This window comes from Triticum urartu, chromosome 3A, assembly GCF_056163025.1.
Source record: "Triticum urartu cultivar PI428250 chromosome 3A, HENAU_Tu73, whole genome shotgun sequence".
NCBI lineage: Eukaryota > Viridiplantae > Streptophyta > Magnoliopsida > Poales > Poaceae > Triticum > Triticum urartu.
This window is the reverse complement of record NC_141875.1, coordinates 729000770-729072858: the sequence shown is the minus strand read 5'-3', so window position 1 is coordinate 729072858 and position 72089 is coordinate 729000770.

The window sequence follows — 72089 nt, the reverse complement described above, 5'->3', positions numbered from 1 at the left end:
GGAGAGCATCACTGATGAAGAAGAAGAAGGTTTAATAAAATTTTTGTGTGGGACAATGTGCAATGGAATAAAAATGACGCATTTCGTCTCCTATCCTCTCCTGGTACATGTAGGATCTTACCTATCGTCACATCTCCCTACTCATTGTCGCATGGCTTCCACTCCGCTCTGTGCCAACATCCACTAGGCCATGTCTCACAAGATCATATACTTTGCTAGACTCTTGTATGGGACGGGGACAGCCAACCACACTTACAACTATACAACACCAATGGGAAGCCATCACCATGATGCTACACTTCCAAAGGGTATTGCACCGCAACATCTACCTCCTCTATTGTCTCTAACACTAGCACACATGCGGCTCATAGAATCTGCGCCGCCCGAGTAGCATATCGAAATCTGCCGCACATAGGGCCAACATGCATATGTCGCACAATGTCCCGGAGCTAGAGCCGAAGAAGTCCACCTCTCATTCCTCCCATATCACCATCTATCTATTGGCCTTACGCCCTTACCTCCACACCATGTGAAGGGTTAGAGTAATTGCAACCTTTTAGCAATAACTAAAGGACGAGGAGAGGTTGGATTCAAATTGTGCTAACCAACATTTACGAAGAACAACCAATCTTTTGGCACAAAAGATCTAGTCAAAAGCAACTTCTCAAAAATCTAAATAACATATAACACAATTGTTTTTCATAGGGTTATTAGTGAGGCAAAATATATAAAGTTTTCTCCAAACAAGAGGGTGAAGAGATCAAGAGTAGCAATGACTTAATGAAGCATGTACTCATGTATAAGCAAATGTTCGGTGCTACACTTGACTTCAATGCAGACTCGAGGATGATGTTTTTGCTAGAGGATGAGAACTCAGGTGTAGAAAACTATTTGAGTGTTGGAAATATTCCCTAAAGGCAATAATATTATATTATTATATGTCCTTTATTCATAATTAAGAAGTTTATATTTCATGTTATAACTGCTATGATCCTGAAAAATGCGATTCAGTGAAAAACTCATATGCACGTGTGGAATGATAAACGGTAAACAATAGGTTCCCGGTCCCGTCTCTAAGACCGGCTCAAGTGTTGTTGGTGATCATGTTTTCTGGATCTTAGGATATCGTTAAGAGTAACGATAGTCCAAAAAAAACATTCAGGGTATGACGTTAGAAGAACGATCATATTGAATCGACCTGATACTTGTTTGTTATACTTTGTGATCATATCGTCTGAAATCATCTGTTATAACATGGAGTGTTAGCATGTGTCTTTGTTCCTAAGACCATGAGAGTGTCTCGGTTACTTCCTACCGGATGGTGGGCTTTGGGGTTGCTCAAACGTCATCTGTAACAAGGTGATCATAACGACAACCTTCAGGCACACCGGAAAGTTTGAGAAGTGACCGAACAACTCAAGAGTGGGATTTGATCCTCCGATGATGAAGAGATATTCTTAGGGCCCTCTCGGTGTGATGGCATCCATCATCGTCTGGCCAGACATAGGTGACTACGTCACGGGGATGCCGGAACACGTCAATGAGAAAGAAGAACAGAACCGGTAACGGGAGCAAGGTATAGTGAGCATGTTGACGACTCGGGTGTTGGGGAACGTTGCAGAAAACAAAAGTTTTCCTACGGTTTCACCAAGATCCATCTAGGAGTTCATCTAGCAACGAGTGATCGGATTGCATCTACATACCTTTGTAGATCACGCGCGGAAGCATTCAAAGAACGGGGATGAGGAAGGCGTACTCGACGTGATCCAAATCACCGGAGATCCTAGCGCCGAACGGACGGCACCTCCGTGTTCAACACATGTACGGTCAGCGTGACGTCTCCTCCTTCTTGATCCATCAAGGGGAAGGAGAGGTTGAGGAAGATGGCTCCAGCAGCAGCACGACGGCGTGGTGGTGGTGGAGCTGCAGTACTCCGTCAGGGCTTCGCCAAGCTCTATGGAGGAGGAGGAGGTGTTGGAGAGGGAGAGGGAGGCGCCAGGGCTTAGGTGCGGCTGCCCTCCCTCCCCCCCACTATATATAGGGCCAAGGGAGAGGGGGGGGGGCGCAGCCTTGGTCCTTCCTCCAAGGAAGGGTGCGGCCAGGGAGGAGTCCATCCTCCCCAAGGCACCTTGGAGGTGCCTTCCCCCTTTAGGACTCTTCCTTTCCCTTATCTCTTAGCGCATGGGCCTCTTGGGGCTGGTGCCCTTGGCCCATACAGACCAAGGCGCACACCCCTACAGCCCATGTGCCCCCCTGGGGCAGGTGGACCCCCGGACCCCTTTCGGCACTCCCGGTACAATACCGATAATGCGCGAAACCTTTCCGGCGACCAAAACAAGACTTCCCATATATAAATCTTTACCTCCGGACCATTCCGGAACTCCTCGTGACGTCCGGGATCTCATCCGGGACTCCGAACAACATTCGGGTTACTGCATATACATATCCCTACAACCCTAGCGTCACCGAACCTTAAGTGTGTAGACCCTACGGGTTCGGGAGACACGTAGACATGACCGAGACGACTCTCCGGCCAATAACCAACAGCGGGATCTGGATACCCATGTTGGCTCCCACATGCTCCTCGATGATCTCATCGGATGAACCACGATGTCGAGGATTCAATCAATCCCGCATACAATTCCCTTCGTCAATCGGTATGTTACTTGCCCGAGATTCGATCGTGGTATCCCAATACCTCGTTCAATCTCGTTACCGGCAAGTCACTTTACTCGTACCGTAATGCATGATCCCGTGACCAGACACTTGGTCACTTTGAGCTCATTATGATGATGCATTACCGAGTGGGCCCAGTGATACCTCTCCGTCATACGGAGTGACAAATCCCAGTCTTGATCCATGTCAACCCAACAGACACTTTCGGAGATACCCGTAGTATACCTTTATAGTCACCCAGTTACGTTGTGACGTTTGGTACACCCAAAGCACTCCTACGGTATCCGGGAGTTACACGATCTCATGGTCTAAGGAAAAGATACTTGACATTGGAAAAACTCTAGCAAACGAACTATACGATCTTATGCTATGTTTAGGATTGGGTCTTGTCCATCACATCATTCTCCTAATGATGTGATCTCGTTATCAATGACATCCAATGTCCATAGTCAGGAAACCATGACTATCTGTTGATCAACGAGCTAGTCAACTAGAGGCTTACTAGGGACATGTTGGTGTCTATCATTCACACATGTATTACGATTTCCGGATAACACAATTAAAGCATGAATAAAGACAATTATCATGAACAAGGAAATATAATAATAATGCTTTTATTATTGCCTCTAGGGCATATTTCCAACAGTCTCCCACTTGCACTAGAGTCAATAATCTAGTTACATTGTGATGAATCGAACACCCATGGAATTCTGGTGTTGATCATTTTTTGCTCTAGGGAGAGGTTTAGTCAACGGATCTGCTACATTCAGGTCCGTATGTACTTTACAAATATCTATGTCTCCATCTTGAACATTTTCACGAATGGAGTTGAAGTGACGCTTGATGTGCCTGGTCTTCTTGTGAAACCTGGGCTCCTTGGCAAGTGCAATAGCTCCAGTGTTGTCACAGAAGAGTTTGATTGGCCCCGACGCATTGGGTATGACTCCTAGGTCGGTGATGAACTCCTTCACCCAAATTGCTTCATGCGCTGCCTCCGAGGCTGCCATGTACTCCGCCTCACATGTAGATCCCGCCACGATGCTCTGCTTGCAACTGCACCAGCTTACTGCCCCACCATTCAAAATATACACGTATCCGGTTTGTGACTTGGAGTCATCCAGATCCGTGTCGAAGCTAGCGTCGACATAACCTTTTACGACGAGCTCTTCGTCACCTCCATAAACGAGAAACATTTCCTTAGTCCTTTTCAGGTACTTCAGGATATTCTTGACCGCTGTCCAGTGTTCCTTGCCGGGATTACTTTGGTACCTTCCTACCAAACTTACGGCAAGGTTTACATCAGGTCTGGTACACAGCATGGCATACATAATAGAACCTATGGCTGAGGCATAGGGGATGACACTCATCTCTTCTATATCTTCTGCCGTGGTCGGACATTGAGCTGAGCTCAATTTCACACCTTGTAACACAGGTAAGAACCCCTTCTTAGACTGATCCATATTGAACTTCTTCAATATCTTATCAAGGTATGTGCTTTGTGAAAGACCTATGAGGCGTCTCGATCTATCTCTATAGATCTTGATGCCTAATATATAAGCAGCTTCTCCAAGGTCCTTCATTGAAAAACTCTTATTCAAGTAGGCCTTAATGTTGTCCAAGAGTTCTATATCATTTCCCATCAGAAGTATGTCATCTACATATAATATGAGAAATGCTACAGAGCTCCCACTCACTTTCTTGTAAACGCAGACTTCTCCATAAGTCTGTGTAAACCCAAACGCTTTGATCATCTCATCAAAGCGAATGTTCCAACTCCGAGATGCTTGCACCAGCCCATAAATCGAGTGTTGGAGCTTGCACACCTTGTCAGCATTCTTAGGATCGACAAAACCTTCCGGCTGCATCATATACAATTCTTCCTTAAGGAAACCATTAAGGAATGCCGTTTTGACGTCCATTTGCCATATTTCATAATCATAGAATGCGGCAATCGCTAACATGATTCGGACGGACTTCAGCTTCGCTACCGGTGAGAAAGTCTCATCGTAGTCAACCCCTTGAACTTGTCAATAACCCTTAGCGACAAGCCGAGCTTTATAGATGGTCACATTACCATCCGCGTCTGTCTTCTTCTTAAAGATCCATTTATTTTCTATGGCTCGCCGCTCTACGGGCAAGTCAGTCAAAGTCCATACTTCATTTTCATACATGGATCCTATCTCGGATTTCATGGCTTCCAGCCATTTGTCGGAATCCGGGCCCGCCATCGCTTCTTCATAGTTCGAAGGTTCATCGTTGTCTAACAACATGATTTCCAACACAGGGTTGCCGTACCACTCTGGTGCGGAACGTGTCCTTGTGGACCTACGAATTTCAGTAGGAGCTTGATCAGAAGTATCTTGATCATCATTATTAACTTCCTCTCTAGTCGGTGCAGGCACCTCAGGAACATTTTCTTGAGTTGCGCCATTTTCCGGTTCAAGAGGTAATACTTCATCAAGTTCTACTTTCCTCCCACTTACTTCTTTCGAGAGAAACTCTTTCTCTAGAAAGGATCCATTCTTGGCAACAAAGATCTTGCCTTCGGATCTGAGGTAGAAGGTATACCCAATAGTTTCTTTAGGGTATCCTATGAAGACGCATTTTTCCGACTTGGGTTCGAGCTTTTTAGGTTGAAGTTTCTTGACATAAGCATCGCATCCCCAAACTTTTAGAAACGATAGCTTAGGTTTCTTCCCAAACCATAATTCATACGGTGTCGTCTCAACGGATTTCGACGGAGCCCTATTTAAAGTGAATGCGGCAGTCTCTAAAGCATAGCCCCAAAAAGATAGCGGTAAATCGATAAGAGACATCATAGATCGCACCATATCTAATAGAGTGCGATTACGACGTTCGGACACACCATTACGCTGAGGTGTTCCAGGCGGCGTGAGTTGTGAAACTATTCCACATTTTCTTAAGTGTGTGCCAAATTCGTGACTAAAGTATTCTCCTCCACGATCTGATCGCAGGAACTTGATTTTCCTGTCACGTTGATTCTCAACCTCACTCTGAATTTCCTTGAACTTTTCAAAGGTCTCAGACTTGTGTTTCATTAAGTAGACATACCCATATCTACTCAAGTCATCAGTGAGGGTGAGAACATAATGATAGCCACCGCGAGCCTCAACACTCATTGGACCGCACACATCAGTATGTATGATTTCCAATAAGTTGGTTGCTCGCTCCATTGTTCCTGAGAACGGAGTCTTGGTCATTTTACCCATGAGGCATGGTTCGCATGTGTCAAATGATTCGTAATCAAGAGACTCTAAAAGTCCATCAGCATGGAGCTTCTTCATGCGTTTGACACCTATGTGACCAAGGCGGCAGTGCCACAAGTATGTGGGACTATCATTATCAATCTTACATCTTTTGGTACTCACACTATGAACATGTGTAGCATTACGCTCGAGATTCATTAAGAATAAACCATTCACCATCGGAGCATGACCATAAAACATATCTCTCATATAAATAGAACAACCATTATTCTCGGATTTAAATGAGTAGCCATCTCGAATTAAACAAGATCCTGATACAATGTTCATGCTCAAAGCTGGCACTAAATAACAATTATTAAGGTTTAAAACTAATCCTGAAGGTAAATGTAGAGGTAGCGTGCCGACGGCAATCACATTGACCTTGGAACCATTCCCGACGCGCATCGTCACCTCGTCCTTCGCCAGTCTCCGCTTATTCCGCAGCTCCTGCTTTGAGTTACAAATGTGAGCAACTGCACCGGTATCAAATACCCAGGAGCTATTACGAGTACTGGTAAGGTACACATCAATTACATGTATATCACATATACCTTTCGTTTTGCCGGCCTTCTTGTCCACTAAGTATTTGGGGCAGTTCCGCTTCCAGTGACCACTTTCCTTGCAATAAAAGCACTCAGTCTCGGGCTTGGGTCCATTCTTTGGCTTCTTCCCGGCAGCTTGCTTGCCGGGCGAGGCAACTCCCTTGCCGTCCTTCTTGAAGGTTTTCTTACCCTTGCCTTTCTTGAACTTAGTGGTTTTATTCACCATCAACACTTGATGTTCCTTTTTGACTTCTACCTCTGCTGATTTCAGCATTGCAAATACTTCAGGAATGGTCTTTTCCATCCCCTGCATATTGAAGTTCATCACAAAGCTCTTGTAGCTCGGTGGAAGCGACTGAAAGATTCTGTCAATGACCGTGTCATCCGGGAGATTAACTCCCAGCTGAGTCAAGCGGTTATGCAACCCAGACATAGTGAGTATGTGCTCACTGACAGAACTATTTTCCTCCATCTTACAGCTGAAGAACTTGTCGGAGACTTGATATCTCTCGACCCGGGCATGAGCTTGGAAAACCATTTTCAGCTCTTCGAACATCTCATATGCTCCGTGTCTCTCAAAACGCTTTTGGAGCCCCGGCTCTAAGCTGTAAAGCATGCCGCACTGAACGAGGGAGTAGTCATCGGTACGTGCCTGCCAAGCTTTCATAACGTCTTGTTCTGCAGGGAGAACAGGTGCGTCACCTAGCGGTGCTTGTAGGACATAATCTTTCTTGGCAGCTATGAGGATGATCCTGAGGTTCCGGACCCAGTCCGTGTAGTTGCTACCATCGTCTTTCAGCTTGGTTTTCTCTAGGAACGCGTTGAAGTTGAGGACTACGTTGGCCATTTGATCTACAAGACATATTGTAAAAAATTTAGACTAAGTTCATGATAATTAAGTTCATCTAATCAAATTATTCAATGAACTCCCACTTAGATAGACATCCCTCCTGTAATCTAAGTATAACATGATCCGAGTTAACTAGGCCGTGTCCGATCATCACGTGAGACGATCTAGTCAACGTCGGTGAACATCTTCATGTTGATCGTATGTTTTATATGACTCATGCTCGACCTTTCGGTCTTCTGTGTTCCGAGGCCATGTCTGTACATGCTAGGCTCGTCAAGTCAACCTAAGTGTTTGCATGTGTAAATCTGTCTTACACCCGTTGTATGTGAACGTTGGAATCTATCACACCCGATCATCACGTGGTGCTTCGAAACAACGAACCGTCACAACGGTGCACAATTAGGGGGAACACTTTCTTGAAATTATTATGAGGGATCATCTTATTTACTACCGTCGTTCTAAGTAAACAAGATGCAGAAACATGATAAACATCACATGCAATCAACTAATAATAGTGACATGATATGGCCAATATCACATAGCTCCTTTGATCTCCATCTTGGGGCTCCATGATCATCTTGTCACCGGCATGACACCATGATCTCCATCATCATGATCTCCATCATCGTGTCTCCATGAAGTTGCTCGCCAACTATTACTTCTACTACTACGACTAACGCGTTTAGCAATAAAGTAAAGTAATTTACATGGCGTTTCTCAATGACACGCAGGTCATACAAAAAATAAAGACAACTCCTATGGCTCCTGCCGGTTGTCATACTCATCGACATGCAAGTCGTGATTCCTATTACAATAGCATGAACATCTCATACATCACATATATATCATTCATCATTCATCACAACTTTGGCCATATCATATCACAAAGCACTTGCTGCAAAAACAAGTTAGACGTCCTCTAATTGTTTGTTTGCAAGTTTTACGTGGCTGCAATAGGGTTCTAGCAAGAACGTTTTCTTACCTACGTGAAAGCCACAACGTGATTTGTAAACTTCTATTTACCCTTCATAAGGACCCTTTTCATCGAATCCGCTCCAACTAAAGTGGGAGAGACAGACACCCGCCAGCCACCTTATGCAACTTGTGCATGTTAGTCGGTGGAACCGGTCTCACGTAAGCGTACGTGTAAGGTTGGTCCGGGCCGCTTCATCCCACAATACCGTTGAAGCAAAATAAGACTAGTAGCGGCAAGAAAGTTGACAACATCTACGCCCACAACAAATTGTGTTCTACTCGTGCAAAAAGAACTACGCAAAGACCTAGCTCATGATGCCACTGTTGGGGAACGTTGCAGAAAACAAAAATTTTCCTACGGTTTCACCAAGATCCATCTAGGAGTTCATCTAGCAACGAGTGATCAGATTGCATCTACATACCTCTGTAGATCACGCGCGGAAGCGTTCAAAGAACGGGGATGAGGAAGGCGTACTCGATGTGATCCAAATCACCGGAGATCCTAGCGCCGAACGGACGGCACCTCCGTGTTCAACACACGCACGGTCAGCGTGACGTCTCCTCCTTCTTGATCCAGCAAGGGGAAGGAGAGGTTGAGGAAGATGGCTCCAGCAGCAGCACGACGGCGTGGTGGTGGTGGAGCTGTAGTACTCCGTCAGGGCTTCGCCAAGCTCTACGGAGGAGGAGGAGGTGTTGGAGAGGGAGAGGGAGGCGCCAGGGTTTAGGTGCGGCTGCCCTCCCCCCCACTATATATAGGGCCAAGGGAGAGGGGGGGGGCGCAGCCTTGGCCATTCCTCCAAGGAAGGGTGCCGCCAGGGAGGAGTCCATCCTCCCCAAGGCACCTCGGAGGTGCCTTCCCCCTTTAGGACTCTTCCTTTCCCTTATCTCTTGGCGCATGGGCCTCTTGGGGCTGGTGCCCTTGGCCCATACAGGCCAAGGCGCACACCCCTACAGCCCATGTGCCCCCCCGGGGCAGGTGGACCCCCTTGGTGGACCCCTGGACCCCTTTCGGCACTCCTGGTACAATACCGATAATGCGCGAAACCTTTCCGGCGACCAAAAAAAGACTTCCCATATATAAATCTTTACCTCCGGACCATTCCGGAACTCCTCGTGACGTCCGGGATCTCATCCGGGACTCCGAACAACATTCGGGTTACTGCATATACATATCCCTACAACCCTAGCGTCACCGAACCTTAAGTGTGTAGACCCTACGGGTTTGGGAGACACGTAGACATGACCGAGACGACTCTCCGGCCAATAACCAACAGCGGGATCTGGATACCCATGTTGGCTCCCACATGCTCCTCGATGATCTCATCGGATGAACCATGATGTCGAGGATTCAATCAATCCCGCATACAATTCCCTTCGTCAATCGGTATGTTACTTGCCCGAGATTCGATCGTGGTACCCCAATACCTCATTCAATCTTGTTACCGGCAAGTCACTTTACTCGTACCGTAATGCATGATCCCGTGACCAGACACTTGGTCACTTTGAGCTCATTATGATGATGCATTACCGAGTGGGCCCAGTGATACCTCTCCGTCATACGGAGTGACAAATCCCAGTCTTGATCCATGTCAACCCAACAGACACTTTCGGAGATACCCGTAGTATACCTTTATAGTCAACCAGTTACGTTGTGACGTTTGGTACACCCAAAGCACTCCTACGGTATCCGGGAGTTACACGATCTCATGGTCTAAGGAAAAGATACTTGACATTGGAAAAACTCTAGCAAATGAACTATACGATCTTATGCTATGTTTAGGATTGGGTCTTGTCCATCACATCATTCTCCTAATGATGTGATCTCGTTATCAATGACATCCAATGTCCATAGTCAGGAAACCATGACTATCTGTTGATCAACGAGCTAGTCAACTAGGGGCTTACTAGGGACATGTTTGTGTCTATCATTCACACATGTATTACGATTTCCGGATAACACAATTAAAGCATGAATAAAGACAATTATCATGAACAAGGAAATATAATAATAATGCTTTTATTATTGCCTCTAGGGCATATTTACAACATTGGGAGGATACCGATGCACACCAAGTTTTGTAAAGTATCATGAAGCAAAGGGAACATCACATGATAATTAAAGTTTCACTCGAATATCATCGTGTAATCATAGGGACTGATATGGATGTCCACAGTTTCGCTATCGATCATTGAACGAAGGAGTTTCGTTCATGTCTATGGTTTACGGAAACTACGGGGTCACAAGCTTAAGGTTATCACGATCTACTGAGTGTTAGTGAGACAGGATCGATGAGAATATATTGTTGGATTTTTTTCATTCAATCCAGAATAGTTTCGAGAGGTTCCGGAAGCGTTTCGGGGTCACCAGAAGGGTTTCGGTGAATATCGGGTAATACCGGGTATTACTGATTAATTATATATAGATGGAATATGTTGCCGGTGATGTTAAATTATATATAATGATCTTGAAGTGTTCAGAACATTTTATATTTAATTTAAATATCAACGGGCCTTAAAAGGCCAAGAGGTGGAAGGCAACTTAGGCGGCGTGCCCTTTCCTTGTGTGTGTGTGTGTGTGGGGCTAATTGGACTAGGAGAGGGAGTAGGACTCCTCACCTAGGCCGATGCATCAAGGGGGCACTTTCCGCCTTTAGTGGCTGCCCTCTCCCTCCCCTCTAACCTATATATACTAGAGGATTTCCACCCTATGACAATACAAGTTTTGGGGGCTGCTCTAGTTGATCTAGTTCTTGTTGGTCCTTGTTGACTAATTAGGGCTAGTCCTAGCCACCTCTAATCCTCAAAATTAGAAGTCCAATGTGGTTCTAATCTTCTCCCTCTAATTCTCCATTGACGATTAGCTCTGGACGGTGAAGCGCTGCCGGATCATGAAGACCATACGCTTGCAACCAAGTAGAGAGGTCGTGCTTTCGGTCTTATGTTCGAGGGATCGTTCGTGGATCGCCATCGACGCTCAAGGGACTCCAAGTACAATCTACACTAACTCGTCTACTTCCGTTGTAGTCCTGGAGTCGATAACGATCGTTGATCACAACCTGTTATGCATCTTCATATTATTCCTGGGTGATCGTAGGGCAATTTTTTTTTGTTTTCTACTACGTTTCCGAACATTGAGGGAGATCATTACTCACATACCAAAAGTTGGAAATGTTGGTGCTATACATAAATAAGAACATATTTACTTGCCTGTGTTGCTGAAAATTTTATATTACGCACTCTCGAAGCCTCTACCAAGATATTTTTTGGAATGCGATATTTATATAGTAATATTGACACGAAGACACACATATAATTCAACTAAGTAGCAGACATTAATAAAATAAGCAATCCTTTTGTTCTTTTCTATTTTTCTCTAATATAGAATGTGTGCTTTAACCATGGATTTTCAAGGTCAATCTCATAAAGGAAACAACTAACATCACTTCATCACAAAACATGGTTTAACCATCATGCTATTATATTTTTCCATGATAGATATAAGAAATGTGTAATGAAAGTATTGGAACTTTTGCAAATATTTAATTAAAAATGGCTTAAGATGTTTGTGAAGATGTGACTTATAAATAAGTGAAAAAGTTTAGTACAATTTTTAGTTTTATAAACATTGTAATTTCTAATAGAAAAAAGAAGAATTTCATCTTATGCACTGATTGGTGATGTATGTGCATGGCACCATTAAATAGCATATTGTGATTTATCTTTAATTTATTCCAATCTTTGGCAAACAACTTGTCTAAAAGTTATTATGTTATGTAAGAGATAAAACATTTATTTTGGTAAATCTTTTAAGTCACCATTAAGCGCCACAAATTCAGACAATATAATCTGTAGGGAAACCAGTGGAAAACATAACGTGGTTAACAACATATTTGCAAACAAATTTATTCAAACCAAAACTTGTAAGATTACTTTCAGTGAGCATCAATAAATTTCGCACAATTGATTGTGCACCACCTCGCTTCTAGTTATTCATACCTTATTTTAAGAAATCAACACTACAACAGCATGATTAACTGAGTTCTCTCTGCATGTTGAATTTCTAAATGATTTGTAAAAATCCTTATTTTTTTGGGTGTTGATTGCCTAAATGATGTAAAGGTGTTTATAAAAGTAGTGTATTAACATTGAATTGAAAGAGCTTTTAGAAAAATATCTCGGTGTTACAGTTTTGGTTGTCCGCTCCAAGGAAAGATGCTTCAAACATATTGGCTTAGGTCCAGGGCTGGAAAGGTCAAGATTGTTGAAAGGAGTGAAGTCTTTGTCAAATATGTTCTATAATCTACTCTAACCTAGTCTATGTGTTTCTACCAAAATTCCAAAGAAATTGTGCTGGAACCAGAGTTCTATCTCATCTAAATTTTGGTTGGGAGCAACAAAATGGAGAGCGCAAGGTCCACCAAATATCGTGGGACAAGATGTCCTTGTCGAATAGAGCGGGCGTATTAGGGCCAGGCGATTTTGAAGCCTTCAACCAGGAATTGCTGGCTAACCAAGTCTTGAGTATTGATACATCCATTTTGCATCATGCTTTTATATCGATATTTATTGCATTATGGGTTGTTATTACACATTATGTCACAATACTTATGCCTATTCTCTCTTATTTTACAAGGTTTACATGAAGAGGGAGAATGCCGGCAGCTGGAATTCTGGGCTGAAAAAGGAGAAAATATTAGAGACATACTCTGCACAACTCCAAAAGTCCTAAAACTCCATGGAAGTCAGTTTCAGAATATATAAAAAATATTGGGCGAAGAAAACACCAGAGGGGGGCCACCCACCATCCACGAGGGCGGGGGCGCGCCCTCCTGCCTCGTGGGCCTCCTAGCAGGCCTCCGGTGCCCATCTTCTGCTATATGAAGTCTTTCACCCTGGAAAAAATCAGAGGGGAGCTCTTGGGACGAAACACCGCCGCCACGAGGCGGAACCTTGGTGGAACCAATCTAGGGCTCCAACACAGCTGTTATGCCGGTGAAACATCCCTCCGGGAGGGGGAAATCATCACCATCGTCATTACCATCGATCCTCTCATCGGGAGGGGGTCAATCTCCATCAACATCTTCACCGGCACTGTCGGTGTCAAAACCGGCGGATATCGGGTAGGGGGTCCCGAACTGTGCGTCTAAGGCGGATGGTAACAGGAGGTGGGGGACACGATGTTTACCCAGGTTCGGGCCCTCTTGATGGAGGTAATACCATACGTCCTGCTTGATTGATCTTGATAATATGAGTATTACAAGAGTTAATCTACCACAAGATCATAGAGGCTAAACCCTAGAAGCTAGCCTATGGTATGATTGTTGTTGTCCTACAGACTAAACCCTCCGGTTTATATAGACACCAGTGGGGATAGGGTTACACAGAGTCGGTTACAAGGGAGGAGATCTACATATCCGTATTGCCAAGCTTGCCTTCCACACCAAGGACAGTCCTATCCGGACACGGGACGAAGTCTTCAATCTTGTATCTTCATAGTCCAACAGTCCGGCCAAAGGATATAGTCCGGCTGTCCGGAGACCCCCTAATCCAGGACTTCCTCAGTAGCCCCCGAACCGGGCTTCAATGACGATGAGTCCGGCGCGCAGATCTGTCTTCGGCATTGGAAGGCGGGTTCTTCTCCAAATTCTGAATATCTGCCGAGTAGTGTCCGGTTCCCCATAAATGTGCACTTCTTGGCTTGTGCGCCCAATAAGGGCTATCTTCCACGTGTCGAGCGAATGCGAGGAGCCAGGGCATTTTTACATTCGCCACCCTAGCCATGTAAGTAAACTATCTATTTAAAGAGACGGGGATTCTTAGATCCATACCACACCATCCTCCCATGGCGAGTATCCACCGGAGCGCGCTCGGAAAAATCCATTCCAAAATGGCTGGCCATCGCAACTCCTCCTCCCGCTCCCGCAGCCCTAAGCCCGGTGACTGGGAGAAGTGTTCCGTCCCACACGGCCAATTAGTAGAGTTACGGACCAAGGGATTTCTCCCTCCAGCGTATATGGTCCCCGTTCGAGCCGGGCTTGCCACCTATAATTGTGGGGAGCAAGCAGAGAGCTTCCCCAATCCCTCTAAGGGGGAGCGGGTATGCCTTGTCCCTTATTTACTAAGGGGACTTGGATTTCCAATCCATCCGTTCCTCCGCGGGCTCCTGGAGTTTTACGGCCTCCAGTTGCATAATTTCACCCCCGCTTCGATATTACACATCGCTGGTTATGTTGCCCTTTGTGAGCTGTTTTTGGGCTGCGAAGCTCATTTCGAGCTGTGGAAGAGGCTATTTTGGCTCGTGCCCCGTTCACAGAAGGGGTCCATATATCAAGTGGGCGGAGTCGAAATATGGCGCATCGCCGAGATCGGATACCTGTCCGGTACCCCGAAGAAGATGTCCGATGACTGGCCTTCGGAGTGGTTTTACATGGAGGACGTCCCCCTTCCTGATCCTATTCGAATGGGTCTTCCCGAGTTCAACAATGCCCCTTTTAAGAAACGCCGAAGCTGGCACCCACGGAGCCCTTGGGAGGAAGATGACGGAGAAGTCCTTTACCTGATGGGCCGGATAAAAGCGCTGGCTCAATCAGGACTGACAATAATCGAGGTTATGTCAGTATGTATAATGCGGGGGGTGCAGCCACTTCAATATCAAGGACACCCCCTGTGGCACTTTAACGGGGAAGATGATGCCACCCGACTCAGTTGCTGCTCTAGCAAAAATTATGCCTGACTTATTCAAGGGAGAGGAAGAGGAGTTCATCCGTATTAAGCCACGGGATGGATTCTCCATGTACAATGATGACCCACAAGTATAGGGGGTCTATCGTAGTCCTTTCGATAAGTAAGAGTGTCGAACCCAACGAGGAGTAGAAGGAAATGATAAGCGGTTTCCAGCAAGGCATTCTCTGCAAGTACTGAAATAAGTGGTAACAGATAGTTTTGTGATAAGATAATTTGTAACGAGCAACAAGTAACAAAAGTAAATAAGGTGCAGCAAGGTGGCTCAATCCTTTTTGTAGCAAAGGACAAGCCTGGACAAACTCTTATATGATGTAAAGCGCTCCCGAGGACACATGGGAATATCGTCAAGCTAGTTTTCATCACGTTCATATGATTCGCGTTCGGTACTTTGATAATTTGGTATGTGGGTGGACCGGTGCTTGGGTACTGCCCTTACTTGGACAAGAATTCCACTTATGGTTAACCTCTATTGCAAGCATCCGCAACTATAACAAAAGTATTAAGGTAAACCTAACCATAGCATGAAACATATGGATCCAAATCAGCCCCTTATGAAGCAACGCATAAACTAGGGTTTATGCTTCTGTCACTCTAGCAACCCATCATCTACTTATTACTTCCCAATGCCTTCCTCTAGGCCCAAATAATGGTGAAGTGTCAAGTAGTCGACGTTCACATAACACCACTAGATGAGAGACAACATACATCTCATCAAAATATAGAACGAATACCAAATTCACATGACTACTAATAGCAAGACTTCTCCCATGTCCTTAGGAACAAAAGTAACTACTCACAAAGCATAAACATGTTCATAATCAGAGGGGTATTAATATGCATATAGGATCTGAACATATGATCTTCCACCAATTGAACCAACTAGCATCAACTACAAGGAGTAATTAACACTGCTAGCAACCTACTAGCACCAATCCTAGACTTGGAGACAAGAATTGGATACAAGAGATGAACTAGGGTTTTGAGATGAGATGGTGTTGATGAAGATGTTGATGGAGATTGCCCTCTCCCAATGAGAGGAGCGTTGGTGATGACGATGGCGATGATTTCCCCCTCCGGGAGGGAAGTTTCCCCGGCAGAACAGCTCCGCTAGAGCCCTAGATTGGTTCCGCCAAGGTTCCACCTCGTGGCGGCGGAGTTTCGTCCGAGAAGATGGCTTATGATTTTTTCCCATCGAAAGAATCCATATAGCATAAGATGGTCACCGGAGGGCCACCAGGGGGGCCACGAGGTAGGGGGGCGCGCCCAGGGGGGTAGGGCGCGCCCCCCACCCTCATGGGCAGGGTGTGGCCCCCCTGGTGAAGTTCTTGCTCTCAGTATTTTTTTATATATTTAGAAAATGTCTTCCGTGGAGTTTCAGGACTTTTGGAGCTATGCAGAATAGGTCTCTAATATTTGCTCCTTTTCCAGCCCAGAATCCCAACTGCCGGCATTCTCCCTCTTTATGTAAACCTTGTAAAATAAGAGAGAATAGGCATAAGTATTATGACATAATGTGTAATAACAGCCCGTAATGCAATAAATATTGATATAAAAGCATGATGAAAAATGGACATATCAACTCCCCCAAGCTTAGACCTCGCTTGTCCTCAAGCGAAAAGCCGAAATCGAAAAATATGTCCACATGTTTAGAGATAGAGGTGTCGATAAAAATAAAATACGGACATGAGGGCATCGTGATCATTCTTATAACAACAGCTTATATAATTCTTGTCGTATAATCTCTAATGCTAGAGTAGTAATTCAATCACAATATCAATTATGAATCTTAAACTTCATTGAAAACTAACAAACTATAATCTCAGTCATTGAAGCAATTGCAATTTATCATAACATAGGAAAGAGTTAATGTATAAGAGCTTTTCAACAAGTCCACATACTCAAGTATCATATAATCTTTCACAATTGTTGACACTCACGCAATACTTATGGGTATGGAGTTTTAATCGGACACAGAGAAAGATAGGGGCTTATAGTTTTGCCTCCCAACGTTTTACCTCAAGGGTAATGTCAACAGTAATAGTTCATGAAAACTCACATCCAATTAGCCATATATACCAGGATCTTTCCAACATATTGTGCTTGCCAAAGGATAAAGTGTAAAAAGGAAGGGTGAAAATCACCATGACTCTTATGCAAGGTAGGGGATAAAAGTAAAAGATAGGCCCTTCGCAGAGGGAAGCAGAGGTTGTCATGCGCTTTTATGGTTGGATGCACAAAATCTTAATGCGAAAGAACGTCACTTTATATTGCCACTTGTGATATGGACCTTTATTATGCAGTCTGTCGCTTTTATTACTTCCATATCACACGATCGTATAAAGCTTATTTCCTCCACACCAATCAATCATACATATTTAGAGAGCAATTTCTATTGCTTGCACCGATGACAACTTACTTGATGGATCTTACTCAATCCATAGGTAGATATGGTGGACTCTTATGGCAAGACTGGTTTAAGGGTATTTGGAAGCACAAGTAGTATCTCTACTTGGTGCAATGAATTTGGCTAGCATGAGGGGGAAAGGCAAGCTCATCATGTTGGAAGATCCAAGACAATATAATTCATCTCATATGTAAGAAAACATAACCCATTACGTTGTCTTCCTTGTCCAATGTCAACTCTTTAGCATGTCATAATTTAATGAGTGCTCACAATCATAAAAGATTCCCAAGATAGTATATTTATATGTGAAGACCTCTCTTTCTTTATTACTTCCTATTAATTGCAACGATGACCAAAACTATGTTTGTCAACCCTCAACAACTTTTATTCATCATACTTTTCTATGTGAGCTCATTACTCTCCATAAGACTCACATGATCTCTTTGTTTCTTTTTATTTATTTCTCCTTTCTTTTATTCCCTTAGGATCATGGCAAAATAATCAAGCCCTTGAATCAACACTAATCTTTATTATATAGCTCACGGACTCGATTACATAGAAGGATAATAAAGCAAAACTCACAACTAGATCACACTAAGAACTTTTATTCTACTAGATCAAGATATTACCAAAAGGATCGAACTAAGAAAAACGGTAAAGATAAACGTGATGGTGATACGATACCGGGGCACTCCCCCAATCTTGGCAGTTGCCAAGTGGAGTGCCCATACCAGATACTCAATTCTTCTTTGTTGGTGGAGACGGTGGTGATTTTGTTGATGGCGTATGCTTCTTCCTTAATTTGCGTTTGAGGACAGAATTTTGGTCCCTTAGGTCCTCGATCTCCTTCTCCAAGCTTAGTATCTTTTTTGCATAGTTCTTGTTTGTTCTCCTGCAAGAGGCGAAAAGGCATAAACTTGATCTTAGGTTTCTTTACCCTATCCGGGAGGCTTGACTTTTTGAACTCCACATGCATGTCCCCAGGTTGAGGTAGTGGGACTTCATCTTCATCTGAGCTCGTCTCCTCCTTTCCCTTGGGTTCATAGTCCTCTTCTTCTTCCGTAGTCCAACCGCAATGCTCCACATCCCCATAAACCTTAGGATCTGCAAGGTAATCAGCCACGTAGCTTTCTCCTTCCGAATCCTGGGACGACATGTTGCTCTGTCTGCAGCAGGACAGCTCAAAACAAAGACAACATATATTTGCGTGATACGGGAGTCAAAACCCCCGGGAGATTATATAATGAATTTTTACCGACCAAAATACGTGTCGTGTACGAAAACGGAGTCCGGAGAGCACACGAGGTACCCACGAGGTAGGGAGGCGCACCCAGTAGGGTAGGGCGCGCCCTCCACCCTCGTGGAGCTCTCGTGTCCTTCTCGGACTGCTGCTTATTTTTCTATTTGTCTAAATATTCCAAAACGGAGAAATATTGCCTTAAAAACTGTTTTGGAGTCGGTTTACTTACCGTACACATACCTATTCCTTTTCGGAGTCTGAAACGTTCTGTAAAGTGTCCCTTATGTATTCCTCCGGGGTTACGGTTTCAATAACATTGGTTTCAACATTTATGGGATTACCTGAGATATAGTGTTTGATTCTTTGACCGTTCACCACCTTCGGATTTGTGCCTTCGAAGTTGTTGATTCTTATGGCACCGGAACGGTAGACCTCCTCGATAACGTAAGGACCTTCCCATTTAGAGAGAAGTTTTCCTGCAAAAAATCTTAAACAAGAGTTGTATAGAAATACATAATCACCTACATTAAAGTCACGCTTTTGTATCCTTTTGTCATGCCATCTTTTAACTTTTTCTTTAAACAACTTGGCATTTTCGTAGGCTTGGGTTCTCCATTCATCAAGTGAGCTAATATCAAATAACCTCTTCTCACCGGCAAGTTTAAAATCATAATTAAGTTCTTTAATAGCCCAATAAGCCTTGTGTTCTAGTTCGAGAGGTAAGTGACATGCTTTTCCATAGACCATTTTATACGGAGACATACCCATAGGATTTTTATATGCAGTTCTATAGGCCCATAATGCATCATCAAGTTTCTTGGACCAATTCTTTCTAAACCTATTAACAGTCTTTTGCAAAATTAATTTGAGTTCTCTATTAGTCAATTCTACTTTACCACTAGACCGAGGGTGATAAGGAGATGCAATTCTATGATTAACATCATATCTAGCAAGCATTTTACAGAAAGCACCATGAATAAAATGTGAACCACCATCAGTCATTAAATATCTAGGGACTCCAAATCTTGGAAAAATAACTTCTTTAAGCATCTTAATAGAAGTGTTATGATCAACACTACTAGTTGGAATAGCTTCTACCCACTTAGTAACGTAATCAACAGCAACTAAAATATGTGTATAACCATTAGAGGAAGGAAAAGGTCCCATATAGTCAAAGCCCCAAACATCAAATGGTTCAATAACAAGTGAATAATTCATAGGCATTTCTTGACGTCTACTAATATTACCAATTCTTTGACATTCATCACAAGATAAGACAAACTTACGGGCATCCTTGAAGAGAGTAGGCCAATAAAAACCAGATTGCAGTACCTTATGTGCAGTTCTATCTCTAGCATGGTGTCCTCCATAAGCTTCGGAGTGACACTTGCGTAGGATCTGTTCCTGTTCATGCTCAGGTACACAATGTCTAAAAACACCATCTACTCCTTTATAAAGATGTGGGTCATCCCAAAAGTAATGCCTCAAATCATAGAAGAACTTTTTCTTTTGCTGGTATGTGAAACTAGGTGGTATAAACTTAGCAACAATGTAATTAGCATAATCAGCATACCATGGAGCAGTATGAGAAGCATTTATGATATTTAATTGCTCATCCGGAAAGCTATCATCAATAGGTAGTGGGTCATCAAGCACATTTTCTAACCTAGACAAGTTGTCTGCAACGGGGTTCTCAGCTCCTTTTCTATCAACAGTATGCAAATCAAATTCTTGCAGCAAGAGAACCCATCTAATAAGTCTAGGTTTAGGGCCTGTTCTCATCTCCTCCAACTTCACAAAACTTCTCAAAAACCAGCTTCTCACGCTGGCTTTTGCTCTGCCCGGCGATCACGATACGTTCGGCTCGATGGATAGCTTCTTTGAGCGCTCCATTGGCTGGCAGCCCAGCTAACCAAAATCTGGCCTGTTCGAAGGCATTTGGGCCGGCTGAAACAACCCATTTCGAGGGAGAGAGGAGAGCAAACAGTTTTCTTTACGTATCGATTCGTTTTCCTTACGAGCGTCGAGCGAACCGTTTTCATTAGCGGTGGCAGTTCTGCCGTAATATCATCCAACTCCATCTTCTCATTTTTGTGGAGCTGGGCCGGCCTCGCTTCAGATTTTAACACTGCGATCGATCACAGCTTCCCGAAGCCAGCTTCTCAGGGCTAAATCATTCGGCACGGCTTCACTCCAGAATTTTGGGAAGCTAGGAGCGGGAGGAGATCAGAACAGGCCCTTAGCATCTTTCTTTTCCATAAGATATTTAATAGCAGCATGATCGGTGTGAATAGTTACTTTAGAATCAACAATATAAGGTCTAAACTTATCACAAGCAAATACAACTGCTAAGAATTCTTTTTCACTAGTAGCATAATTTCTTTGAGCATTGTCTAGAGTTTTACTAGCATATTGAATAACATTTAGTTTCTTATCAACTCTTTGTCCTAGAACAGCACCTACAGCATAATCACTAGCATCACACATAATTTCAAAGGGTAAATTCCAATCAGGTGGCTGAACAATAGGTGCAGAGATCAATGCTTTCTTAAGTATTTCAAATGCTTCTACACAATCATCATCAAAGACAAATGGTATATCTTTATGTAATAAATTAGTCAGAGGCCGAGAGATTTTCGAGAAGTCCTTAATGAACCTCCTATAAAAACCGGCATGACCAAGGAAACTTCTTATACCTTTGATGTCCTTGGGACATGGCATCTTTTCAATAGCATCAACCTTAGCTTTATCAACTTCAATACCTCTTTCAGAAACTTTATGCCCCAAGACAATACCTTCATTAACAATAAAGTGGCACTTCTCCCAATTCAAGACAAGATTAGTTTCTTCACATCTCTGCAAAACTCGATCAAGGTTGCTCAAGCAATCATCAAAAGAAGATCCATAGACGGAAAAGTCATCCATGAAAACCTCACAAATCTTTTTCACAAAAGTCAGAGAATATAGCCATCATGCATCTTTGAAAAGTAGCAGGTGCATTACATAAACCAAAAGGCATATGTCTATAAGCAAAAGTACCAAAAGGGCATGTAAAAGTAGTTTTTGATTGATCTTTGGCTGACACAGGTATTTGAGAGAAACCAGAATAACCATCTAGAAAGCAAAATGTGTATGTTTGGAAAATCTTTCTAGCATTTGATCAATAAAAGGTAAGCGGTAATGATCCTTTTTAGTAGCCTTATTTAATTTGCGGAAATCAATTACCATCCTATAACCTGTAATAATTCTTTGAGGAATCAATTCATCTTTATCATTAGGAACAACAGTAATACCTCCATTTTTATGGACACAATGGACATGGCTTACCCATTGACTATCAGCAACGGGATAAATTATACCTGCCTCAAGGAGCTTTAGTATCTCCTTTCTTACCACTTCTTTCATTTTAGGATTCAGCCGGCGTTGATGGTCACGAACTGGTTTAGCATCTTCTTCCAAATTAATTTTATGTTGACATAGAGTGGGACTAATGCCCTTAAGATCATCAAGAGTATACCCAATAGCAGCGCGGTGCTTCTTCAGAGTTTTCAATAATCTCTCTTCCTCATGCTCTGAAAGGTTAGCACTAATAATAACAGGATATATCTTTTTCTCATCAAGATAAGCATATTTATGAGTATGAGATAACAGTTTAAGCTCAAACATGGGATCACCCTTGGGTGGAGGAGGATCCCCTAGGATTTCAATAGGTAAATTGTTTTTCAGAATAGGTTCCTGTTTAAAGAATACTTCATCTAATTCCCTTCTTTCATTCATAAACATATCATTTTCATGGTCTAGCAAGTATTGTTCTAAAGGATCACTAGGAGGTACGGCAATAGAAGCAAGACCAATAATTTCATCCTTACTAGGTAATTCTTCTTCACGGTGTTGTCTACTAAATTTAGAAAAATTAAATTCATGAGTCATATCATCTAAACCAATAGTAACAACATCTCTTTTGCAATCTATGGTAGCATTAACAGTATTTAAGAAGGGTCTACCAAATATAATGGGACAGAAGCTATCTTGTGGGGAACCAAGAACAAGAAAATCAGCAGGATATTTAGTTTTCCCACACAAGACTTCAACATCTCTAACAATTCCCATTGGTGAAATAGTATCTCTATTGGCAAGTTTAATTGTGACATCAATATCTTCCATCTTAGCAGGTGCAATATCATGCGTAACTTCTTTGTATAAGGAATAAGGTATTGCACTAGCACTAGCACCCATATCACATAAGCCATGATAACAATGATCTCCTATTTTAACAGAAATAACAGGCATGCCTACCACAGGTCTAGGTTTATCTTTATCACGGGTGTCGGTGTCAAAACCGGCGGATCTCGGGTAGGGGGTCCCAAACTGTGCGTCTAGGCCGGATGGTAACATGAGGCAGGGGACACGATGTTTTACCCAGGTTCGGGCCCTCTTGATGGAGGTAAAACCCTACGTCCTGCTTGATTGATATTGATGATATGGGTAGTACAAGAGTAGATCTACCATGAGATCGGAGAGGCTAAACCCTAGAAGCTAGCCTATGGTATGATTGTATGTTGTGGTTGTTGTCCTGCGGACTAAAACCCTTCGGTTTATATAGACACCGGAGAGGGTTAGGGTTACACAAGGTCGGTTACAAAGGAGGAGATATCCATATCCGTATTGCCTAGCTTGCCTTCCACGCCAAGTAGAGTCCCATCCGGACACGAGACGAAGTCTTCAATCTTGTATCTTCATAGTCCAACAGTCCGGCCAATAGAGATAGTCCGGCTGTCCGGAGACCCCCTAATCCAGGACTCCCTCAGTAGCCCCTGAACCAGGCTTCAATGACGATGAGTCCGGCGCGTAGTATTGTCTTCGGCATTGCAAGGCGGGTTCCTTCTCCGAAGACATCACAGAAGAATTTGAATACGAGGATAGTGTCCGACCCTGCAAAATAAGTTCCACATTCCACCGTAGAGAGAATAATATTTTCGCAGATCTAATTTGCAGGCTTGTTTTGGAAGCATGACGTTATGTCATGGCCCGGTGATTATTTGAAGCATTTCCTTTAACCAGCCCCGCACATAACGCGAGGCAGTTTTTCGACACGTCTTGTCAAAGCAGAGATCGTGTCCCCTTATTACAGGATTCTCATCAATACGGGCGTGGGTAAGCCAACCGCGCCATCAATTATGGCGCTTGGGGGATAAGCGAGTTTTACCAGGCAAGTGGGGACACGTAGTTTCGTCCGCCCATATAAAGGGATAAGGATTCACCTTTCTATCCATGCCTTCTTCCTCCTTTGCTCATCCGTTTTCGCACACTCGAACTCTAGCGCCCAAGTCCGATCTTCCCACCTCAACCTTCTCCAACCATGTACGGAGCGGGAGGCAGGTGGATGGTCTCCTCCGTCACGGAGGGAGACATCAAGAAGCTGCGCGGAGCTGGATACTTAGCCACGAACATCGCGCATCGGCAGCCCACTGCGGGGCAGATCGTCCCTACCCCGGAACCTCACGAGAGGGTAGTTTTCCTTCACCACTTCCTCCACGGACTAGGGTTTCCCCTCCATCCATTCATCCGTGGTGTCATGTTCTACTACGGGCTGGACTTTCATGATCTGGCCCCGAACTTCATCCTCATCATTTCGGCGTTCATCATCGTGTGTGAGGCTTTCCTCCGCATGCGGCCCCACTTCGGCCTGTGGTTAAAGACCTTCAATATCAAGCCGAAGGTAGTACGAGGCCAACAAGCAGAATGCGGCGGAGCCATGGTGGGCAAGATGCCCAACGTCATATGGCTCGAAGGCTCCTTCGTGGAGACAATAAAGGGATGGCAATTGGCGTGGTTCTACATCACCGAGCCGCGCGACGCCAAATGGGCGGCAACCCCTGAGTTTTGATCTGGATTCCCAACACGGCTCACTTCCTGGAAAGAGAAGGGCTTGTCGTGGGGTTCATCGGTGGAGCTGGATGGACTCCAGAAATATATCCGGAGTATGGCGAGCAAGAAGCTCAAGCTTGTCAACATAGTCCAAGTTATGCTCATCCGCCGGATCCTCCTGTGTCAACAACGGGATTTTACCTTATGGGAGTTCGACCTGGCGCAGCACCAGACTCTGAGCAAGCTCTTCGATACGACGCACAAGGACGTCTGGAAGGTGCTGTTCAAGGGCGCCGAGGTCCCCCCTTCTCTCGTCGAGGACCGCGGACTAAGCGCAAAGCGCCTAGCGCGTCCGGTGAGTTCAATACGTCCCGTAGGACATTTATTTTCCCTAGCTTAATTATGTGCGGGGTCTAATCTCCATGCCTTTGACAGGACTGGGTGGAGATGTCGGGGCAGATTAACTGCCCGAGCCCTTTGCCCGAAGATACTGCGAGCGCTCTCCTGACGGAGATGCTGACTCCGGCTCCTTACAAGGTGCCGGAGAAGACCAAGAAGTCCAAGGGAACCTGAAAGAGTTCCCAGTGCCAGGTGTTTCGGACTCATCATCCGATAATTCTGCGGCACACTCCTCCCCCGAAGACGAGGAGGGAGAAGAAGATGCTCCCCCTCCAGGCGGGGGAGACAAGAAAAGGAAGGCCTCCCCAACTAGGGAGGCCGAAGGGTCCAAGAAGGGGAGGACTCTCCTTCCGGACAGTTCCACCGCCACCGACGAGGGTGAAGACGAGTGGTTGCCCCGGGCCAAGCCCCCGGGGAGATCGTAAGTATTCGGATACCAGAGTAACTCATAGAATTCCTTTGTCGCACTGTTTTTCCTAACGCCGAACATGATTATGCAGGCCTCCGCGAACCAGCATCGATGCATCATTGGACGGCTCCCTGGGCTCGTCGGACATGGATAGCGATCCAATCCCGACCGCCACTTCCCCTCATCCTGCTGATGACGCCGAGGTGCTGTCTCAAGAGGCACCGGGTCGAGGGGAGACAGTCCTGGAGGCGCCTCAAGGCGACCTTCCGCACTCCGGGAGCCGAGGGGACAGGGCCCCTGAGAGCTCCGAGTTTGGCCCTCAGCCGAACACCGCGCCGGACCCTCCAGCGGTTCCGGGCCTGGGCAGGCGGCCTCCTTCTAAGAGGGGCAAGACGCTTGTGCCGGTGACCTCTGTCCATCCAGAGGTGCCAGACAATCTGCTGGAATCGCTTCGCAGCGCTTCCATCGACGAGGAGCACTGCACTATCATGAGTGCGGTGATCCAGAAGGTTCAGTCCGCCAAGAGCGGATTGACTGAAGCCTGTGCCAGCCTTCTAATAGGCTTTGAGGTAAGTGTTTTAAAATGTAGTAGAAATATTACCGCATAGACAGTAGCCCCTGATGCTTTGTTTGGTGTTCACAAAGAAAAGACGAACAGAGGGTCAAATAATATCGCAGGAGTCTAATATAAGTATGTCAATATGAATAAGCAGGCTTCGCTGTTGGCGTCCGCCGCGCCGACTGCGGAGGTCGTTGTACTGAAGCAGGACCTCGAGGGGTCCAGGAAAGAGCTCGGCCTTGCCAAGAGGCAGCTTGAGGAGAACAAGGGTAAGTAATACCCTGTCTATAGATATGTATATATAAAAGAAGACGTGATTGCAAAATGACAGGATCAACGTATATTTGCCAGGGGCCACGATCGAGGTGGCGACCCTGAAGCAAGCGCTAACCAAGGCCGAAAATAACGTGGCCAAGGAGCGCACCGAGCGAGAGAAGCACGAGGCTCGGGTGGGCGAGGTGCAGGAAGTGCTCCAGGCTCTCGTGGCGAAGCACGAGGCGTTGGAGCTTGACTCAAAGACGCGGGAGTCTGAGCTTGCCGTGGCCCTCGAGAGCGCAAGAAGTGCCAAGGCCGAAGCCCAAAAGGCCCTCCAGGAGATCGACGCAATGAAGAAGATAGCAGCGGGTAAGGCTTTCTATATGAAAAGCAAGCATTTAAAAATAAATTACTGATTACTTACCCGAATCCAGAGCTCTTCAGGAGCATTCGCAGTTTTGCCCCACAGCGTGTCCGATGCCGGACAATTTTACCAGGCCGAGGATGGAAGCTTAATGGAGAAGCTGTCCTGGTCTCAGTATGCTGAGGCCGAACACCCGGTGCCAATGAGCGACCATCTGAAGCAGATGGTCGAGCTACATAAGGCGGCCGATCGGGCCATGAAGAGCTTTATAGTCCGGATGTGGCCTGGCGACGCCCTTCCGAACAGCTTCTTCGGCCTGGTGAGGCGGCTTGTGGATGCCTGCCCGCGGCTGGAGGTCGTCAAGCGATCTGTCTGCATTGAAGGTGCACGCCGGGCTTTCACCCATGTGAAATTGCAGTGGGTCAAGCTAGACGCCGTGAAGCTGATCAAGGAGGGGCCGCCGGAGGGCAAGGAGCACCGCCACCCCGAGATGTACTACGAGGGTGTTCTGCCGGGTGCCCGTCTCGTTGCGGACGAGTGTTCAAAAGATGTAATATTTGAATGAGACTTGCTAGTTTTATCCTGTATTTATGAAAACTTGTTTCATATGCGCTATGCAACGCTTGTTTGAATTTAAAATATTACCTTCTGTTTGGCTGTTTATCCAATCTGAGAGATGGCTAGTCCTCGGCTTCTGCCCCCATGCCACGAGTGCTGGGGTGTTCGGGATAAACCTGAGCACTCTTGTTCCCATGTTTGGGTCCTTCGAGGGAGGTGCGCAGCACAGCGAACAAGGCAACCAGACTAATAATGCTTTATCACTCTCACTTAGACATAGAATTCTATAATTTTAAATTTCGGCGAAGCCCCTGGTATTCGGAAGGCCGAATTTGGGGCGCGATACACGCTTTTAAGCCGGACAGGGCCGGCCCCTCGCTCTAAGCGGCATAAGTCTTTAGGGACTCGAAAACCTTGCCGAACAGCGACCAGTCTCTCGCCTTATCATGACAGTCAGTTTTAGCTTTCTCTACTGAGGTGCTGAACCCAGCAGAACCGGGGCACAATCGCAGTAGTTCTCCTAGCACTACCTTAGCCGATAGAGCGGAACATAAGGTACCAAAACATAGGAGCCGGGCAAACCCAACATTTGACCAAACACATGATTCAGAGCTGATGCATATAATGCTATAAGTTCGGAGTGCCGCACTTGTGAAAGTGTTCGGACTTTTCACACCATATTGTGAGGTACGTAAGCCCCTGGTGTATTAGCCGTACCAAGGTGTACGGTTGCAAGGCGTCATTAATGAACACACACACACACACACACACACATATATATATATAACAAGAATGCAATAATAGTCGTAATGTCATGCATTGTTTATTAAAAATATCGCGTTAAGGCAGAGTGATACAGATAGTGCAATAAGCAAAGAGTAGGACTATGTCCCTTCCAAGGGCAAGCTGAGGAATGATATTAAATCGAAAATTTCGCTCGTTACTGTAATCCACCTGGGAATTCCGTGGTATGACGTAGCTGTCTGCCTCCTTGATTGTTGCATCATGTGTTCGGCAATAGTGCTGCCGGACAGTGTTTCCAGAGATTAAGGTCCTGAAGAAAAAAAAGAAAAAAAACCAAACGTGAAGCCCCTAGTGCGGTTTAAGCCGCGTCTTGGGGCGTGCCGCAGTTGTGCCCCCTCCCCATCTGTGCCCATGGTATTTTTAATGCGTAATTATGTACGCGCGGCACGAGTTTCGCCGCTGGGTTGGGATTGGGGTGGCCGCCGCATTGCTACGCGAGCTCAGATCGCGCCAGGTGGTCTATTTGCCGATTGCTCCGAGCGCGCTTGAAGGTGTCCGGGCTTTGAAGCGCCGAACTGGGTGATTGCCTTGAGAGGCTACTTTGCGCTTCTGCTGCGAGGGTCGCGGTGTGCTCCTCTGTTCGGAGGGAGCGCTCTGTGTTTCCATTGACTGTAATAACTCTGCGAGGTCCTGGCATCTTGAGCTTGAGGTATGCATAATGTGGTACATCATTGAATCTAGCAAATGCAGTTCGCCCAAGCAGCGCGTGATAACCACTATGGAACGGGACTATATCGAAGATTAACTCTTCGCTTCGGAAATTATCCGGGGATCCGAAGACCACTTCCAGTGTAATTGAGCCTGTGCAATGGGCCTCCACACCTGGAATGACGCCTTTAAAGGTTGTTTTTGTGGGGTTGATCCTTGAGGGGTCTATACCCATTTTGCGCATTGTGTCCTGATAAAGCAGGTTCAGGCTGCTGCCGCCATCCATAAGGACTCGAGTGAGGTGGAATCCGTCAATGATTGGGTCTAGGACAAGTGCGGCAAATCCGCCATGATGGATACTAGTGGGATGGTCCCTGCGATCGAAGGTGATCGGACAGGAGGACCAAGGGTTGAACTTTGGGGCGACTGGCTCCAACGCATAGACGTCCCTGAGCGCACGCTTCCGCTCCCTCTTGGGGATGTGGGTTGCGTATATCATGTTCACCGTCCGCACTTGCGGGGGAAATCTATTCTGTCCTCCGGTGTGCGGCTGCCGGGGCTCCTCCTCGTCATTGCTATGCGGCCCCTTGTCCTTGTTTTCGGCAATTAACTTGCCGGCTTTCTTGAACACCCAACAATCCCTATTGGTGTGATTGGCTGGCTTGTCTGGGGTTCCATGTATTTGACACGAGCGATCGAGTATGCGGTCCAAGCTGGACAGACCTAGCGTACTTTGTTTGAATGGCTTTTTCCGCTGACCGGGTTTAGAGCCTTTGAATACGGCATCGACTGCCATATCCTCGGTGTTTTCGCTGTTAATACGGCACTTATGTTTGTTGCGACGTGACCTGTTATTGCCGTCCTTGGTATCCTGGGTACCATGGTTCTTTGATATGTTATTACTGCGAGCCAGCCAGCTGTCTTCTCCCGCACAAAAGCGGGTCATGAGCATCGTGAGAGCTGCCATAGATTTCAGCTTTTCCTGACCAAAGTGCCGGGCTAGCCACTCGTCTCGGATGTTATGTTTGAAAGCCGCTAAGGCCTCTGCATCCGGACAGTCGACGATCTGATTTTTCTTTGTAAGGAACCGAGTCCAGAATTGCCTGGCCAACTCTTCTGGCTGCTGAATTATGTGGCTCAAGTCATCGGCATCTGGTGGTCGCACATAAGTGCCCTGAAAGTTGTCGAGGAATGCGGCTTCCAGATCTTCCCAACAACTAATGGAGTTCGCTGGCAAGCTGTTAAGCCAATGCCGCGCTGGTCCTTTGAGCTTTAGTGGGAGGTATTTGATGGCGTGTAAGTCATCACTGTGGGCCATGTGGATGTGGAGGAGGAAATCCTCAATCCATACTGCAGGATCTGTTGTGCCGTCGTATGATTCGATATTTACAGGTTTGAAACCTTCTGGGAATTGATGTTCCATTACTTCGTTTGTGAAGCAAAAGGGGTGTGCGGTGCCTCTGTATTGGGCTATATCGCGACGCAGCTTGAATGGGTCTCGCCCGCTGTGTTCGGCCCGACCGGTTTTGCTTTTACTGTATCCGGCGTGACGTTTATCGTCTCGCAGAGTGGTGCACCCTCGTGATCCGTAGATCGATCTTGCATGCTTTGCTTTGTCCTCCAATATGTCTCGCAGGTCTGGCGTATCTCCCCATGCCTTTGAATGGCGTCGAGGTGGAGGCTGAGCTTTTGGCTGGAATGCCTCTCTATCGCGGCCTCGAGGTGGCCGATCAGCCGTATCATACGCTTCTTCCTCCAGTCGGGGTAGTAACCTGCACTTTGGGTAATTCCTGGAGGGGCACTCGAGTTTATATTCCTCGGCCGCGAGGACTTCAGTCCATCTGTCAGCTAGCAGATCTTGATCAGCTTGAAGCTGCTGCTGCTTTTTCTTCGGGCTATTTGCCGTGGCCATAAGCCGGCGCTTGAAGCGCTCTTGTTCGAAGGGATCCTCTGGTACGGCGAATTCATCGTCGCCGAGGCTTACCTCGTCTTCGGAGGGGGGCATGTAATTGTCATCCTCGTCCTCTCCGTCTGCCGCTCTCTCAGGAGAGCTGGCTCCTTCATCCTCCTGCTCTAAATCTTGCTGGAGGGGATTGTTGTTGTCTTCGGCACTATCCGGAGTGTTATTATCTCCTGTGCCGGTATCACCACTTTTGCTTTGGCGGGACTTAGAGCGCCGCCGCTGACATCGGCGCTTGGGTTGCTTCTTGGAGGGGTCATCCTCCGCTATCTCGTCGCCATTGCCTTCATTGGGTGTATCCACCATGTATATGTCATATGACGAGGTGGCTTTCCAGTGCCCTATAGGCGCTGGTTCATGTTCGTCTCCTACATCGTCGTCCATACCGTCGATGTCTTCGGAGTCGAAGTCTAGCATGTCGGTTAAATCGTCGATAGTGGCTACGAAGTGGGTGGTGGGTGGGCGTCGAATTTCTTTGTCGTCCGCATCCCAATCCTGTTGGCCATAGTCCGGCCAGGGCTCTCCTGACAAAGAGAGAGACCTTAGAGAATTCAGAATGTCGCCGAAGGGTGAGTGCTGAAAGATATCCGCGGCGGTGAATTCCATGATCGGCGCCCAACCGGATTCGATTGGCGGGGGCGCGGGCGGTTTGGAGTCCAAAAAAGAGTACGGCCCCTTGGAGTCACGGGCTTCGCAGAGGATTAGGCTGGTGTTCGGCTCGATCGCCGTTGAGACTGCAGCCCCTGAGGCAGTGTCTAGCCACCCGTCCTCGATTGGCGCAGTTGGCTCCGAGCTAAGGGTCGGAGCTGATGCGGGCGCGGCCTCTGGGGTACTGTTCGGCGGCAGAGCTAAGTCATACCCATCGTGACAGTGCGGCGTGCCCGGCTGTGGCTCGAATCCATCGAAGATCAAGTCTCCGCGAATGTCGGCCGTGTAGTTCAAACTTCCAAATCTGACCTGATGGCCAGGGGCGTAGCTTTCAATGTGCTCCAGATGGCCAAGCGAATTAGCCCGCAGTGCAAAGCCGCCGAATACGAAGATCTGTCCGGGGAGAAAAGTCTCACCCTGGACTGCATCGCTATCGATGATAGTGTTGGGTTTCGTAGTAATTTCAAAAAATTTCCTACACACACGCAAGATCCTGTCATGCATAGCAACGAGGGGGAGAGTGTTGTCTACGTACCCAACGCAGACCGACTGCGGAAGCGCTGACACGACGTAGAGGAACTAGTCGTACGTCTTCACGATCCAACCGATCAAGCACCGAAACTACGGCACCTCCGAGTTCGAGCACACGTTCAGCTCGATGACGATCCATGGACTCCGATCCAGCAAAGTGTCGGGGAAGAGTTCCGTCAGCACGACGGCGTGGTGACGATCTTGATGTACTATAGCAGCAGGGCTTCGCCTAAACTCCGCTACAGTATTATCGAGGAATATGGTGGCAGGGGGCACCGCACACGGCTAAGGAATAGATCACGTGGATCAACTTGTGTGTCTAGAGGTGCCCCCTGCCTCCGTATATAAAGGAGTAGAGGGGGGAGGCTGGCCGGCCAAGGAGGAGGGCGCAGGAGAGTCCTACTCCCTCTGGGAGTAGGATTCCCCCCCCCCCCCAATCCTAGTCGGAATAGGATTCGCGGAGGGGGAAAAGAGGAGGAGGGGGCCGGCCACCTCTCCTAGTCCTAATAGGACTAGGGGAAGGGGGAGGCGCGCAGCCCATCTAGGGCAGCCCCTTCTCTTTTCCACTAAGGCCCACTATGGCCCATATAGCTCCCGGGGGGTTCCGGTAACCCTCCCGGTATTCCGGTAAAATCCCGATTTCACCCGGAACACTTCCGATATCCAAACATAGGCTTCCAATATATCAATCTTTATGTCTCGACCATTTCGAGACTCTTCGTCATGTCCATGATCACATCCGGGACTCCGAACAACATTCGGTACATCAAAATGCATAAACTCATAATATAACTGTCATCGTAACCTTAAGCGTGCGGACCCTACGGGTTCGAGAACAATGTAGACATGACCGAGACATGTTTCCGGTCAATAACCAATAGCGGGACCTGGATGCCCATATTGTCTCCTACATATTCTACGAATATCTTTATCGGTTAGACCGCATAACAACATACGTTGTTCCCTTTGTCATCGGTATGTTACTTGCCCGAGATTTGATCATCGGTATCCAATACCTAGTTCAATCTCGTTACCGGCAAGTCTCTTTACTCGTTCCGTAATACATCATCTCACAACTAACATATTAGTTGTAATGCTTGCAAGGCTTATGTGATGTGTATTACCGAGAGGGCCCAGAGATACCTCTCCGACAATCGGAGTGACAAATCCTAATCTCGAAATACGCCAACCCAACATCTATCTTTGGAGACACTTGTGATGCTCCTTTATAATCACCCAGTTACGTTGTGACGTTTGGTAGCACCCAAAGTGTTCCTCCGGCAAACGGGAGTTGCATAATCTCATAGTCATAGGAACATGTATAAGTCATGAAGAAAGCAATAGCAACATACTAAACGATCGGGTGCTAAGCTAATGGAATGGGTCATGTCAATCAGATCATTCAACTAATGATGTGACCTCGTTAATCAAATAACAACTCATTGTTCATGGTCAGGAAACATAACCATCTTTGATTAACGAGCTAGTCAAGTAGAGGCATACTAGTGACACTTTGTTTGTCTATGTATTCACACATGTATTATGTTTCCGGTTAATACAATTCTAGCATGAATAATAAACATTTATCATGATTATAAGGAAATAAATAATAACTTTATTATTGCCTCTAGGGCATATTTCCTTCAGTCTCCCACTTGCACTAGAGTCAATAATCTAGATTACACTGTAATGATTCTAACACCCATGGAGCCTTGGTGCTGATCATGTTTTGCTCGTGGAAGAGGCTTAGTCAACGGGTCTGCAACATTCAGATCCATATGTATCTTGCAAATCTCTATGTCTCCCACCTGGACTAGATCCCGGATGGAGTTGAAGCGTCTCTTGATGTGTTTGGTCCTTTTGTGAAATCTGGATTCCTTTGCCAAGGCAATTGCACCAGTATTGTCACAAAAGATTTTCATTGGACCCGATGCATTAGGTATGACACCTAGATCGGATATGAACTCCTTCATCCAGACTCCTTCGTTCGCTACTTCCGAAGCAGCTATGTACTCCGCTTCACATGTAGATCCCGCTACGACGCTTTGTTTAGAACTGCACCAACTGACAGCTCCACCGTTTAATGTAAACACGTATCCGGTTTGCGATTTAGAATCGTCTGGATCAGTGTCAAAGCTTGCATCAACGTAACCTTTTACGGTGAGCTCTTTGTCACCTCCATATACGAGAAACATATCCTTAGTCCTTTTCAGGTATTTCAGGATGTTCTTGACCGCTGTCCAGTAATCCATTCCTGGATTACTTTGGTACCTCCCTGCTAAACTTATAGCAAGGCATACATCAGGTCTGGTACACAACATTGCATACATGATAGATCCTATGGCTGATGCATAGGGAACATCTTTCATATTCTCTCTATCTTCTGAAGTGGTCGGGCATTGAGTCTTACTCAACTTCACACCTTGTAACACAGGCAAGAACCCTTTCTTTGCTTGATCCATTTTGAACTTCTTCAAAATTTTGTCAAGGTATGTGCTTTGTGAAAGTCCAATTAAGCTTCTTGATCTATCTCTATAGATCTTAATGCCTAATATGTAAGCAGCTTCACCGAGGTCTTTCATAGAAAAACTCTTATTCAAGTATCCCTTTATGCTATCCAGAAATTCTATATCATTTCCAATTAGCAATATGTCATCCACATATAATATCAGAAATGCTACAGAGCTCCCACTCACTTTCTTGTAAATACAGGCTTCTCCGAAAGTCTGTATAAAACCAAATGCTTTGATCACACTATCAAAACGTTTATTCCAACTCCGAGAGGCTTGCACCAGTCCATAAATGGATCGCTGGAGCTTGCACACTTTGTTAGCTCCCTTTGGATCGACAAAACCTTCCGGTTGCATCATATACAACTCTTCTTCTAGAAATCCATTCAGGAATGCAGTTTTGACATCCATCTGCCAAATTTCATAATCATAAAATGTGGCAATCGCTAACATGATTCGGACGGACTTAAGCATCGCTACGGGTGAGAAGGTCTCATCGTACTCAATCCCTTGAACTTGCCGAAAACCTTTTGCGACAAGTTGAGCTTTGTAGACAGTAACATTACCATCAGCGTCAGTCTTCTTCTTGAAGATCCATTTATTCTCAATTGCTTGCCGATCATCGGGCAAGTCAACCAAAGTCCATACTTTGTTCTCATACATGGATCCCATCTCAGATTTCATGGCTTCAAGCCACTTTGCGGAATCTGGACTCACCATCGCTTCTTCATAGTTCGTAGGTTCATCATGATCTAGTAGCATGACTTCCAGAACAGGATTATCGTACCACTCTGGTGCGGATCTTACTCTGGTTGATCTACGAGGTTCAGTAGTATCTTGATCTGAAGTTTCATGATCATTATCATTGGCTTCCTCACTAACTGGTGTAGGCGTCACTGAAACAGTTTTCTGTGATGAACTACTTTCCAGTAAGGGAGCAGGTACAGTTACCTCGTCAAGTTCTACTTTCCTCCCACTCACTTCTTTCGAGAGAAACTCCTTCTCTAGAAAGGATCCATTCTTAGCAACGAATGTCTTGCCTTCGGATCTGTGATAGAAGGTGTACCCAACAGTTTCCTTTGGGTATCCTATGAAGACACATTTCTCCGATTTGGGTTCGAGCTTATCAGGTTGAAGCTTTTTCACATAAGCATCGCAGCCCCAAACTTTAAGAAACGACAACTTTGGTTTCTTGCCAAACCACAGTTCATAAGGCGTCGTCTCAACGGATTTTGATGGTGCCCTATTTAACGTGAATGCAGCCGTCTCTAGAGCATAACCCCAAAAAAATAGCGGTAAATCAGTAAGAGACATCATAGATCGCACCATATCTAGTAAAGTACGATTACGAGTTCGGACACACCATTACGCTGTGGTGTTCCGGGTGGCGTGAGTTGTGAAACTATTCCACAGTTTTTCAAATGTACACCAAACTCGTAACTCAAATATTCTCCTCCACGATCAGGTCGTAGAAACTTTATTTTCTTGTTACGATGATTTTCAACTTCACTCTGAAATTCTTTGAACTTTTCAAATGTTTCAGACTTATGCTTCATTAAGTAGATATATCCATATCTGCTTAAATCATCTGTGAAGGTGAGAAAATAACGATATCCGCCACGAGCCTCAATATTCATCGGACCACATACATCGGTATGTATGATTTCCAACAAATTTGTTGCTCTCTCCATAGTACCGGAGAACGGTGTTTTAGTCATCTTGCCCATGAGGCACGGTTCGCAAGTACCAAGTGATTCATAATCAAGTGGTTCCAAAAGTCCATCAGTATGGAGTTTCTTCGTGCGCTTTACACCGATATGACCTAAACGACAGTGCCACAAATAAGTTGCACTTTCATTATCAACTCTGCATCTTTTGGCTTCAACATTATGAATATGTGTATTACTACTATCGAGATTCAATAAAAATAGACCACTCTTCAAGGGTGCATGACCATAAAAGATATTACTCATATAAATAGAACAACCATTATTCTCTGATTTAAATGAATAACCGTCTCGCATTAAACAAGATCCAGATATAATGTTCATGCTCAACGCTGGCACCAAATAACAATTATTTAGGTCTAATATTAATCCCGAAGGTAGATGTAGAGGTAGCGTGCCGACCGCGATCACATCGACTTTGGAACCGTTTCCCACGCGCATCGTCACCTCGTCCTTTGCCAGTGCCCGCCTATTCCGTAGTCCCTGTTTTGAGTTGCAAATATTAGCAACAGAACCAGTATCAAATACCCAGGTGCTACTGCGAGCTCTAGTAAGGTACACATCAATAACATGTATATCACATATACCTTTGTTCACCTTGCCATCTTTCTTATCCGCCAAATACTTGGGGCAGTTCCGCTTCCAGTGACCAGTCTGCTTGCAGTAGAAGCACTCAGTTTCAGGCTTAGGTCCAGACTTGGGTTTCTTCTCCTGAGCAGCAACTTGCTTGCCGTTCTTCTTGAAGTTCCCCTTCTTCTTCCCTTGGCCCTTTTTCTTCAAACTAGTGGTTTTGTTAACCATCAACACTTGATGCTCCTTCTTGATTTCTACCTCCGCAGCTTTCAGCATTGCGAAGAGCTCGGGAATAGTCTTGTTCATCCCTTGCATATTATAGTTCATCACGAAGCTCTTGTAGCTTGGTGGCAGTGATTGGAGAATTCTGTCAATGACGCAATCATCTGGAAGATTAACTCCCAATTGAATCAAGTGATTATTATACCCAGACATTTTGAGTATATGCTCACTGACAGAACTGTTCTCCTCCATCTTGCACCTATAGAACTTATTGGAGACTTCATATCTCTCAATCCGGGCATTTGCTTGAAATATTAACTTCAACTCCTGGAACATCTCATATGCTCCATGACGTTCAAAACGTCGTTGAAGTCCCGATTCTAAGCCGTAAAGCATGGCACACTGAACTATCGAGTAGTCATCAGCTTTGTTCTGCCAGACGTTCATAACATCTGGTGTTGCTCCAGCAGCAGGCCTGGCACCCAGCGGTGCTTCCAGGACGTAATTCTTCTGTGCAGCAATGAGGATAATCCTCAAGTTACGGACCCAGTCCGTGTAATTGCTACCATCATCTTTCAACTTTGCTTTCTCAAGGAACGCATTAAAATTCAACGGAACAACAGCACGAGCCATCTATCTACAATCAACATAAACAAGCAAGATACTATCAGGGACTAAGTTCATGATAAATTTAAGTTCAATTAATCATATTACTAAAGAACTCCCACTTAGATAGACATCCCTCTAATCTTCTAAGTGATTACGTGATCCAAATCAACTAAACCATAACCGATCATCACATGAGATGGAGTAGTTTTCAATGGTGAACATCGTTTATGTTGATCATATCTACTATATGATTCACGCTCGACCTTTCGGTCTCCGTGTTCCGAGGCCATATCTGCATATGCTAGGCTCGTCAAGTTTAACGTGAGTATTCTGCGTGTGCAAAACTGGCTTGCACCCGTTGTAGATGGACGTAGAGCTTATCACACCCGATCATCACGTGGTGTTTGGGCACGACGAACTTTGGCAACGGTGCATACTCAGGGAGAACACTTCTTGATAATTTAGTGAGAGATCATCTTATAATGCTACCGTCAATCAAAGCAAGATAAGATGCATAAAAGGATAAACATCACATGCAATCAATATAAGTGATATGATATGGCCATCATCATCTTGTGCTTGTGATCTCCATCTCCGAAGCACCGTTATGATCACCATCGTCACCGGCGCGACACCTTGATCTCCATCGTAGCATCGTTGTCGTCTCGCCAATCTTATGCTTCCACGACTATCACTACCGTTTAGTAATAAAGTAAAGCATTACATCGCGATTGCATTGCATACAATAAAGCGACAACCATATGGCTCCTGCCAGTTGCCGATAACTCGGTTACAAAACATGATCATCTCATACAATAAAATTCAGCATCATGCCTTGACCATATCACATCACAACATGCCCTGCAAAAACAAGTTAGACGTCCTCTACTTTGTTGTTGCATGTTTTACGTGGCTGCTACGGGCTTAAGTAAGAACCAATCTCACCTACGCATCAAAACCACAACGATAGTTTGTCAAATAGACTCCGTTTTAACCTTCGCAAGAACCGGGCGTAGCCATACTTGGTTCAACTAAAGTTGGAGAGATAGTCGCCCGCAAGCCATCTATGTGCAAAGCACGTCGAGGGAACCGGTCTCGCGTAAGCGTACGCGTAAGGTTGGTTCGGGTTGTCTCGTCCAACAATGCCGCCGAACCAAAGTATGACATGCTGGTAGGCAGTATGACTTGTATCGTCCACAACTCACTTGTGTTCTACTCGTGCATATAACATCAACATAAATAACCTGGCTCTGATACCACTGTTGGGTTTCGTAGTAATTTCAAAAATTTTCCTACGCACACGCAAGATCATCTGATGCATAGCAACGAGGGGGAGAGTGTTGTCTATGTACCGAACGCAGACCGACTGCGGAAGCGCTGACACGACGTAGAGGAAGTAGTCGTACGTCTTCACGATCCAACCGATCAAGCACCGAAACTACGGCACCTCCGAGTTCGAGCACATGTTCAGCTCGATGACGATCCCCGGACTCCGATCCAGCAAAGTGTCGGGGAAGAGTTCCGTCAGCACGACGGCGTGGTGACGATCTTGATGTACTACAGCAGCAAGGCTTCGCCTAAACTCCACTACAGTATTATCGAGGAATATGGTGGCAGGGGGCACCGCACACGGCTAAGGAATAGATCATGTGGATCAACTTGTGTGTCTAGAGGTGCCCCCTGCCTCCGTATATAAAGGAGTAGAGGGGGGAGGCTAGCCGGCCAAGGAGGAGGGCGCAGGAAAGTCCTACTCCCTCTGGGAGTAGGATTCCCCCCCCCCCCCAATCCTAGTCGGAATAGGATTCGCGGAGGGGGAAAAGAGGAGGAGGGGGCCGGCCACCTCTCCTAGTCCTAATAGGACTAGGGGAAGGGGGAGGCGCGCAGCCCATCTAGGGCAGCCCCTTCTCTTTTCCACTAAGGCCCACTATGGCCCATATAGCTCCCGGGGGGTTCCGGTAACCCTCCCGGTATTCCGGTAAAATCCCGATTTCACCCGGAACACTTACGATATCCAAACATAGGCTTCCAATATATCAATCTTTATGTCTCGACCATTTCGAGACTCCTCGTCATGTCCATGATCACATCCGGGACTCCGAACAACATTCGGTACATCAAAATGCATAAACTCATAATATAACTGTCATCGTAACCTTAAGCGCGCGGACCCTACGGGTTCGAGAACAATGTAGACATGACCGAGACATGTTTCCGATCAATAACCAATAGCGGGACCTGGATGCCCATATTGGCTCCTACATATTCTACGAAGATCTTTATCGGTCAGACCGCATAACAACATACGTTGTTCCCTTTGTCATCGGTATGTTACTTGCCCGAAATTTGATCGTCGGTATCCAATACCTAGTTCAATCTCGTTACCGGCAAGTCTCTTTACTCGTTCCGTAATACATCATCTCACAACTAACATATTAGTTGTAATGCTTGCAAGGCTTATGTGATGTGTATTACCGAGAGGGCCCAGAGATACCTCTCCGACAATCGGAGTGACAAATCCTAATCTCGAAATACGCCAACCCAACATCTATCTTTGGAGACACCTGTAATGCTCCTTTATAATCACCCAGTTACGTTGTGACGTTTGGTAGCACCCAAAGTGTTCCTCCGGCAAACGGGAGTTGCATAATCTCATAGTCATAGGAACATGTATAAGTCATGAAGAAAGCAATAGCAACATACTAAACGATCGGGTGCTAAGCTAATGGAATGGGTCATGTCAATCAGATCATTCAACTAATGATGTGACCTCGTTAATCAAATAACAACTCATTGTTCATGGTCAGGAAACATAACCATCTTTGATTAACGAGCTCGTCAAGTAGAGGCATACTAGTGACACTTTGTTTGTCTATGTATTCACACATGTATTATGTTTCCGGTTAATACAATTCTAGCATGAATAATAAACATTTATCATGATTATAAGGAAATAAATAATAACTTTATTATTGCCTCTAGGGCATATTTCCTTCAGATAGTAGGAGCCATCAAGCCTAACGGCGACGACATAGAGGAACTCTCAATGAAAGCACCAATGTCGGTGTCAAAACAGGCGGATCTCGGGTAGGGGGTCCCGAACTATGCGTCTAGGCCGGATGGTAACAGGAGGCAGGGGACACGATGTTTTACCCAGGTTCGGGCCCTCTTGATGGAGGTAAAACCCTACGTCCTGCTTGATTGATATTGATGATATGGGTAGTACAAGAGTAGATCTACCACGAGATTAGAGACGCTAAACCCTAGAAGCTAGCCTATGGTATGATTGTATGTTGTGGATGTTGTCCTACGGACTGAAACCCTTCGGTTTATATAGACACCGGAGAGGGTTAGGGTTACACAAGGTCGGTTACAAAGGAGGAGATATCCATATCCGTATTTCCTAGCTTGCCTTCCACGCCAAGTAGAGTCCCATCCGGACACGAGACGAAGTCTTCAATCTTGTATCTTCATAGTCCAACAGTCTGGCTCTCCGGAGACCCCCTAATCCAGGACTCCCTCAACAGGGTTTAGCAATTTTAGCAGTTTCATCACAGAAATAAATAACATGCCCATCAATATTATCAGACAAGAGATCTTTAACGGTAGCAATATTAGGTTCAACTTTAACTTGCTCAAGAGGTGTATATGTTTTAATATTGTTTTTACGAACCACAGTTGAAGCTTTAGCATGATCCTTTATCCTAACAGGGAAAGGTGGTTTCTCAACATAAGAAGTAGGAACAATAGGATCATTATAAGTGATAGTCTTTTCTTCAACTTTAATAGGTGCAGCTACTTTCACTTCTATGGGAGGGTGATATTTAAACCACTTCTCCTTGGGGAGATCAACATAAGCAGCAAAAGATTCACAGAAAGAGGCTACTATCTCAGAGTCAAGTCCATATTTAGTGCTAAATTTACGAAAAATATCGGTATCCATAAAAGATTTAACACAATCAAAACTAGGTGTCATACCTGAATCCTTACCATTGTCGAGGTCCCAATCTTCAAAGTTGCATTTAATTCTTTCCAATAAATCCCATTTGAATTCAATAGTCTTCATCATAAAAGAGCCAGCACAAGAAGTATCAAGCATGGTGCAATTGTTACCAGAAAGCCGAGCATAAATTTTTTGAATAATCATTTCTCTTGAGAGCTCATGATTGGGGCACGAATATAACATTGATTTAAGCCTCCCCCAAGCTTGAGCGATGCTTTCTCCTTCGCGAGGCCAAAAATTATATATATAATTGTGATCACGATGAACAAGATGCATTGGATAAAACTTCTGATGAAATTCCAATTTCAATAGTTTATAATTCCACGACCTCATATCGTCACATAGCCTATACCATGTCGATGCATTCCCCTCAAAGATAAAGGGAAGACCTTCTTCTTGACAACATCTCCGGGTACACCTGCAAGCTTAAATAATCCACAAACTTCATCCACATATATCAGATGTTCATCAGGATGTTTTCTTCCATCTCCCAAAAAAGGATTAGCTAGTAGTTTTTCTATCATACCCGAAGGAACTTCAAAGCAAGCATTTCCATTTTCATTTTCATTTTCAGTAGGTTCAGTAGGTTGAGGAGCAACTCTTTGCTCTACTGGTCGGGGTGAAGATACCCCGAACAAGCCCCTCAGAGGATTACTTTCCATGGTAACAAGTGACAGTAAATTTCAGCACACTATAGAAATCTTTCCTTACCAAATTCCACCTACCAAAGGCGCTTCACTCCCCGGCAACGGCGCCAGAAAAGAGTCTTGATGACCCACAAGTATAGGGGATCTATCATACTCCTTTCGATAAGTAAGAGTGTCGAACCGAACGAGGAGCAGAAGGAAATGATAAGCGGTTTCCAGCAAGGTATTCTCTGCAAGTACTGAAATAAGTGGTAACAAATAGTTTTGTGATAAGATAATTTGTAACGAGCAACAAGTAACAAAAGTAAATAAGGTGCAGCAAGGTGGACCAATCCTTTTTGTAGCAAAGGACAGGCCTGGACAAACTCTTATATGATGTAAAGCGCTCCCGAGGACACATGGGAATATCGTCAAGCTAGTTTTCATCGCGTTCATATGATTCGCGTTCAGTACTTTGATAATTTGGTATGTGGGTGGACCGGTGCTTGGGTACTGCCCTTACTTGGACAAGCATCCCACTTATGATTAACCTCTATTGCAAGCATCCGCAACTACAACAAAAGTATTAAGGTAAACCTAACCATAGCATGAAACATATGGATCCAAATCAGCCCCTTACAAAGCAACGCATAAACTAGGGTTTAAGCATCTGTCACTCTAGCAACCCATCATCTACTTATTACTTCCCAATGCCTTCCTCTAGGCCCAAACAATGGTGAAGTGTCATGTAGTCGACATTCCCATAACACCACTAGAGGAGAGACAACATACATCTCATCAAAATATCGAACGAATACCAAATTCACATGACTACTAATAGCAAGACTTCTCCCATGTCCTCAGAAACAAAAGTAACTACTCATAAAGCATAAACATGTTCATAATCAGAGTGGTATTAATATGCATATAGGATCTGAACATATGATCTTCCACCAATTAAACCAACTAGCTCAACTACAAGGAGTAATTAACACTACTAGCAACCTACTAGCACCAATCCTGAACTTGGAGACAAGAATTGGATACAAGAGATGAACTAGGGTTTTGAGATGAGATGGTGCTGATGAAGATGTTGATGGGGATTGCCCTCTCCCGATGATAGGAGCGTTGGTGATGACGATGGCGATGATTTCCCCCTCCGGGAGGGAAGTTTCCCCGGCAGAACAGCTCCGCCAGAGCCCTAGATTGGTTCCACCAAGGTTCCGCCTCGTGGCGGGGGAGTTTCGTCCAAAAAGATGGCTTATGATTTTTTTCCCATCGAAAGACTCCATATAGCAGAAGATGGTCACCGGAGGGCTACCAGGGGGCCCACGAGGTAGGGGGCGCGCCCTGGGGGGTAGGGCGCGCCCCCACCCTCGTGGGCAGGGTGTGGCCCCCCTGGTGAAGTTCTTGCTCTTAGTATTTCTTATATATTTGGAAAACATCTTCCGTGGAGTTTCAGGACTTTTGGAGCTGTGCAGAATAGGTCTCTAATATTTGCTCCTTTTCTAGCCCAGAATCCCAGTTGCCGGTATTCTCCCTCTTTATGTAAATCTTGTAAAATAAGAGAGAATAGGCATAAGTATTCTGACATAATGTGTAATAACAGCCCATAATGCAATAAATATTGATATAAAAGCATGATGCAAAATGGACGTATCATACAACCCCCCAAGCTGGGTGAGCTGTCACTTTTTACTCCCAACCTTCCTGCATTGTTTGTCATAAATACTCACTGAGGGAGTCCTGGATTAGGGGGTGTTCGGATAGCCGGACTATACCTTCGGCCGGACTCCTGGACTATGAAGATACAAGATTGAAGACTTCGTCCCGTGTCCGGAAGGGACTTTCCTTGGCATGGAAGGCAAGCTTGGCGATACGGATATGTAGATCTCCTACCATTGTAACCGACTTTGTGTAACCCTAACCCTCTCCGGTGTCTATATAAATCGGAGGGTTTTAGTCCATAGGACAACATACACATCAACAATCATACCATAGGCTAGCTTCTAGGGTTTAGCCTCCTTGATCTCATGGTAGATCTACTCTTGTACTACCCATATCATCAATATTAATCAAGCAGGACGTAGGGTTTTACCTCCATTGAGAGGGCCCGAACCTGGCTAAAACTTCGTGTCCCTTGCCTCATGTTACCATCCAGCCTAGACGCACAGTTCGGGACCCCCTACCCGAGATCCGCCGGTTTTGACACCGACATTGGTGCTTTCATTGAGAGTTCCTCTGTGTCGTCACCGTCAGGCTTGATGGCTCCTACGATCATCAATAGCGATGCAGTCCAGGGTGAGACCTTCCTCCCCGGACAGATCTTCGTCTTCGGCGGCTTCGCACAGCGGGCCAATTCACTTGGCCATCTGGAGCAGATCGAAAGCTATGCCCCTGGCTGTCAGGTCAGATTCGGAAGTTTAAACTACACGGCTGACATCCGCGGAGACTTGATCTTCGACGGATTCAAGCCACTGCCGAGCGTGCCGCACTGTCCCGACGAGCATGATCTAGCTCTGCCGCCGAACAGTGCCCTGGAGGCCGCACCCGCATCAGCTTTGACCCTTAAGTCGGAGCCAACTGCGCCGATCGAGGATGGGCGGTTGGACGCCACCTCGGGGGCTGCGATCCCAACGGCGATTGAGCCGAACACCAGCCCCTCACTCTGCGAGACTTATGACTCCAAGGAGCCGGACTCCTTTCCGGACTCCGAACCCTCTGCGCCCCTGCCGATCGAATCCGATTGGGCGCCGATCATGGAGTTTACTGCCGTGGACATCTTTCAGCACTCGCCTTTCGGCGATATTCCGAAGACACTGAAGTCTCCCTCTTTATCAGGACAGCCCTGGCTGGACTACGGTCATCAAGGTTGGGATTCAGATGATGAAGAAATTCAAAGCCCACCCACCACCCACTTTGTAGCCACTGTCGACGATTTGACCGACATGCTCGACTTTGACTCCGAAGACATTGACGGTATGGACGCCGATGAAGGAGATGATGAAGAACCAGCGCCTACTAGGCCCTGGAAAGCCACCTCGTCATATGACATATACATGGTGGACACCCCAAAAGAAGGAGATGGCGATGGAACAGCGGAGGATGACCCCTCCAAGAAACATCCTAAGCGCCGGCGTTAGCGGCGCCGCTCAAAATCCCGCCAAAACAAATACAGCGATTCCAGCATGGGAGATAATAATACTCCGGAAAGTGCCGAAGAAAACCCCTCCAGCAAGACTTAGCACAGGAGGATGGAGAAACCAGCCCTCATGAGAGAGCAGCAGACAGAGAGGTCGAGGACGATAATTATATGCCTCCCTCCGAAGACGAGGCAAGCCTCGACGACGATGAATTCATCGTGCCAGAGGATCACGTCGAGCAAGAGCGTTTTCAACGCAGTCTTATGGCCACGGCAAGAAGCCTCAAGAAAAAACAGCAACAGCTTAGAGCTGATCAAGATTTGCTGGTCGACAGATGGACTGAAGTCCTTGCGGCCGAAGAGCATAAACTCGAACGCCCCTCCAAGAGCTACCCAAAGCGTAGGTTGCTACCCCGATTAGAGGAGGAAGCACTTGATGTGGCCGACCGGCCACCTCGTGGCCGCGACAAAGAGGCCTCCCGGCCGTCCACTCAAGCCGCACCCCGTACCAAGGCACGGGAACATGCGTCGGACTTACGAGACATGTTGGAGGACAAGGCAAGGCAAACACGCTCGATCTACGGATTGCGTGGGCGCCCCACGGCTCGAGACGGTAACTGTCACGCCGGCCACAAATTCGGCAGGGCCGAACACAGCTCATTGAAGCTACATCATGATATCGCCCAGTACAGAGGCGCCGCACACCCACTATGCTTTACAGACGAAATAATGGATCATCAAATCCCCGAGGGTTTCAAACCCATAAACATCGAATCATATGATGGCACAACAGATCATGCGGTATGGATCGAGGATTATCTCCTTCATATCACTAGTAGAAAATAGGGCTTTGGTCCAGGCCGGGTCAGCCCATTAGTCCCGGTTCAGTCCAGAACCGGGACCAATGGGGGCATTGGTCCCGGTTCGTGAGCCCAGGGGGCCGGCCGGGCCACGTGGGCCATTGGTCCTGGTTCATCTGGACCTTTTGGTCCCGGTTGGTGGACGAACTGGGACCAATGGGCCTCGCTCTTGGCCCACCACCATTGGTCCCGGTTGGTGGCTTGAACCGGGACCAAAGGCTCCCCTTTAGTCCCGGTTCATGCCACCAACCGGGACCAATGAAGTGCCTATATATACCCCCTCGCGTAAGAGCAGAGCACACTGCTCTGTTTTTTTCTGGCCGAGGGGGAGAGGGCTTGGTGGTGCTCTAGCTCACCTCCTATGCACACAAGGTGTTCGATGGAATGCCCGAGCCACACTACTTAAGCTTTCTCCTCTCCAAGCTCGACCTCCAAGCTCCATTTTACACAATATTTTTCTAGGTTTAGCGGTCCGTCACGCCCCGTCCCCGTCTTTACCGCCGTCGATCACCCGCGCCGAGCTCATCGCCGGCACCACAGTGGTGAGCCTCTTGTTCTTATCTTCTTTCTGAAAGGAAAAATATTCTTACTTGTATGTTTACATAGATACTTGTATTATTTTCTTACTTTTATTATTGCATTTTATATAGTGTGATGGTTTTGGTATCCGCCCCCGTCGGCCCTCGTCCTGTCTATGATTCAGATGTGGTATATATATTATCTTTATAACTATTGGTTCATTTATTGTTTATGAAAATTATGCCGACCAACGTGACATAGATTTTATTTATGTAGGATGTATGTGAATCGGAAATGCCAACCGACCCTATTGTCGAGAGGTTAAATTTAGTTGAAGAAGAAAACAATTTGTTGAAGGAAAAAATAAAAAAAATTGAGGAGGAGAAGATGATATTGGAGTTGCATGTTGCGTATGTCGTCGATGATCACAAGATCAAGATGGATGCAATGCACTTGAAGATTAGAAAGATTAGAAAATATTCTATTCATACCGAGGCTTGGTATCATTATGCCATTGGATCAATTGTTACCTTGGTTGCGATTATGATCGCATTTGTTTTCGCATTGAAATGTTTTACATAGTTTCAATGTATGGTTTAATTAATTAGATGCTCTGGAGAGCTATATGTTGTTAGATGAGAACTATGTATGCACTTTGGTTTTAATGTGATGATGAACTTCTATTAATTTGGACACTTAATTATATATAATGCACGCAGATGAACCGGCAATGGATGTACGGTGACAGACACACCTGCGAGTACATTAAGGGCGTGCATGAGTTTCTCGATGCGGCTGAGGCAAACAAGCAGAATGGTTTTATGTATTCTCCATGCACTGAATGTGGGGATACGAGGTCTTACTCTAACCGGAAAATCCTTCACTCCCACCTGCTTTACAAGGGTTTCATGCCACACTATAATGTTTGGACGAGGCACGGAGAAATAGGGGTTATGATGGAATACGGCGAAGAAGAAGAGTACGATGACAACTATGTGCCCCCTGAATACGGTGATGCTGCAACGGGGGGAGCTGGTGAAGATCAAGAGGAACCAGACGATGTGCCCAATGATGCTGCAACGGGTGAAGCTGCTGAAGATCAAGAGGAACCAGACGATGTGCCTGATGATGATGATCTCCGCCGGGTCATTGTCGATGCAAGGACGCAATGCGAAAGTCAAAAGGAGAAGCTAAAGTTCAATCACATGTTAGAGGATCACAAAAAAGGGTTGTACCCCAATTGCGAAGATGGCAACACAAAGCTCGGTACCGTACTGGAATTGCTGCAGTGGAAGGCAGAGAATGCTGTGGCTGACAAAGGATTTGAGAAGCTACTAAAAATATTGAAGAAGAAGCTTCCAAAGGATAACGAATTGCCTGACAGTACATACGCAGCAAAGAAGGTCGTATGCCCTCTAGGATTGGAGGTGGAGAAGATACATGCATGCCCTAATGACTGCATCCTCTACCGCGGTGCATACAAGGATCTAAACGCATGCCCGGTATGCGGTGCATTGCGGTATAAGATCAGACGAGATGACCCTGGTGATGTTGACGGCGAGCCCCCCAGGAAGAGGGTTCCTGCGAAGGTGATGTGGTATGCTCCTATAATACCACGGTTGAAACGTCTGTTCAGAAACGAAGAGCATGCCAAGTTGATGCGATGGCACACACTACAAGAAATATGTCAACTTGTGACCACCACTATTGGTCACTGAATGGTCACAAATTTTCATTTGTGACCTTTTTTTGACCAAAAACAGAAGGTCAAAAGCTGGCCGTCATAAACTGACTATAGCGACCTTTCTTCTGGAATGGTCGTAGACGTTTATGACCAAAATATGTCTACTGTGGCGTATTGGTCACTAGCAACCTCCCCAGGCCACGTAGGCATCCAACGTGGCACAAGATTCAGCCTGGTCCAATTCGGTGTTTATATGGGCCGAGCCCATTAATTCAGCCCATTTATATTTTTTTTTCTGTGAATTTTTTGTCAGCTTCATGGACCAAGCCCAACATTGCAGCCTTTTTATTTTTTGCCCATGGCCTTCATTGCAACCTTTTTATTTTTTGGCCCATGGCCTTTTTGTCTCAACAGTTTCATTTTTTCTTTTTTTGTCAGGGTCACATTCTTCATTTTACAATTTAACGTAAATAAATACACAATATTTAAATTGGCACAGAAAACACACAAAATACTTCAAATATTACCAGCCAGTGTTGCTGCTGTACAAATATTACCAATCAATACAGAGTTGCTGCTGTACAAATAACTCTAACATACAATAGTGGAAGTCACAGTGACATGCTCCACAAGTTCAATAACATGGTACTTTACAAGCTCTACAAGTGTTATGTTCTTCATCATGGAGCTCCTTCGATAGCGATTACAAACTAGGACCTACTCTTCTTGCCACTGTGAGGAGGTGGATGCTCGCCATGGTGTGCTTGATGATGCACACGACCATGATCTTCTTGCCACTATTGCATCCGTGCGCTCGATGATGGGGGTACCAATGCATACAAGTAGAACAAAATTACCAGCATTAACCCACAACTTCAAGTACAAGCTAAGTATGTATCAAGTGACAACAAAAACGAGTTTATATGCTAGTACAAAATCACCATCATTAACAAATTTATATGAAAATGAAAACAATCATCAGTACTGGATTAAACACAATGCTATCTTCATATTAGCAAATAGAATATCTCGTTTTCATATTCTCAGTAGGCAAGTATAGTCTGCTTCAACCCATGTTCTAAAAAAGATGTTTATCCCTCCCAGGAGTACATTTGATGGTTTATTATGGGACGGAGGTAATATGTATCAAGTAACTACAAAAACAAGTTGAGTAAAACAGTAAAAATGTTGCATGGAACAGACTTCTTTTATATGGGTATGTTTCAATTGCATACAACAAGACAAGTCACTAATTCAATGTGAATATCAATTCAAATTGCTGCATTGCTGTAGCATATCCTCCAATGATAGATTATTAGTGGTCTTCCCAGGATTCAAGATGCATTATTTTGTCACCAAACTTTCAGAGTGGGCATTAGCGCAGATCACAAACAGAAACCCATACATCATCGATGGACTACCTAACAAAACCAGCTTCCCACAAACACAAGACAATGTGCATGCGTGAGCAGGCGCAGGACCGAATGAACCATGGCGGCAGCAGCAGTGATTATGGGTGTTGAAGGGAAGGCAGAGTGGGCAGCAGCAGCAGTGATTACCAGGAAGTTGTGGTAGACGAACGCCCTGGGCTCCCACGAGATGACCTCCATCCACTGTGCACCGCGCTTGCCCAACCCCTCGCTGCACCCACCCATGAGAATATGGTATGCAAGATGCCTGCAACACATTCATACATGACAATCATTAGGAACACAGTAAAGAGAACTACACTAAAAAGAATAGCAGACACGTTTGTTATAACTGGTCCGTTTGAAGACTAATTGTAGAAAGGAATGCAAGCAATTGCTTCAGTTTTTCTTTTCGCACAAGTGCAAATGTCAACATGAAACAAGGAGCTCAAGGAATCAATCCCCAACACATCAGTACAGCAGTTGCAACTAATCAGACCACGGCATAAATAACGGGCCACGATATACTAGTAAATTGAACTACTATTGCTACTGCTCTGTACATCAGTATCAAAGAGTGGATTTCAGCTACCATATATACATGTACTAGTAAAAGAGGGAACACAAAAGGCAAAAATTGGAATAGCAGAGCAGAAGCATGGAAGAGGGAATCGAAGGGGAAAACCTAGAACTTACATCGCAGCACATCTTTGATCTCCAGCGGCTCCAGGTCCTACAAACAAGAAGGCCCGAATCGTCAGAAACGCAACGAGAAATCATGGGGAGATCAAGGGACAGTAGGATCGATCACTAGTTCACTACTAAAATCCTCTGGGCTATGAACTTCAACAGGGACAGTTGATCTCTTGGCTAACAGCTAACAACAAAGAAGTGCCCATACAACCAATTTACTGCCCTATATCATCCAACCCTAAGCAGCCTGATTCCATAGAGAAACGTTTTAGCGAGGCCGGACGTTGCATGACAACAATCAAACAGGGCACAGAAACGAAGTAAAAACGGGAGCCGGCGAGGGAGGCGGGTCAGTCACCTTCTCCGCATGGCGACTTCCTGGTGGGCATCCTTGACCCGGAGCAGCTTGTCCTTGGCGCCCCTCACCAGATCGGAGCACACTGTGGCCGGCACACATGGAACACGCACGCGTCAGTCAGATCGACGAGATATACGAGACCAGAAGAGGAGGAATAAGAAGACGAGGGCACAGAACCTTGAGGCCCTGTTATGGGGTTGTGTCTGATGAAGGTTGCCCTTTGGGGCGGCAGCGGCAGCTCCGCCAGATGCAGCAGCAGTGTTATCAGCGCAGTTCATAGTGGCTGCCACAGGCAGACCCAGAGACATCCTGAACTTGTTTCCAGCAGAACCTCCGCGACCTGCAGTTCAAGAACAAGCACATACAAGCTAGTTAGATAAAAAGATCACATATCTACAGTACACTAAACCAATAATCCAGAGATGCATGGCAGCCACACACCAGTGCTATGATTCATGAAAGTTCCTTCATAGCTAAGTAAGTATTATATCGATTTACTGAGCCAAGATACATACAAGCATCTGGGAAACACTCGACCCAAGAGATGCAACTACCCGAATGCTTCATTCAAGATTTAACACAGTAACTCTACAGGCAGAAAGTAAATTGAAGGCGATCACCATGCACAACACCTCTTTGCACATCACTAGGGACTAGACGATCACCATTCATTCAAGATTTAACACAGTAACTCTACAGGCAGAAAGTAAATTGAAGGCGATCACCATGCACAACACCTCTTTGCACATCACTTATTTATGAAGAGGGAGTGATATTCAGCTTCCGCAGTCAAAGGAGACCCGGCTACGTATGTCGTGTTCTCCATAGGGACTAGACGATCAGCGATGATGCTCGGCTAAAGCTAGGCTAGACAATTTAAGTGAAGATTACAGGGAAAATAATCCTAACACATGCATACATAGACTACAAAAGTAAATCTACGATAAAAGGAGACATCTATTATTAGAAAGTATGTAACCAAAAGGGCAGAAGTGATTCACATCACAAGCACGTATAATGATTATAAGAACTAGAAAGAAAAGCATGTTCATAGTACTGAACATGCAGAAGTAGTTTGGTACTGGGACATATAGATTCCACACCACATACATATATGTCACGGCTACTTGAGCAACACAGGAACTACAAATTAAACAAACACGAATATGCAGCAAGAGGAGTACACAAGTGACAAATTTAACTAATTATCACACACAGGAAGTCTGAACTGGACAAATAACAGGCTGCTAGCACTACTCAAATATGAATATTACATCAGGCGCGCCAGGCGCGGCGATGAAATGGAGCGCGCAAGGTGATGGCGGCGAAGACGGAGTGGTGGCTGGATGGTGTGGTGCTGATTGGGTGGCGCGGTGGCGCGAGATGCTGGTGGATGGATGGGTGATGCGGCCTCGGTGAGCGTAGGCAACATATGGCGACGGATTGAGGGCGCCAAACAGGAGGATCGGCTGAGGGGCTCACTGCGGTGCGGATGACGAGCTCGGGGAGGCCGGAGACGTCGGAGCAGCGAGGGCGACGCGGATTGACGGGGGAAGGCGCGCGGAGGCCGAAGGGGAAGAAGCTCGGATCCGGCGATGTGGGGGCGCCCAGCTTGAACTGGTGGCCGTAGTTGATGCAGAGGGGAGCTGCGGAGCTCGTGGACACCTTCCCATGTCGCGGATCCGGCGATGTGGTGGGTGAGGAGGTGCGGATCGATGAGATCCACCCATCATCATCACCCTTCTCGAGGTTCCTGACGCTCTTGGAGGAGAGGGTGATGCAGATGCGGTGCTACGCCTCCTGCGGGCCCTCAAAGCCGGCCTTGCCGGACTTATTGGTGGCGGGCCCTTGGAGGGGAGGGGACCTCTAGCCAGGGAGGGGAGGTGGCGCCGGCGGCGGAGTGGATTTGGTCGCCAGCGGGAGGTGGCCGTGGAGGAGGTGGTCGCCGTGGTCGAATGGATCTGGGATGTAGGGAGAGGGGAGAAGGAGAGGGTAGGGGCGCCGGCTGTGGAGTAGAGGGCAGCGGGGCGGTCGGGGCGGCGGGTCGTCGATGGTGGCGGTGGGGGCGGGGGCAGATCGAGATCGGGGAGGGGGCGGCGGCGAGGAGATGGGGACGAGGGAGGAAGGGGGCGACGGGGGGAGGGTTCGATCTGAGCTAGGGTTTGGGCTGCGGGTGAGGGTATCTCCTTTTTTTTCTTTTTTTTCTTTTTTCTGTAGATAGATGGATGGATGGATGTGGGATGGAGAGATGGATGGATGGATGGGCGCCATGTCATCAATCCGTGGGAAGAGTCCTGATTGGTTTGAAAAACCAGTGATTTAAAAAAGAGTCTAAGTACTAAAAATAGAGGGATTTTGTGAAATAGCTATCAAAAATATTTTGCAAAATGGCACCACACAAATTTTCACTAGCGTTAGACCACATTTTATGGATAAGGACCAATTTCTCTGCATTGTTGATCTTTCTAGCTATTTTTAATCATTTTCCGAGTGCCCGGAATGACTTTTTTTTGTGAAGGACCTACCATATATTTGTTGCAAAATTGAACCAAATCAAATTTCTAAAATAGTAGGACATATTTAATGCACAATTGACCAAATGATTGGGTGTAAAAAATTTTGATCCACCTCTCATGAAAAAGACAAATTTACGCTCATTTAGCATGAAACGGGTCAAATTTGAACTGCAGCGTCCTCATTGTTTGTTATTTATTTTTTCCAAAAATCATTTCTAGGTACAGAAGTATCTATTTAATCAGAGAAACACCAAAAAACTCCAAGATTCAAGTACTAGCTAGGAACTGTCATTCCCGCCGTTTTGACCGCATTTTGAAACGGGCATGAAAAATTCAAAAAAAATCAAAAAAATTGGAAACCTTCGCATTGTGTCATTATATGTGGCCAAGTTCCTAGGAAAAATAACAAACTTGTAATATGGCAATTATTTGAAAAAAGTGTTCTCAGAAACGAGCTATCGCGTGTGGAGATCAATGGCTTTCAAGCCAAATGATCAATCTTATGGCCACATCCATGGCAGAGTTTGTTAAAATGATCTCATATTGTGCACAAGGGTGCATATTGGAATGCCAAACAATATTGCCTAAGGAAGTTTTCATTTTCATTGGACGAAAAAACCATTTTCCATTTTTTGAGTGCCCAAAAGGAGGTTTTTTTGTGAAGGACCTACCAAATAATTGTTGCAAAATTGGACCAAATCATTTTTCTAAAATACTAGGCCATATTTAATGCACAATTGACCAAATGGTTGGGTGTAAAAAGTTTTGATCCACCTCTGGTGAAAAAGATAAATTCTCGTCGATTCAGTTGGAAGCGGGTCAAATTTGAACTTTAGCTACCTCGTAGTTTGCTCATCATTTTTTACAAAAATCATTTCTAGGTACATAAGTATCTATTTAATCAGAGAAACACCAAAAAAATTCAAAGATTCCTCGTAGTTTGCCAAAGGAAGTTTTCATTTTCGTTGGACTAAAAAACCATTTTCCATTTTTCGAGTGCCCGAAAGGAGGTTTTTTTGTGAAGGAACTACCAAATAATTGTTGCAAAATTGGACCAAATCATTTTTATAAAATACTAGGCCATATTTAATGCACAATTGACGAAATGGTTGGGTGTAAAAAAATTTGATCCACCTCTGGTGAAAAAGACAAATTTCCGCCGATTCAGTTGGAAGCGGGTCAAATTTGAACTACAGCTGCCTCATAGTTTGCTATTTATTTTTTTCAAAAATAATTTCTAGTTACATAAGGACCTATTTAATCATAAGTACATGGTTTGGTGGCGATAAGTCGAGGTTTGGGCGGTGGCCGAGGGCTCCGACGCTAGAGCGCGTAAACTCGCATGCCCGTCGTGTGGTCACCGCGTGACCGTAATGTTGCCATGTGTTCTGGGCGACCTAGGCATGTCTAGTGTGTTGGGAACTCCCCAGGTTGGTGCTAGGAAGAAAATTACAACATAAGATTCTCACGAGGAGACCGATCGATGCTCAAACATGAATTAGCAGCCAAGTGTTTGATTAGCGGTACGGGAAATGCACATGGCCAATGGGCGTGAGTTTTGGCTGAGGATGATCATCTACTAAGGAGAATGTCTTCACAAATTTTTAGCTAAAAAGGAGGATCCTAGGTGGTACTTGCTTTGCAAAGTACCACGCTGGACAAAAATATGAATGTTGAAGCTGGGCTCAAAATAATGAATGGATTGAGCTGAAATTTTGTGGAGGATGGTTTTTTGGGCATAGGAAAGCATTGTAGAAAATTGATACCATTTGGACATGCCAAAGTAGTACTTCCTTCACAATTCTCTTCTATGGACAGAAACTTGGGAAAACTAGTGAGAGAGATTGGCTGAATGAAATGAGCTCAAAATTGGTGTAGGTAAGTTACTTAGGTATGGTCATGCGCTGGTAAATTTTCAGATCATTTGGGTAAGCCTAGCTAGTACTTACTTCACAAAGCTTCTCTCGAGGTAGAAACTTTGGAAATTTCCCGAGAAAGATTTACTAGGAAAATTGAGCTGAATATTATCATGTGGCAATTATTTGGGTATGGAAGAGTGCCCGAAAAGTTTGAGGGTAATAGGAGGGGTCTATATAACACTTGCTTTGCAACGTGCCAATTTGGCCATAAAATATAAATTGAACCTGGTCTCACATAGATGATTTGACTGCGCTGCAATTTGGGGGGTGATAATTTGGGCATATGAAGGAACTGTATAAATTTCATGTCATTTAAAGATTTAAAAAAGGTACTTCCTTCACAATGCTTCTAGGTGGACAAAAACTTTGGAAATTTGCCGAGGAAGATTTGCTAGGCAAATGGAGCTGAATTTTGTCATGCGGTAATGATTTGGATAGGAAAGAGTGCCCAAAATTCCTAGGGCAATCAAGAATATATAAATAGCACTTCCTTCATAAAGTGTTGTTGTGAACATAATAGGAAAATGAATATTGTTGAATTAGTTTTGAACTAGGCAAGGAAGGATTTTTACATATTTGATGAAGATATGACCGAAAGAATTTATGAGATTTTTTTGGGAATTTTGGGAATGATAGAAATATAGGTTGCTTCACAACCTAGGGCAAAAACTGCCACATGGACATGACACATAGGCAAAACTGATGAGATGGCGCCTAGTCATCACAACCCACCACAATCTAAAAGGCCATGACCATCTATATTGGTCATGATCAGCTAGAAATAAGGCAGTGGACTAGCACTGTTTTCTTTGTGACCATTTCGTGTAAGGAAATTACGACCTTTCTGACCAAAATGGTCGCAATGGTTTAGGGTTTGGAGCCCCCTGAACAGCTTTTGACCAGTTGGTCTAAAATGGTCATAGATTTATGACCAATTCTTCGAGGGTCACTGACAGAAGGTCATAAGTTGACATATTTCTTGTAGTGACAGTGAGAATCGAAAGAAAGATGGGAAGTTGAGAGCACCCGCTGACGGGTCGCAGTGGAGAAAAATCGAGAGAAAGTACTGGGATGAGTTTGCAAAGGACCGAAGGAATGTATGGTTTGCTTTAAGCGCAGATGGCATTAATCCTTTCGGGGAGCAGAGCAGCAATCACAGCACCTGGCCCGTGACTCTATGTATGTATAACCTTCCTCCTTGGATGTGCATGAAGCGGAAGTAGTTCATTATGATGCCAGTTCTCATCCAAGGCCCTAAGCAACCCGGCAACGACATTGATGTGTACTTAAGGCCATTTGTTGAAGAACTTTTACAGCTGTGGAATGGAAACGGTGTACGTACGTGGGATGAGCACAGACAAGAGGAATTTAACCTTAAGGCGTTGCTGTTCGTGACCATCAACGATTGACCCGCTCTCAGTAACCTTTCAGGACAGACAAACAAAGGATACCACGCATGCACGCACTGTTTAGATGACACTGAAAGTATATACCTGGACAAATGCAGGAAGAATGTGTACCTGGGCCATCGTCGATTTCTTCCGACCAACCATCAATGTCAAAAGAAAGGCAAGCATTTCAAAGGCGAGGCAGATCACCGGAAGAAGCCCGCCATGTGTACCGGTGATCACGTACTTCCTATGGTCAATGATTTACACGTAATCTTTGGAAAGGGTCCCGGTGGACTAGCTGTTCTGAATGACGCTGAGGGACATGCACCCATGTGGAAGAAGAAATCTATATTTTGGGACCTACCCTATTGGAAAGACCTAGAGGTCCGCTCTTCAATCGACGTGATGCACATGACGAAGAACCTTTGCGTGAACCTGCTAGGCTTCTTGGGAATGTATGGGAAGACAAAAGATACACCTGAGGCACGGGAGGACCTGCATCGTTTGAACGAAAAAGACGGCATGCCTCCGAAGCAGTATAAAGGTCCTGCTAGCTACGCTCTTACGAAAGAAGAGAAAGAAATCTTCTTTGAATGCCTGCTCAGTATGAAGGTCACGACTGGCTTCTCGTCGAATATAAAGGGAATAATAAATATGCCAGAGAAAAAGTTTCAGAACCTAAAGTCTCATGACTGCCACGTGATTATGACGCAACTAGTTCTGGTTGCATTGAGGGGGCTTCTACCGGAAAACGTCCGATTAGCCATTGTGAAGTTATGTGCATTCCTCAATGCAATCTCTCAGAAGGTGATCGATCCAGAAATCGTACCAAGGCTAAGGAGTGATGTGGTGCAATGTCTTGTCAGTTTCGAGCTGGTGTTCACACCATCCTTCTTCAATATCATGACGCACGTCCTAGTTCATCTAGTCGATGAGATTGTCATCCTGGGGCCCGTATTTCTACACAATATCACTAGTAGAAAAAGGGTCAAACGTGAAGCACATTAGTGCCGGTTTGTATTTGAGCCGGCACTAATGTATACATTAGTGCCGGTTCCAACGGCTAGCCGGGCCGCTTTCATTAGTACCGGTTCGTGGCGAACCTTTAGCACCGGTTCGTGCCATGAACCGGTACTAATGAGAGTGGTGGCAGGATGTTGTCAGACTGGGGCCCCTCCAGCCCCTTTAGTACCGGTTCTTGGCACGAACCGGTACTAAAGGTCGTCCTACATAAACCCTTCGTCCACCCGAGCTCGCTCTGTTCTTCCCCTTTCCCCTCTCCTCTCTGTTCTTCCCCTCTTCCTCTCGAGCTCATCACACATTTTGCCCAAAATTTGTCAAGATTTGAAGGCCCCCATCCATTCAAATGATCATAAAGGTTAGCAACTTTGTCCTTTCATCTCTCATTGCTAGATTAGCTCTTGCAATGCTTTATATAGTGATTAATTTGTGAGTTTAGTAATTTGGGAGGATATATAAATATATGTGCTAGTATTTGATTTATATGCAATTTGAGGTAAAAAATAACACTTAGTTTGCATATGTAGGTGTGGTTTGCTTAGTGCCTTCTAAATCTCCGTCGTAACCACCGTCGATCGCCCGCACCGTCCCGTCGCCGGCACCACCTTGTGGTGAGCCTCTTGTTCATGAAATTTTATATAAAAATTGATGTTTGTGTGATTTGGATATATAGTTACTCGTATAATTATCTTACCTGTACGTTGTTTGTTATACATATAGTGCCATGGTTTTGATATCCGTCCCCGTCGGCCCTCGTCCTTGTTATCATTCGGATGTGGTATATATATTCTCTTTTAAAACTAGTTGCATTTCATGTTTATGACAAATTATGCCCATCAAGTTGACATAGAAATTTTTTCTAGGAGGTATGTGAACCGGAAATTCCAACCGACCCTATTGTCGAGAGGTTAAATTTAGTTGAAAGAGAAAATGAGTACTTGAAAGAAAAATTGAAAAGAATTGAGGGGGAGAAGATGGAATTGGAGTTGCATGTTGCCGATGTCGTCGATGATCACAAGATCAAGATGGAGAAAATGCGCTTGAAGATTAGAAAGATTAGAAAATATGCCATCGATAGTGAGGCTTGGTATCATTATGCTGTTGGATCCATTGTTACCTTAGTTGCGATCTTGATCGCATTTGTTGTTGCATTTAAATGCTTTAGCTAGAGAGTTATTTGTTTGTTGCATTTAAGTGTTGTATGAACTTTATGTATGAACTTGTATTAATTTGGTCTATTCGGTGTTGTGTAATGAAGATGAGCCGGCAATGGATGTACGGTGACCGATGCTCTCCCCAGTTTGTTGAGGGCGTGCAAACTTTTCTGCTTGCGGCTGAGGCAAACAAGCGGGCGGATGGTTTTATGCCTTGTCCATGTGCTGGCTGTAAGAATGGTCACCATTACTCTACGTCAAGAACCATTCATGTCCACCTGTTTAAGTCCGGTTTCATGCCCCACTATAATGTTTGGACCAAGCACGGAGAAACAGGGGTTATGATGGAAGACAATGAAGAAGAAGAGGACGACGACAGCTATCCTGGCCATGGGTTCCCTGAATACGATGATACAACAATGGGGGAAGAAGATGAGCCGGTAATGCGGGAAGAAGCTGAGCCAGAAATGCGGGAAGAAGCTGAAGAAGAGGCATCAGATGAGCCCGTTGATGATCTAGGTCGGGCCATTGCCGATGCGAAGAGAAACTGCGCAAGTGATTTGGAGAAGAAGAAGTTGCAGCGCATGTTAGAGGATCACAAAAAATTGTTGTACCCGAATTGCGTAGGTGACAAGAAAAAGCTGGGCACCACACTGGAATTGCTGCAATGGAAGGCAGAGAATGGTGTATCTGACAAGGGATTTGGAAAGTTGCTAGTAATGATAAAGGATATGCTTCCAAAGGACAACGAATTTCTCGAGAGTACGTACGAAGCAAAGAAGGCTGTCTGCCCTCTAGGGTTAGAGGTGCAGAAGATACATGCATGCCCTAATGATTGCATCCTCTACCGCGGTGAGTACGAGGATTTGAACGCTTGCTCGGTATGTGGTGCATTGCGCTATAAGATCAGCCGCGATGACCCTGGTGATGTCGAGGGCGAGCGCCCCAGGAAGAAGATTCCTACCAAGGTGATGTGGTATGCTCCTATAATACCACAGTTGAAACGTTTGTTCCAAAACAAAGAGCATGCCAAGGCGATGCGATGGCACAGAGAAGACCGTAAGAAAGACGGAAAGTTGAGAGTACCCACTGGCGGGTCACAGTGGAGAAAAATCGAAAGAAAGTACAGGAAGGAGTTTGCAGATGACGCAAGGAGCGTATGGTTTGGTCTAAGCGCAGATGGCATTAATCCTCTTGGGGAGCAGAGCAGCAACCATAGCACCTGGCCTATGACTCTATGTTTGTATAACCTTCCTCCTTGGTTGTGCATGAAGCGGAAGTTCATTATGATGCCAGTGCTCATCCAAGGCCCTAAGCAACCCGGCAACGACATTGATGTGTACCTAAGGCCATTAGTTGAAGAACTCTTACAACTGTGGAATGGAACAGGTGTACGTGCGTGGGATGAGCACATGGGGGGAGAATTTGACCTAAAGGCGTTGCTGTTCTTGACCATCAATGATTGGCCTGCTCTCAGTAACCTTTCAGGACAGACAAACAAGGGATACCGCGCATGCACGCACTATTTGGATGAAACCGACAGTATATATTTGGCTAATTGTAAGAAGAATGTGTACCTAGGACATCGTCGATTTCTTCCGAGCAGGCATCCCGTAAGAAAGCAAGGCAAGCATTTCAAAGGTGAGGCGGATCATCGGACGAAGCCTCGCCACCGTAATGGTGCTGATGTACATGATATGGTCAAGGATTTGAAGGTGGTCTTTGGAAAGGGTCCTGGTGGACAACCTGTTCCGAATGACGCTGACGGACGCGCACCCATGTGGAAGAAGAAATCTATATTTTGGGACCTGCCCTATTGGAAAGACCTAGAGGTCCGCTCCGCAATCGACGTGATGCACGTGACGAAGAATCTTTGTGTGACCCTGCTTGGCTTCTTGGGCGTGTATGGGAAGACAAAAGATACACCTGAGGCACGAGAGGACCAGCAACGTATGCACGGAAAAGACGGCATACATCAGGGTCATGCAAGCTACGCTCTTACCAAAGAAGAGAAGGAAATCTTCTTTGAATGCCTGCTCAGTATTAAGGTACCGTCTGGCTTCTCGTCGAATATAAAGGGAATAATAAACATGGCAGAGAAAAAGTTCTAGAACCTAAAGTCTCATGACTGCCACGTGATTATGACGCAACTGCTTCCGGTTGCATTGAGGGGGCTTCTACCGGAAAACGTTCGATTAGCCATTGTGAAGCTATGTGCATTTCTCAATGCAATCTCTCAAAAGGTAATCGATCCAGAAATCATAGCAAGGTTAGAGAATGATTTGGTGCAATGTCTTGTCAGTTTCGAGTTGGTGTTCCCACCATCCTTCTTCAACATCATGACGCACGTCCTAGTTCACCTATGCGAAGAGATTAACGTTTTGGGTCCTGTATTTCTACACAATATGTTCCCCTTTGAGAGTTCATGGGAGTCTTAAAGAAATATGTTCATAAACGTGCTAGGCCAGAAGGAAGCATCTCCAAGGGCCGTCAAAATGAGGAGGTCATTGAGTTTTGTATTGACTTTATTCTTGACCTTAAGCCAATTGGTGTTCCTGAATCGCGGCATAAGGGCAGACTGGATGGAAAAGGCACGCTTGGAGGGGAACAAATAATATGTATGGACGGACATTCTCTCACTGAAGCACACTACACAGTTCTACAGAATTCTGCCTTGGTGGCTCCGTATATGGATGAACACGAGAATTTGCTACGCTCCAAACACCCGGAGCGGTCTGATGACTGGATTACACGTGAACAAACCAGGAGTTTCGCCAGCTGGTTGCAGACACGTACCATGCATGACACCTCTATTGAAGATGACCTGTACTTGCTGTCCCAGTTACCATCTTCGAATATAATGACTTTCAAAGGGTACAAGATAAATGGTAATACATTTTACACGATCGCCCAAGATAAGAAGAGCACCAACCAAAACAGTGGTGTCCGCTTTGATGCAGAATCCAAGACGGGAAAGGAAACATATTATGGTCATATACAGGACATATGGGAACTTGACTATCGACGTGGTTTGAAGGTCCCTTTGTTTCGGTGCAAATGGGTCAATATGACACGAGGCGGGGTAACGGAAGACCTGCAGTACGGAATGACAACAGTGGATCTCAACAATCTTGCGTATGCAGACGAACCATTCGTCCAAGCCAATGATGTGGCACAGGTTTTCTATGTGAAGGACATGTCTACCAAGCCAAGAAAAAGAAAAGATAAGGAAGCGAATGCATCGTACGATGAGCCAAAGCGGCACATAGTTCTTTCTGGGAAGAGAAACATCGTGGGAGTGGATGACAAGACAGACAAGTCAGAAGATTATGAAAAGTTTGATGAAATTGCTCCATTCACAGTGAATATTGACCCGAGCATCCCGTTAAATGATGAAGATTTTCCATGGTTACGGCGCAAAGGGACACACGCGAAGAAAAAGTTTCACACCCAAAGATCTGGGATGTGATCGGCTTCACTATCATCACTTTCTTCTGTGTTTCACACCCAGAAGGGAATCTCTGTAATAGTTAGGGTAGTTAATTATGTGTTTTGGCATTTGAAACGTGAAGAAATTTTATGTGCAAACAAATTCTTTCATGCCTTTACTGATTTTTAAAGTTAAGTTATTCACAAACTAGTGATTCACACTAATTTCAAATAATTCAAAATTTAAACTATTCAAATTTGAAAACTACGGGCACTAATAGAAAGTTTGTAATTTTTTGTACCTAAAGCAAAAATATTCACAAAGAAACTCTAAATACACAAAAAAAACAACTCAAAAATAAATAAAGCAAAAAAATAAAAAAGCCCGCCTACTAGGCCAGAGCGGCCTGCATACGACTAGAAACCCAACCTGTTGTTGGGCCAGGATGTAGGCCCGCAAAGCCCCAGTAGGCCAACAGGGCAGCACATAACATGTAGGCCCAGTAGGCTTGCTTTGGAGAGGAGCTCAAGAGAGCTACCGCACGGGGGTTTATAAACCAGTGCGGTCGCCCCTCGGCTAGTGAGGTGGGACTAAACTTGCGCACCGCACCTACGCCAGCGCACCCCCTTTAGTACCGGTTGGTGGCACCAACCGGTACTAATGGGGGGCCTTTAGTACCGGTTGGATCCACCAACCGGTACTAAAGGGGGTGCGGTTCCCGCTGCTTGGCCTGGCCAAAATAGGCCTTTAGTACCGGTTGGTGGCTCAAACCGGTACTAAAGGTGCCTTCTATATATACAACACTTACAAAAATTTCATTCTCCCTCTGTTTCTTCCTTTGTTTCCCCATTGAAGCACCGCCCGCACGCCCCAATCGATCGACGCCTCGCCATCGCCGCCCCCGTCCCTGTCGTCGTCCCGTCCCCGTCGCCGCCCCCGTCCCCGTCGCCGCCCTCGTCTCCGTCGCCGCCTGGGCCCGTCCCCGTCGCGCCGTCCCCGCGTCGCCGCCCCCGCGTCACGCTCCGGCCCGTCGCCGCCCCCGGCCGTCGCCTCGCCGTCGCCGTCGCCCCGCTGTGAGCTCTCCCCCTCTAACCCCTCTCCGTCGCCCCCGGCGGCCACCATGGGCGCCGCCCGTCCCCGAGCCCATACACACACAAGCATGATGAACACACACACACACACGTACATATGTATGAATTAATGCATGTATATATTAGTATATACGTATTTTGTATGTTTAATTAGTTTAGATTTTTTAGATTATTATTTTTTCACTAGTATATATGTATGAATGCATGTTAGATGGATATAATTAGTGTTTAATTAGTATGGAAATTTTTTATATAATGTTGTTTTTCAGTTTTTTAATGGATGTATAAAAGTTGTGTTTTTTGTTTTTAGTGTTAGATGCTTAATTAGTATGAAATAGCATATAGAATTTTGACATATGCAATGATAGCATAATTAGTGTTATAAAGAAATGTTAGAAAATTAGTTATCAAAATCCAATCATTAAAAAAATGTTACTTTTTGCGGGCATATCTATTATTCGAGACGATGTATTCGAGATTATATCTATTATTCGAGACGATGTAATTTGAATACTAAATTGTTTTATATTTCTTTTGGCATAGTTAAATAAAAGCTATGGCGGACAATACCGACAGAGAGGGAGAACAGACCATGTTCGATATAATACGCGGGCCAGATGATGATCAAAATGAAGAAGATTATGACGGCTCCGAATTTCTAAACAACACCGGAGAGGGTGATATGATATTCGATCGCGACGACCGAATTGATGAAGTCATGAACTGCGATTGTGACAATGATGAAGAACATGTTTATCCTGAAACAACAAAGACCGGCGAGGTATATATATTTATATAAGCAGGCATGTGGTGATCATCACATGTTTTAAATGAGTTGAAGATATATTAACGAATCGATCTTTCTTCTTTCAGCCATCTGGATCGAGCAAATCTTCAGGCAACAGGACGAAACAAGGCCCGAACAAAAATTTGAAGGAGGCCGTAAAGTATAATATCGAGGCAATCAGACCTAATGGCGAACCATTGGCGCCTAAGAAGATTGTGGACAAGTTCATTCGTCAGTGCGGAGTTCTTGTGAAGGACCAACTCCCGATCTCCCTTCAAGAATGGAGAGAGCCAGCAAAGCCACGTCCAGATCTTACTTTTGTCGACGACAGACAAAAAAGTCTGCTTTGGGATACTCTCATGGAACATTTCACCCTACCAGATCACTTCACAGAAGCAGATGTGCAGAAAGTCAAGGACGCTGCTCTTAGGAAGATGGCGGTTGCATTCAAGAACCACAAGAATCGTGAATGGGACAAGTACGTCCAGGGAGGAAGGAAGACTCCAGTATTCGAGGGAACACTAGAGAATCAAAGTGCTCATTGGGACGATTTCGTGAAATTCAAGGATTCAGAATTAGCTAAGGAACGGTCAAGAATAAACAAGAAGAATGCCGAAAAAAGGATAAGTTCCATAAGCTGGGGCCAGGTGGCTACGCGGTGGCAATGCCTAAGTGGGATAAGTCTGAGAAAGAGATGGAGGATGCAGGTGTCACTCTGGTTACTAAGAGCTGGCCCCCAGGTGCAGGACTTGGTTCTATGCGCATGGGGGGAGTTGGACCTGAAGACAGGCAAAGTTTTGACGAAGGCATGTCTGAACGGAGCCGACGATAATATACTTGTTGCAATAGAAGAGGCTTGAACGGGGGTGTTCCAGCCCAACAGATAGAACGACGAGCTTACGCGTGCCCTGGGAAATCCTGAACACCCGGGAAGAACACGAGGCAAGGGCGCTATTCCGTGGTATGAGGGGTTTTCGGACTGGAACACTGACTACAGAACCCGTGCGAGAAGGAAGATTGCGGAGGAGAAGCAGAGGAAGATGGAGGAGGAGAAGAGGAAGCTGGACTATGAATGCCTTGAAGGCCTAGAATCAGCGCACGCGGACTTGGTAGTCAAATTCCAGCGGCAGCAGGAGCAGATCGACTCACTTAGCCAGCAAAGGGGGTCTCAGCAGCTGCAGCAGCTAGCGGATGATCCAGCATTGGATACCACCGCCCCATCCATGCCGAGAAGCAGCGTGGGTTCCGCCCCGTTTGATGCAATGCTGGATAGATACCCCGTGGATGACATCGCGGAGAACACTAACTGCGAGCTACACTTCAAAATTAAGAACATATCCTTGAAGGTGGCGGACGGAATTGCTTATACAAATTCCCCCGGTGCAACCTTCCATTGCAACCTGATTCTAGCAGGCTATGCTCGTGTCGTGGTTGATGAGGTGGTGGACCAATATTCGGGGCTAGTGCTTGACATTCCTAGAGGTGACGAGGAGCACACACTCGGAGATGCCAAACATCGTATCATCCTATGGAGAAAGGATTGCATCATCTTTCGAAGGCCACCGACACCGCGTCACCCGACTCCTCGTTGAAGTCCGCCACCGAGTCAGCAGACTCCCGCTCCTCCAAGTCCACCAACGCGTGAGGCCACTCCTCCTCAAGTCCGGCAAAGTGTCAGACCACTCCTCCTCCAAGTCCGACACAGCATCAGACGTCCACTCCTCCTCCAAGTCCGGCACAACCTCAGGCCACTCCTCCTCCAAGTCCGGCACAGCTTCAGGCCACTCCTCCTCATCCAACTCAGCCCCGTCAGCCGTCTCCGCCGCCTCAGCAATCACAGAAGAGATCACAGAAGAGACACCCCGTAGCTATGGTGCGTAGCGGTACGAGTCGAGGTCATAGTACAGGAAGTACAGGCGGAGGCAAGCAATATAAATATGGTCCAAACCTCACTACTCCTCTTCCTGAGAGGGCTTACGACAGGACCGAGGAGCAAACCAATGCCATAGTGCGAGCAGAAGTCGACGCCCATTTTGGACCGAAACCACCACCGCCGCCAAGGGAGAAAGTGCCTGTGGAAGTAGTTGACCACTTCATTCGTATGGCTCAACCACCAGCTCCTAAGCCTGTTGACACAAACTATGAGCGCCACATCAGGAAGTTACATCGACAACGTCTACAGAAGGAGGCGAGCTCGAGCTCGAGCAAACAACAAGCAGCTGTCAAATAATGCGGGAAAACCGTTGCCCAGCTGGGAGAACAGGCGGCGCAATCGATCCCCCACTTGTTGTGCCGCCAACAACACGTGACAGTACGTGCGCCCAATATTATTGTGGGCAAACAGCTTACGTTCCCGAGGTGGGCGATGTGGTAATAACCCAGGAGCATATAATGCAGGCTGAAACTCTCAACATCACTGTTGGACAACTCCTCGAGATCGAGGACATGCCTGTGCTTACAGAGGAGGAAATAAAACGGAAATATGCCCGGGGCCAACCTTTGGTCAAGCCAGAAGAGGTCAAGAAGCTCCCAACGAGAATGTATGAATTGCATCAATGGTACATGGACATTACCAAGAGATCCGATCAAGAGTCCCTCATGGTGCAAGTCAAGAAGGATCATTACTACCATCAGAAACCTGTGACCGTTGAGTATTCTGAACTGTTTCAGTTATACAATCAAGACGCACTCGACAAATCTATCGTCAGTTGCTATTGTTTGTAAGTGATTTATTTCTGTAATTTAAGTCTCAAGCTAGCTGTAGTGATCCTTTTGATCAATCATTACCTGTAATTATCCTCACTATATTCTTTTCTGTGGTATTATGCAGGATGAAGATGTATGAAATGAGAAAAGGTGGACGCTATGGCATTGGGTTCATTGACCCAAACACCGTTAATGAATACACATGGAAAATAAACAAGCATCATGAAAAGCAGGTAGAGGACACCATGCTAGAGTTCTTGAAGCGCCTCAAATACAATGAACATATACTACTTCCTTACAACTTCCAGTGAGTCACACTTTCTTGTACTACAAATTCTCTGTTTTTGCCTACTAGCTAGCTACATGTTTTTGCTTACATATGCCCGCTTAATTAAGACATGCAAACGTGTGTGCATGCAGATTTCACTGGATCTTGTGTATCATTAAAGTTGACGCCGGAACAGTTGAAATACTGGACTCACTACTCAAAGCAAATAGTGACTATAACATCTTGTTTGGGATAGTCAACAGGTAATTCCAATCATTATTAACTATATATCTCGGCCTATTTAGTTCATCATTTCATGATATGAACTATTTAATAACCCCTTTATTCATTTTCTTTGTCGGCGGGCAGGGCTTGGGCAAGGTTCATCAGCGTCACGGAAGGCGAATGGAAACGACAGCTGAAATGGTTTCGACCCAAGGTAAGTAATTAAGTAGTACTAGCTAGCTAGCTAGCTGCCATCTCTTTAATTATCATGCTTGATTAATTATTATCTGATCAAATTAAATTCCATTCTCGTAATAAAGGCCCTGAAGTAGGCGCAGGGGACTGATCTGTGTGCATTCTGCGTTTGCGAGAACATTCGCATGATGGCGTCCGAAAGGAGCAGATCTCAAAGACAAGAATGGGTACGCTTGTCAGAACACTATTCACAATTTTTACACCATTATCGATATCTAGTCACACAACTAATACACATGCATATTGATCTCCTTCTTAACAATTCACAGAGGTGCGGGACAAGCTCCTAAAAACGGAGCGCGTAGAAGCACTTCAAGAGGAAATAGCGGGATTTTTGCTCGACCAGGTCATAAATCCGAAGGGAGAATACTATTCCCCGCTACCACCCCCATCGACCATGTCATGAACCACTTCCAATTGTCATCGTGCTCCGAAGGCACCAATTAGGCTAATGCCACTGGCTCCGAAGGCAACATGCATATGTAGGAGAAATTGTATATAGCTATACATGTGTGTATGTGTGAATTAATATGGTGGTTTGTGAGACATTGATGATATATATATGATTGGTTCTACTAGAAATTCTATTTATATATATATGCATAACGTGTACAATGTGTAGTATCATAAAATACCAGCAAACGAAAAAGAATTAAAATGGAAAACACAAAATTAAATGAAAAAGAAATCATAAAACCAAAAACCCCCCAAACATTTTAGTACCGGTTGGTGTTACCAACCGGTACTAAAGGGCTCCCGGCCCCCGGAGCTGGCTCGTGCCACGTGGTTGCCCTTTAGCACCGGTTTGTGCTGAACCGGTACTAAAGGGGGGGGGGCCTTTAGTGCCAGTTATAGAACCGGCACTAAAGGGCCTTACGAACCGGTGCTATTGCCCGGTTCTGCAGTAGTGTATGTTCCCCTTTGAGAGGTTCATGGGAGTCCTAAAGAAATATGTCTGTAACCGCGCTAGGCCAGAAGGAAGCATCTCCATGGGCCATCAAACAGAGGATGTTATCGGGTTTTGTGTTGACTTCATTCCTGGCCTTAAGAAGATAGGTCTCCCTAAATCGCGGTATGAGGGGAGACTGACTGGAAAAGGCACTCTTGGAAGAGACTCAATAATATGCAGGGACGGATATTCTTGGTCTCAAGCACACTACACAGTTCTACAGAACTCTACCTTGGTGACCCCGTATGTCGATGAACACAAGAATAGTCTGCGCTCCAAACACCCGGAGCAGTGCGACGACTGGATTACATGTGAACACATCAGGACTTTCAGCAGTTGGTTGGAAACACATCTCAGAGGTGACAACACTGTTTGTGATGAGTTGTACTTGTTGTCCAGGGGACCATCTTTGACTGTATTGACTTACAAAGGGTACGAGATAAATGGGAATACATTTTACACGATCGCCCAAGATCAAATGAGCACCAACCAAAACAGCGATGTCCGCTTTGATGCAGCAACCGAGAGCGGAAAGGACACATATTATGGTTACATAGTGGACATATGGGAACTTGACTACGGACCTGATTTTAAGGTCCCTTTGTTTAAGTGCAAATGGGTCAATCTATCAGGCGGCGGGGTACAGGTAGACCCACAGTACGGAATGACAAAGTGGATCTAAAAAATCTTGGGTACACTGACGAACCATTCGTCCTAGCCAATGATGTGGCACAGGTTATCTATGTGAAGGACATGTCTACCAAACCGAGAAAAATAAAAGATAAGGAAGCGAATACATCATACGATGAGCCAAAGCGCCACATAGTTCTTTCAGGAAAAAGGGACATCCTGGGAGTGGACGGCAAGACAGACATGTCTGAAGATTATGAAAAGTTTCATGAAATTCCTCCCTTCAATGTCAAGGCTGACCCAAGCATCCTGATAAACGATGAAGATTATCCATGGTTACGGCGCAATAAGCAAATGACACAAGCGAAGAAAAAGTGAAGACTTTCTCCCGCAACTATTATGATGATACCATGCCAACTTTGTAACACACGAGTATGCTATGCCAACTTTTTTAGAGTTCATTTGAAAACTATGAATTTAGGTCGAATTTTCTCTATAGGTGCATCTATGTTCATTTTTTAGTAAAGTTAATCACAAACTTGTGATTCACACAAATTTCAAAGAATTCAGGTTTTAACTATTCAAATTTGAAAACTAATGGCACTAACAAAAAGTTTATAATTTTTCTAAAACTAATGGCACTAACAGAAAGTTTATAATTTTGCTGACCTAAAAGCAAAAAGAAATAAAAAATAAAGCAAAAAACAAAAGAAAATAAATAATGTAGAAAACAAAACAAAAAATCTGGAAAACAAAAAAATAGCAACAATAAGTATTTTTTTTGTAAATAGAAACAAAATAAAATAAATAAAGCAACAAAGAAAACAAAAAAAAACTAAAAAAGTGTTTCCAAATTTGAAAACTAATGGCACTAAGAGAAAGTTTATAATTTTTCTAAAACTAAAAGTAAAAAAGAATAAAAAAATAAAGCAAAAAACAAAAGAAAATAAATAATGCAGAAAAGAAAACAAAAAACTAGAAAAAAATAGCAACAATAAGTATTTTGTTGTAAGTAGAAACAAAATAAAATAAATAAAGCAACAAAGAAAAGAAAAAACAAAAAAAGTGTTTTAAAATTTGAAAACTAATGGCATTAACAAAAAGTTCATAATTTTTCTAAAACTAAAAGCATAAAGAATTAAAAAATAAAGAAAAAAACAAAAGAAAAGAAAATAAATAAAGCAACAAAAAAACAAAAAAAAGTGCCACCTACTGGGCCCCCACGGCCTGAATACGACTAGAAACCCATCCAAGGGCTAGGATTCAGGCCTGTAGGAGGCCCAGTAGGCCCACAGGCACAGCAGAGACAATTAGGCCCGTAAGCCTGCAATGGAGAGAAGCTCGAGAGGGGTGCGGCAGTGGGGCTTATAAACCACTGCGCACCCCTCTCAACTAGCGAGGTGGGACTAAACTTTCGACGCCGCAGCCGCACAAGGCCTTTGGTCCCGGTTTGTGGCACCAACCGGGACTAAAGGGTGCATTGGTCACGGTTCGTGGCACAAACCGTGACCAATTAGGCTCCTCATCACCGCCGCCGCCCGCTCCTCGAGCCCGCGCCGCCCCCCGAGCCCTTGCCTCCCTCGAGCCCGCGCCGCCCCGGAGCTCGCCATCATCCCCGAGCCCTCCTCCCCGAGCTCACGCCGCCCCTCGAGCTCGCCGTCGTCCCCAAGCCCGCGCCGCCCCGAGCCCATGCCGCCCCTGATCTCGCCGTCGTCCCCGAGCCCTCCTCCCCGAGCCGGTGCCGCCCTCGCCGCCATCCTTCCCGAGCCATCCGCCACCCTCGCCGCCCCCGCCGTCGCCCTCGCCGGTCAACCTCGCCGCTGTGAGCCGCCGCCACCCCGGTTTATCATTTTTTTTCATTTTTTTGTTCGTATATATAATGTATATATGTATGTGGTTATATGTATGTATAGATGTTCATATATGTGTATTATTTTTTTTGTTCATATTTTTTTCATAGCATTATTTCCATGTATATATGTATGTGGCTATGTATGTATAGATGGATAGCATTTTTTTCCATGTATGCATGTCATTGTCGATATACCCCCTCCCCTTTAACTTCGACGGGAGGAGGGTCGATATAACCCTTCCCGATAACTTCGACATGAGGGGGGGTCGATATACCCCCTCCCTGATAACTTCGACATGAGGGGGGTCGAGAACTAGTTTAGGGGGTCGAGGGTTGAGAACTAGTTTAGGGGGTCAAGGGTCGAGAACGTCGGACATTCATGAGAGAGGCGAGGAAGAAGGGGAAGAAGAGGGAGAAGAAGAGGAGAGGAAGAAGAGGAAGTCTTCTCCTCTATTCTTTCTTCTCTTCTTTTTTCTTCTTCTTCCTATATGTATTAGTTTTTTTATTTAGGTTGTTAATTAGTAGATATTAATTTTGTTCATATATGTATGGATGCATGTGATATGTGTGTATGTATCGGGTATGTCATTGTCGATATACCCCCTACCCGATAACTTCGACATGAGGGGGTCGAGAGGGGGTCTAGGGTCGCCGAGGGGTCGAGGGTCGTCGAACATGAGAGGAAGAAGAGGATAAAAAAAGAAGAGGAAGAAGAAAAAAAAGAGGAGAAGAAAGAATAGAGGAGTTCTTCTCCTCTATTCTTTCTTCTCCTCTTTTTTTTCTTCTTCTTCCTCTTTTTTTATCGGGAACGAGGGTCGTTGAGGGTCGCCGAGCGGTAGAGGAAACCCTAAATAGCAAGTATCGACACCGACGTCACTTGTGGGACGTGGATGTAGTGTCCGACACCGACGGCCACATGTATCTCACACCCACGATACTTGCTATTTAGGGTTTCCTCTACCGTTCGGCGACCCTGACCCTCGATGACCCTTGTTTCCGATAAAATAAAGAGGAAGAAGAAGAAAAAAAGAGAAGAAGATAAGAAGAAGAAAAAAAAGAGGAGAAGAAAGATTTGGGCCTAAGTGGCTACCTCGTAGGCCTAAGTGGTCAGGTGGCTACCTCGATGACCCTGACCCTCGCACGGGGTCAGGTGGCTTCCTCGTAGCCCGGCCTAAGTGGGCCAAGACTGAGAATGATCTAGTTGATAAAGGGATCGAATCAGAGACAAATAACTGGCCAGACCGTTGCCGGACTTGGTTCTTCG